The sequence below is a fragment of the Megalobrama amblycephala genome, linkage group LG14 (assembly GCF_018812025.1).
Source record: "Megalobrama amblycephala isolate DHTTF-2021 linkage group LG14, ASM1881202v1, whole genome shotgun sequence".
Lineage (NCBI taxonomy): Eukaryota > Metazoa > Chordata > Actinopteri > Cypriniformes > Xenocyprididae > Megalobrama > Megalobrama amblycephala.
Window position 1 is genome coordinate 25,534,062 of NC_063057.1, and position 53,753 is coordinate 25,587,814.

Here is a 53,753-nt window from a genome sequence, read left to right on the forward strand (position 1 = left end):
TGGCCCATGCCAATAAATGCTCTTTGAATTTAATCCACTCCGAGAGTTGTCATGATTGAACTATATATTTCAGAACAGAAAAAGTGTTATATAAAGTGCAGCAGTGTTTGATTCTGTGAGTGAGCACATTAGTTACTGCAGTTAAAAACCTAAGAGCACCTCTTCATCTAAAAATGTTGTGTTATTGCGCTTCTCTATGCAAGAACGCTGTCCCCTTTATTCCCGCTCAAGCTGCATTAAGCCTTGTATACTGTTAGCATGTGTCTCGACAGTACATAAACAAGCCACAATGAAGCAAACTTTGTTATATTACAATACTATCATAGTTTATGCAAACAGCTTTGTTGTAAATAAAAAAGCCTGACAATGTCACTGTTAAATACTTGTAAGTATTGTGATTTATATTTTACTTTTGCTATCTCTCTTTCTCTCTCCCTCTGTCATGTTCCAGACAGTTCAGTTCGATTTTAATCATGTGTCCCTTAAAAAAAGAAAAGCACTGGCACACTACTATCAATATGTCACCTGCTCAACCTGATGGGATAACACTAGATTTGTGTTATGGGTCAGTGAAGGACGCCTATAAATCACTTCCATTACCTCCATTGGCCTCGGCTGATCATAACTGTGTGTTTTTATAGCCAACATATAAGACTGTATTAAGTAGAGAAAAAAATACAAACAAAAGATGTAAAGGTTTGGACTGAAAACGCGGTGATCTGTTTACAAGAGTGTCATGAATGCACGGACTGGAATATGTTTAAAGAAAGCTGCAGTGAAGATCTGGATGAACTTACTGATGTGAACTTACTGTTTTTATGTTTCTTTCTGCAGAGGCATGATAAAATCTGATAAGAGGGTCACAATGTACCCAAATAACGAACCACGGGTGACCAAATATGTTAAATTCAGAATAGAACATAAGAGATTTTTGTTTAAACAGAGTGAATTTAATGCTTTGCATAAACATAAACTGTGTTGTGTGTAAGAGAAAATAAAAAGTTGTCTTAAGGCACAAGTATAGGCCTAACTTCATTTTCCACATCCCGCTCCATCTCATGCACAGTTCAGCACGCGAACCTTTCAAAGTGACTGCAGAAAGAGTTTGTGTGCACTATCTAGTGGACAGCTATTTTTCAAGGACCCATCGCTCACACATATATGATTCGACTAACAGTCGAATATAGGAAATCTGATTCAAATCTGATTCGACTATGTAAATCCGTAGTCGGGGACACCCCTAGTTTTAGTGTTTGGTGTTGTTCTATGGTATTGTTTATGCTAATATGTATGGGAAATAGCCTGAACTTGTTCACTGAAAACTAATTTACCTACAGGTATAAAATAAAGGAACCAAAACCTGAATGACAACTGTGTGATCTGACACTTCTAAAACATGCATTTGGAAGTAAACAATCCTCAATAAATGAGGAAAGGCCAGGATTTTAAAAACTTCTGAAAGTTGAGTATTAAAATAAATAATAAAAAATAATTAAAATGAATAATTTGCATTTTGGCCACATTACAGTTCCACATTCTACTGCTTTTCCAGAAATGTTTGTGTAGAGTCAGTAGCTCCAAACCTCCAAACTTTGTGTGGCCTTCAGATTAGCTCAAGAACAGCGTAGAGAGCTTCATGGAATGGGTTTCCATGGCCGAGCAGCTGCATCCAAGCCTTACATCACCAAGTGCAATGCAAAGCGTCAGAATCAGTGGTGTAAAGCACTGGACTCTAGAGCAGTGGAGACGTGTTCTCTGGAGTGATGAATCACTCTTCTCTGTCAGCCAATCCGATGGACGAGTCTGGGTTTGGCGGTTGCCAGGAGAACGGTACTTACCTGACTGCATTGTGCCAAGTGTAAAGTTTGGTGGAGGGGGATTATGGTGTGGGGTTGTTTTTCAGGGGTTGGGCTTGACCCCTTAGTTCCAGTGAAAGGAACTCTTAATGCTTCAGCATACCAAGACATCTTGGACAATTTCATATCCCACCCTTGTGGGAATTTATTTCTCTATTTTAGGAGCAAAGCCTAAGTAATCAAGATCACCAGGGCATGGGTCTATCAGATGTCATCCTAAAAAAGGGCAAAAAAATCCCTGGGCAGTTTCTTGAGGACATCCCCAGCTCCATCATCTATGGTACCATCACATGCTGTGGAGGCTGAACTGAACAGCTACTCGGTGTCTCCCACCATAGACAGTGAGGTGGACCCTCTCACTTGGTGGCAACTCCATCAGGTCAACTTCCCACACCTGAGTAAACTAGCCAGGAAGTATCTCTGTATACCTGCAACAAGTTCACCTTCAGAGACTTTTTAGCACATCAAGAAATGTTGGCATGCCAGCGCACATGTTTAAAACCTACCAAAGTCAATATGCTAGTTTTCCTGGCAAAAAAAAAACCTGGAATAAATTTGCTTTCAGCAGTTAAGCACATACTGCATTACATTGCGCTAAAATATAGGTTTACATGTTATTACTTACAGTCCCCCTGTAGTCTATTATTTTATCCCTTAAAACTCATCTTTGATCACCAAAATGACATATTTAAAAAAAAATTAAAGTAAAAAAAATTCTTCATGCCTTAAAATAATGTTAACTAACTCTAACATGTAACTCTAAAACCTTGCCTCATTTAATATACAGGGATCAACGAATATGCAAATTAGCCCCGCCCCCACCTGTTCACGGCAGCTTGGAGAGTCTATAGTGTTGCTATAGTGACTTGTGGATATTTAAGAAAAAAGCTTGCTTCGCTTCATATATTCAGTTTAACAGCTTAACACATCCTTGAATGAGCGCGGATTTCCAGCGTATTTACTTGAACTCATCAGGTAGGCTAATATCTATGGTTTGATCCATTCCAGAGGCGGCTAAAATCATAATTTATAATGGACTGAATAAAGTTCTCTCAGAACTTGACGTGCGACTTCACACTGACTGACATATGCACACGAATCACAGTCACAAGCACACGTTCAGAGCAATATTGTTTTAGCTATGTTTTATAGTATTAAAGTATTTCAAAGGACAAAAACATGAACTTTATTGGCTTTACTTCAAGTCAGCTGTCACTTTACTTTGGCATGAGCTCCTATGCACTCGCACACTTGGCACAGCCCTTGCAACGGTTCAGTTAATATGAATTAATATGATTAGCCTTTTGCTTGACTACGTTATCAAACAGTTAATAATGTGTTGCTGATGTTAGCTGCCTTCTAACAATCAGTATCCTCAGAACGTCAGCAGAGAAAGGCTTATAGTTCATCATAACATCGTAATAGACTCGCTATATTGATAAATCTACACAATTGTTTCAAATCAACAGAAAACATACCGGGATAACCTGAGACTTTTCTGCTTCAGAGCGGTCATAGTTAATGATATGCTAAAGCCTGCCGTCACGTTGTTGTGATTGGTTATAAGGTAGTTTGTGACGTCACAAACACCACCAATTTCAAACTGCAGGTTTTTGGTTTACTGCAGTTTCAAACATAAAATACAGTTTTAAATAAAAAAAAAAATTTATTTAAAAAAGAAAAAAGAAACAGGCAAGGGAATATTTTGTTTAAAAGATGCTCTTGTTTCAAGATGCTCTTGATGATTGCATGTTACATGTGAATAAAAAAGTAATGTTTTTGAAAGTCTAAATATTTGCACCTTGACATTTTTTTTATTTTTTTGCCTGAATTAGATTTAATTAGATCGGAAGAATTTCTATTACATGTTTATTTTAGTATGATCATTACATATATAAAAAAAATTTGTAATCACTAATAAAAACAGCATTTATCTAGGGCAGTGGTTCCCAAACTTTTTAGCTTGGAGTACCCCCTGAAGGGATTACCATCCTTCCACGTACCCCCTCTCTTCCACTTAGACTGCAGTCACACCTTTACCATTAAGTGACAATATTTGCCCCCTAAATTGATTTTCCAGGGCATTTTTTTTTACCTTTCTGAATAACTTTATAAAATAAATACTGTTTTAAATAAAAAAAATGTTCAATAGAGAAATATGCAATGATGGTAAAACTAAGTAAAACTTTTAAATATTAAACTAAAACCGCCAGTAGGTGGCAGCAAGTCTTATGAGTGAGTCATCGAGTCATTCATTCAGTAATGAAGCAAGTGGCTGAGAATGAATCATTGAATCATTGACTCTTACGATTCGTTCAAAGCCGCAGAATTGTTCGCGAAACACAGACGTGTGTTGTAGTTCTGCTGTGGTTTTCGTTAGAACTATTATTTCATTGCAAAATAGTGCAAATACTGACAGTACTGTGTTTAAAATGTATGTTTTGTTTTTTGACCTGTTGTATAATAATGTCACGTTTGCAGTCATGTGGATATTTGGGAACAATCGCATTCTTGCTCGTTATCATCATTAAATACAAGAACTCACACAAGGTATGTTTTTGTATCGGAGAAAGTTTGAGTCTTAAATCGAAATTAATCCATTATCTGTGTCTATTTGTTCTTCATGCGAGTAAGTGCTGAATCCCTACTGTTACAAAGGTGCATTGTCGAGAACGGCAGTAATTTAGCGCGATTTAAATCAGCAGACTGCACGCAATCTATCATATGCGTACTGCTTGTGTGGATACAGTCATTTTTGACTGCAAATGATGAGGTAATTTGATTAAATGTGCTGGATTTACATTTTGGCAGTTAGAAATGCATGCTCGATTTTAATATTATTTTAAGGTAGAATTAAATGAACTACACAGCATTTTGTTCGCGTACCCCCTTTTGTTACCTCACGTACCCCAGTTTGGGAACCACTGATCTAGGGAAATGATCTATCGCAAGAAACACTGTAATCACAATACTCAACAACAACATTGCATATTTTCCCAGTGTCATGCAGCCTTATTTGTAATGTATATTTTATTCATAAAGTGCAGTTATTTTACATTTGATTAACAGTTTCTGTACCTGAATACCTGAAAATCTTAAAACATTGTTTATTTCAATCGCATCTTTGTTCAGTTGTATTTATTTCAGTGATTGCTAATTTTTTAATTGTTCTTTTTAAATTATTAGGTGTTTACTTGTCTTTAATAATGGTTGAAATGTATATTAGTCAGGCTAGTATATTTTGCTATGGTGTTTTTATAGGCTGTTGTTTTTGTTCATAATATTCAGCTACAAGTAAATGTTTTGCAATAAGACTTGGGTATCATTCAAATTTATTCCCCAACCCCATGTAGGAGAGCTGTAAATTAAGAGTAAATGACCACAGCTGCCAGTATTTCCTGGTATTTTACAGCATAATCTTTTACAGTGTAGCCTAAACAAAACAATTATTTAGCGAAATATTAAACCCAAACCTGCTGTAAAATCCAGCATAGACCAGCATGAGTTCCCAGGCTTGGCCCAGGCTAGTTTATGCTGGCTGCAGCTGGTCCACTTGGAACAGGCATTCATTGCAATCACTTATTAATTCAACAGTATCTAACAAATTATATTTATATATTTATATTAAAAACATTGTGCCTGTTGTGATAGAATTTAATTAACTAACATTTTTTTTTTTTTTTTTTTTGAGGAATAATTTATATGCTTTTGAAACCTAAGTGTCCTCAAACTTTGGGCCAAAGTCAATGTGTGTCTGAATCATATTTGAATGTAAGAAAAGAGGAAATGAAACTTGGGGACAGCTGGACATCTAAATATAATAGCCCCATGATATTGAGTAACTAAGGAACTAATAAACACGTGATTTGGGCAGACCTTGCTTTACCTAGTAACAGAAGGGTTTGACATATGAAGAACCAATCATGTTGTAGGATGTTTTGCCATGCTCCTGTCCTATCTAAGCTGTTGCTGGTGGGATTCTCTGTGATTGATACGAGGTCCTCCGGCTGTGATTAAAGCTTATTCTGAGGCAATGACTGGAGTCTGTTTGGGTATTGCTGCGCAGCGCACTAGACACTAGAGAATCTGACTTCCACACTCAAGTGATAGTGTTCAGTGGAGCACTAAAGAGCTTATTGAGGTACACTTAGTCCAGTGTAGCGATTTGTACAGTTATTAATCAATTTATGGGTGGAATATGAATATAATAATTCATAAAGCTTTATGAATAATTATTATGCACATACCGACCCAAGGGGGAATTAACCATATATGGTGAATTAATTACAACGAATTATAATCAATTACCTATATGATTAGTTCTGGTTTAATAATTATTTAGAGAAACTGTTCGTTTGTCCAGCAAACTATAAGCTCCTCATAGAATATTATCAAAGGAAGGTTTTTCTCTGGCCTCCTATTCTAGCATCCAAACGTAAAGCAAGGATATAGGATCGAAACGTTAAAGTGACCTGGTTTTTGTTGAAATGAGCAAAAAGAACAATCGAGCATGAATAATGTGTTTCATATTTGCAAACTACGACTACAGAGGTTATACGGCTATACATTAAGATATACACATATATACAAGAGTGAAAGTAGGAAAGGAAAGAGAGAAGGCAAGTAGCAAAACCTAACAGTCCTTGAAACCCAGCACAGAAATCAGTTTCATTATCTAAGATTCAGAAACGGTACTTGCGTCAGTTTGCTTGCTGGGTTTCAGTTCAGTGCTGCTGCAGTTCATTGGCTTCTTCCGTTTCCGCGGGAGGGTTTGAACTGAGGCCGTGAAAGCAGGGACGTGCACAGGAATTTTGAGGGGCAGTTGCTCTGACAATCAAATGTAATTTGTATTTAAATACATTTAAGATGAGTATTTTTGTATTTTCAAAATACTCAAAATACTTTGAGACAGTCATCCTCTTTATCAGGGTGTTGTTTTCATGCATCAACTAGTTGTGTTTGAAGCATTATGCTGCGTTCACACCAAACGCGAATAGAGCGTAAAATTCGCGTCTACCGCGTCTAGTTTGCCGCTTGAACATTTTGAATGCATTCGCGCGTCTAGAGCGAAATAGACGCGCGTAAAAAACAAGCGTTTGAAGCGAAATTGACGCGCGTCCGAGGCGAAATCCGCTTCTTGTGGGAGGGGCAAGTACGGTGGCCCAGTAGTGCACAGCACAACGAAATTAAAAAAGCAAACATAAGTTCACAACACAACGAAATCAAGCCACAACACAACGGAAACAAGCCACAACACAACGAAATCAAGCCACAACACAACGGAAACAAGCCACAACACAACGGAATAACCACAACAAAACGAAATCACCACAACACAACGGAATCAAGTCGCAACACAACGGAAATGCTCCGACCACTAGGGGGCAGTGTCGGCACTGAAAAGCCGATCTCCCCAGGACACGAAGAGATTCTCTCTATATGTAAGTAATGTGAGCATAATATGTGTAATAATTTTTAAATGAACAAAATATGTTTTATTAAATGTTTGGATATCCTAATTATCTTAATGTATCGATTCATAAAACGAGCAAAAAATAAATTACTTTCGATTTGGACAACTTAGATCTGCTTTTGTTTCATTATTGCCTGATAGTCAGCTAAAATGTTTAATTTCAACCGTTGTCTTTATAGGCTGGCATGTTTTGTCCATTTTGTGGAAATGATCTGGGGATTATTATAGCCTTTTGTGGCTCGTGTGGTTCTAATGTCCAGTTTTTGGCTGAAGTTCAAAGTGGTAAGTGGGCCTATGTATGAATTCAGCTTGATCATATGATCGGATGTAATTTATACACACATTTTGAACACTGGGCTCAAATGCACAAATAATCATGAAAATATTAGAACATTTAGAACCTAAAGTCTAGTGTGTATCTAAAACATAAGTTACTGTTATTGTAGCATACTTTTTATTAACTGAATTCTTTGAGGCAGGTGGTTCTACCAGTTAAAATTGTAACTCAATAATACCCTTTCTATTATGTATTGAAAGCTTGAGTGTGTCCAATAACCAATTACATTATGTATGTACATTATGTAAAAAACATTACATATTAATGCTATGTTTTCTTGATGGTTAGAGTCATCAGTCCATGTTTCTGAGGATGATCTTCTTCTAAAGTACTTCAGAGATGGACACAGTTACAGTGTCATTGTGGATTTCTTGGCATCGAAGCACAACATTAAAATGAGCCTTCGTACCCTGAAAAAAAAAAATTGAACAGACTGTCTTTGTACAAACGAAAAAACTACTCGCCTTTGGACAATGTCCGGACAGCTATCATTGCAGAGTTGAATGGTTCTGGACAGCATTATGGTTACCGCACAATGTGCCAGACCCTACGCCAAAAACACAATCTTACGGTGAGAAGGCAAGATGTAATGCTTATGATGGCAGACCTTGACCCATTAGGTATTGAACAACGCTCAAGAAGAAGATTTGTGAGAAGGGTCTACCATTCTTTGGGGCCAAATCATGTTTGGCACATTGATGGCTATGACAAATTAAAACCATACGGTTTGGCTATAAGTGGCTGCATTGATGGTTACTCACGTAAAGTGATGTGGTTAGTTTGTGGAGCTAGCAATAACAACCCAGATATTATAGCTCATCATTACCTACAGTGTGCTACTGAATTTGGGGTCATACCAAAGCTTCTTCGCACAGACTGTGGAACTGAAAATGGAACTATGGCTGCAATCCAATGTTCTCTGAGATCAGTCCACACAGATGACCTTGCAGGAGCTTCAAGCCATATGTATGGCTCCTCAACCACAAACCAACGAATTGAAAGCTGGTGGTCATACTTCAGAAAACAAAGGTATAGTCTACAGTCATGATGTTTTGGGGTTATATTTAATATTACTTTTCTTGCTGAATTTTACAGTTGGAAATGTTACATTAAAACATGTTCTAATCCCAGATTCAAATTTATGTTTGAGCTGTTTTAATTGAAAGCAACTGGCTCTGAAGTATCTTAAAATATGTCAGTACCATTGTTTTGTCTCTACTTAAATGTCCTAATTAAACTAAGGCCTAATTCTGGCTTAATCTAAACCCTGTCTGTGAAACCAGGCCTGAATGTCTAAAAGGGATGTTAATATTGTTGGATTATTTACACAGGTCTCAGTTCTGGATGGATCTTCTAAATGACCTGAAAGAGAAACAACTCTTTAATGGCAGTCATGAGCATATATGCTTGGTGCGTTTTGTGTTTTTAAGTGTGCTGCAGATTGACCTTGATGAATGCAAAGAAATTTGGAACACTCACACCATTAGGGCAGTTAAACAGTCTCGCTGTCCTTCTGGTAAACCAGATGCAATGTATGCTCTTCCACACAGGTTGGTATATGACTATATTAAATGTTAAACTTACTTGCATTTTACAATGGAATTGTTAAAATGATAGTTGGCACAAAACCTCAAAATCTGCCATCATGTACTCACCCTAATGTTGTTCCAAAGCCATGAGGCTTGCTTTCTTCCATGGAACACAAAATAGAAATAATATACATATTGTTAGTCTCACTCACTATTTACTTTCATTCAATGCTCTTTCGTAAAGTTAAAGTGAAAAGAGATTGGGGCTAACATTCTATTCTACAGAAGAAAGTCATTCAACTTTGGATTGACATGAGGTTTAGTACGGTGTTATTTTGAGCCAAAAATAAAATTCAGAATTTAATACAATTTAACCTTTTATTGCTCTCAATACTGTGCCTTGAATTTTCACACCAAACAATATAATGGTAGACACATTTTCCTCTTTTTCTCAAAGGTTTAATGGGAGAGAATGTGGATTTCGTGTCTCACAGGAAGACTTGGACCACTTTTTCATTGAACCGACTATTAGTACTTGTGGAGATGAACAGCTTCAGGCCAACTTTGAAGAACTACATGCTCAAAGCAATCTGACTGCACCTCACACTTGGGAAACTGGTGTGGAGAACTATATAACTTTAAAGAACATGGCCCGCATTTAAACTCTAGTTAGTTCAGAAACGTTTGTTATTTGGAACAAACTGTTAAAGGGATAGATATCCCTTAACATTTACATTGCTCTGCTCTGCTCAGTGCAATCCAAAACCAGGTGAGTTTTGGATACCAAAGTCCATTGCATTTTTGAACTCTTCATAGTTTTTGGAGATTGGCAATTTGATTGTGTTGGCACAGGTGCTGGCAATGGGAAATTTAGAAGTCCACTCAAAACTCAGTCGGGGCTGGGGCAGAATCGTTGAAGGAGGCAGTGAATCCAGTCCTGTAGCAAACATCAGGATGTCCTGGAGGAAGACTCCAGTTTCTTGTTCTGAAAAAAGAAAAGAAAAGAAAAAATGGAATAATATGAAATATGTAAACAACAACAATAAAAAGTGATGTTCAATCCTTTACCTCCAGTGTCAAGCAGATAGTCTCTCCAGTATCCTAGAATCCTTGTTTCTTCTTGTCGTCTGGTGCTACCATCTTCACTGAGCTGAGCCTTGAAGACAGCCTCCAATGATTCAGGTTTTAGTTTCTCAACACTGTAGCACATGTAGGGTCTGAATACACTTGGATGTTGTTCCAGGGCATGGATGACATCCAAGGTGGAAAGCCCATCAAGATCAGAAAGTAATGACAATTATATGGAACATAATTAAATGCAACAATTAATATGCAAATTAGACATCAACTTACCTTTGTATGGAGTACTGGTTCCTGTACAATATGTACCATTGAATGAAATCCTTCACAATGTTGTCTTTGCCTTCTACACTTCGTGGGTAATCAAAACAGCCAGCAGTCTGCAGCAAGCTGGCATACTTGTCAATGAGCATGTGTAATTCATTCAATGAAGCTGCACTGGATATCTGGTAAATAGGATACATAAAAACATAAAAACAAAAAGGAACAAATTAAATTCTAATAAATTTTTCATAAAGCCAATACAAAAAAGCTTTAAACTTAATCCTTGAACCATAATATATATATAAAAAAAAAAAAAAAACTTAAAATAAGCTTAAATGAAAGTTGAATGCGCCTCAAGTAAAGCTGCCTTCATGGTCTCATCTGTTATATCTTCAACTGTTCCATTAATGTCAGTCCTCCCAGTGAGGTGATCGTACAGCATTTCTGACAGAAAGCGCGGACCTGGACCACCGTGAACTATTGAAACGGCAATCATCCGCCCAGCAAGAAAGTAGTCGTCATCTCTGGCAGCTGTAGTAAATGAAGTTTTTCAGTTAGTAAAAAAGACAATTATGAGCAAGGTAGAGTTAAGTAAATAATTTACCTGCATTGTTAAATGTGAGAAATCTTCTATTGTCTGGACCGTCAAAGATTCTCCGTGCTCTTAAGCAATCCATTAGAAGGGTTAGAAACTCACGTTTGGGACCACCTGTGTCTACTGCATCTTCTACTGTGCCATCATCGTCGGTGAATTTGACGAGCATGTCATGCAGTGGGTCATATGATAGACGTTTAAATCCACGAACTGCTCCGTCCCAAACATCTGCTCTATTTATATTGAATCTGCTGCATGATGTCTTTTTCACCTTAAGTGACAGATCTGACACAATGTCTGCAGCAGATAATACCTCTGTGCTGTAAAACATAAAGAGGTTTATATTGAGTTAAGCAAAATAATAATTATGAAATAAAAAAAAAAACAAAAAAAAACCCGAATAAATTTAGGAACATGATATTAAGAGTAATTAATAAACTAGAACCTTTCCTCTTGAACATATTGTCTGCTCTCATCTGACTCTTCGGAATCGCTCTCAATGACAATTGGTGCGTACAGATGTGTGTAATTGCTGTAAAAAGAAAAAGAGTATCAGGAATTTACATCCATTGACAAACAAAAGTAATTGTTAGGCTGCTTTTAAAACAATTAATTTCTTTTTTTAAAACTCTGAGATAAAACAATAAGCTTACGTGTAGCACTTTTGTGTGTGTTCTTGGACATTTGTTTTTCCTGCTTCCTGGATTTGTTAGAATTGTAAAAAAAAAAAAAAAACACTATAACTGACCTTCAACAAAACACATAAGACAGAGTACATTTTTCATTTGTTCTAACAAAGTAACTGCATGTTATGAACATAAATTATAAACTTACTTTGTCCAAAAAAGGCAGAGAGAGATTAGAAGGTCTGAAAAACAACAACAATAAATTAATTTAAACAACTCTACTCCTCACCCTCAAAGAATGCCCTGTTAACTATGCTAAAATAATACCTGTCTGATGTGCTTCTTGCCTTTGGTGTGCTTGCTTCATCTGGATCATCCCACATCTGCATAAAAAACTCAAGCCACATGTTAAAATGAGTTACAATTAAATGTTATATTTATGTTAGGAGACATGCATTTAATGCACCCACCAAAGTGTCACTCTCATAATGTGGACTGTGTGAGGTAGATTTTACTTGCACTTCACTGTCTTCGCTCGAAGAATCTCCACTACAGTCTTCAAACCAATATGAACATAAGAAATTCACTTTGATATAAACCCATTCATGTAAATAGTATTTTATACATATGTTTTTGTAAGATTTACTTTAAATTAAATATGCTCACCAATGGCTGAAAAATCTTGACCTGTGCAGACGAACAGTGTTATTCTTTGGTAAGCCTTCCCAAGTGCCTCTTTGTACAGCTGTAGTTTGAATGGGGTGTTTGTTCCTGGAATGTTTTTCACCTCTGAACCGTCTGGGTACAGCAAAACATAGGGACCCTCTTCCATGTCCTGATTAAAATCTTTTACTTTCTTTTCAGCAGCTGTTAACAGTTGCTCAGATGACCAATTAGGTTGAACTTCAAGAGGCAGGGTCCTCCCTCTCATAGGCTTTAGAACACCATTATGTCTCCACATAACTCCAACATAAATCTAGACATAAAAAGATTAAATAAAAAATGTCACAAACTGAAAATTAAAATAGGCTTTAACGTGGGGCATGTGGCTATTTAACAAATATTTATTAAAAACTTTATTTTATGAAAATAAAACTGAAAGATTAAATGAATAATAACTAGTTGATACCTAGCAACTGCACTGAATTCCATAGGAAACATATGAAAGGTACTAATGTTGCTAACTGTCCTTTAACTTAAAGTAATTATGAAATGTAACTTAAGTTGAAATAGTCATCCCTATTGTGCGTATGAAGATACCTTCACCGTTTTTTTATCCTTCCTAGATTCCTGACATTTCTTAGTAAAAAAGGTTTTCCTCTCTTTCTCCTTCACAGCCCTGAACTTCATGAAGGAATCCAGTGTATTTCTTTCTGATTTTCCTGCTTTAAACACAGTGACATATAGAAATCTCTCACATTATACTCGTTCACCAAGCAGATATTTTGTTCCAAAACAATATAGCAACAGCCTCGCTATGTACCTGCACTTGTGCTTGGCTCATTTCCATCAGGAACTTTATCTTTTAGAAATTTTATGTTTTTACCACATGCACTGCAAAAAGCAGGACAGCTTTCCAGTGTAGCGCCACAAAATGGACAATACATTGGGATCTGTAAAAAATCACTAACTTCAGGGAAGAACCAGCAACTGCATTCAGACAAGCAATATTCTTCTGAAATAAAATTTAACAACACAAAATTGCAGTGACTTACTACTTGGCATGTAGACAGTACTTATATCATATGGCAATGCACAGGACACATATAGTTGTGTTAAAGTGATTAACAGCGCTAAAATTAAACATACAATTTGATATTTTTTCTACATACTCACAGTCTCTTCGTATCTGCGTAAAAAGCATCCAGACCGATCCAGACCCATAAAAACGCATGCGAGCAATTGTCCGTTTCCGCAAACCAACTGCCCCCTAGTGGTCGGGAGCATTTCCGTTGTGTTGTGGCTTGTTTCCGTTGTGTTGTGGCTCGTTTCCGTTGTGTTGTGGCGATTTCGTTGTGTTGTGGCTTGTTTCCGTTGTGTTGTGGCGATTTCGTTGTGTTGTGACGATTTCGTTGTGTTGTGGCTTAATTTCGTTCTGCTGCACTACTGGGCCACCGTAGGCAAGTGCTAGGCGGTTGTCTGTTTGCAAGATGGCTGATGTTGATCGTGCATTCATCGAGAGAGCTACCGCTTTGTATTTGCTCTGGAGAGCAGAACAGCGGCGTAGAGGTCAGCGTCGCGGGAAGGCTGCGGGTCGATAAACGTGTACGTGACTCAAAAGTGAAATGTGTATTTACAACTTACCAGGTAGCCCAATCTCCTCACCAACACTCTTCCAAGCGAGGTCCTTTTTATTCCTGTCTGAAGTATGAACTTGTGTCATAAATCTCTGGGTGACTGCTCACTGATAATATCAGTCGTTCCTCCATTTTGAATGAGTGACTCCGGGCGGGCCTGCCGCCACAGCAGCAAGCAGGCTCCTGATTGGTTAACGCGGCGCAAATTTACGCCAAAGTTCAAATTTTTCAACTCGGGCGTCAGACGCGAATTCGCGTCAAACGCTAAATGCACAAAAAGCACCATTCGCGCGAAACGCTCAATTCGCGTCATTCGCGCGAATGAGGCGAATTCGCGTCTTCCGCGCCGCGCTAAACGCCTCATTCGCGCCGCGAGACCTCCAGACGCGCGTAAACGCGTCTTTACATTGACTTAACATTGAAATCATTCGCGCCAGACGCTCTATTCGCGTTTGGTGTGAACACAGCATTAACCTTACTGCATGTTAGGGATGGGTGATATCATATGACAATATCGTATATTCGTAGCGATGATATAAATTGTGAATCGATGGAACTTTTTCTAAATCGTTTACATAGATAAGACTTTCCGCTTTCTCTTTAGCCTTGTGCAGTTGAAGCCTTGTTTATACTTTCACAATTCGCATGGCTGTACGCCATGAACCTGCTTACTGCGCGTGCTCCTCAGTAAACCTACGAGGCTTTTATGCTTGACGTGTTCTCTGTTGTATAATTCTGTGAAACGACAGAGGGCGACTCTGAGTAATTGTTCTCCAAACCACCAAAAAGCAGCGATGAGAGGAAGTAGTTTGCCGAATAATTTGTCAAACACCTCTTATACTATGTCAAACACTCGTCTCATGAGAAGTTTGTGAATAAATGGATTTCTTTACATGTAAACTGATTAGGTTGTGGGTCATTTTGACGACACATGTGAAAAAGTTTTTTAGTACACTTCTCAAACCCTAACCAAATAATCAAGTTAAAGGGTCATGAAACCCCAAAACACTTTTTTTGAGATGTAAACAGATATGTATAGGCTGCACATCATTGAAAACACTAAAGGTACTCATTAATGTTATTCATAAGTGAAAAATAGTTATTTTTGCATTTTCCAGAGCGATTTCTGTCTTCCTGTTTGAAAAGCCGAGTCGGAGCAACGTCACAAAATCTGACGTCATCGTGTACTTTCGAACATGCTGACGTAGACTCTCGACATATATATTCATGACATAAAGCTCATTCAGTCCAATCACTGCGCTGTAGTATGCATACGATTATAATTGCGGTATTATGCATGAGGAAGCATCGCTTCTCTCGCCTCGGTCTCTTGTCATTCAGAGACATATCGTTGGTGTTCGTTTCCTCAGTGCTACAACACAATGTGTTTTCCTGCAACGCGACCAGAGCAGAGGTTTGTGTGCATGTGGATTGTTTTGCTGTAATCTACCAGCACAAATGGAAATATGTTCGCGTGAGATCGCATTACAGCGGAGAATTCAAATGTCACAAAAGTGCGGCTCATTCACCTCTGCCTGCTCTAGCTGCGTTCAAACACGCGAGCCGTAGGCTGTTTCCTTCAGCACAGCAGCACATGTTGTTTGTGTTTTTCTCGCGATGCGGTCAGAACTGGAGTTTGAATACGAACACATGAAAAATACGATTGTTTTTACGATATAAAGGCGGAGCACGCATATGATCGGTTTCAGTGCGGAGCTCCGCGATGAGTTTAATAACACTAGCCACGTGGCTCATAGCTCATACAGAATAAAGTATCCGTGTTTAAAGTTTTTATTATACACACATTCTCCTGCACCAAACATTAACCAGCATGGTGTAGTTATGCACACATATTTCATCAAGTCTTCTTCGAATGAATTATATGTGTAAACAGGGACACTGATACAGTGGTGTAGCCTATCTGAACACGACGACACGATTATTCTAAAAGACTGATTTTGAGACTGCAGTGCTCGTAAACGTAATCAAAGTAACCTATTATTAGCCCTATTAAATATTCTTTCACATTTCTCCCTTGGGCTTGGGAGTTTGTTGACATTTTCTCCGTGCTCATATATTAATATTCATTATTCTGTATAATGAGTGTGTTGTATGTCTCTGTTTCATTGGTTGTTCTCTCCCCTCTTCTCCCCCTCTACACTCCCACTTTTTCAGAGCTTTACACGCCCATTTTCACAGACTTTTTGAAACTCAGAGGTGTGAACGACCAGGGTAAAACGGGGGTTTCATGACCAGTAAACTTGAAATTGTGACTTGTGACATTAGAACAAAACATATTAATATGATAACACACTAAATTGAACAATACTGTGTTATATATGTTTTTTAATTCATTAATTATTTTATTTCAATTAACGATTGTATTAAACACGACCATTACTTTATTCATTATTTCTGCTATGCAGGCTCATTTTGTAAATGTAATCATTTTAAATTTTACAAACATGGTGCTTTATGAAAATGTAACTGGACACATTTCCAAATTGTGATTGTGTTTACCCATCTATGCAAATGTTTGTTTATGTAGAAACGAAATAATTAGGTTAATCATTGTCTGTGTTCATCAGTTTAGTGTAGTGATTGTGTGCATTTGTGATGACAATGATGAAAGATACACTACACTTTTAGTTTTATTGTTCACCAAAAAAAAAGTGCCAAATGATTTCTAATTAAAAAAGTTTTTATTTTAGATAAACTTTATATTTTCTAATTATGTATATAGAAACAAATAAACTTTACATTAAATAAATATAAAAGTTACTATACTACTTGCGTAAAAAAAAGCATCAAAAGAGTTTGAAATTCAGTTTTTGCTGTGGTATCAAAACTGATATTGATAATTGTGAAACCATGCCATATATTGTCATATCACCCATCCCTATTCTTTGCTATATAGCAGAAAAGGTTCCCACAGTTTTACAGTTTTTTTAGTAGTGTTCACCATAAGTAATAGACTACATTGTAACCTTGTCAGAAGTAAGTATAAACAGTAAATGGCTGCTATTTTGCACTACATAAGTTTATTTGTAATTACCAGCAAGGAAGCAAGCACTTGAGAAAGAGAGAGAGAGAGAGAATGACAGAGAGAGCAGAAATGAGGTAAGTTTCTAAGTAGTTGCACACATCTAAATGCTTTTTGGCATTCAGAATAGGCCCAGATAGATTTCAGCCTAATAGGGATACCTGCACTGAATCTTCAATTTCACATGTATTTTGTGTATTTTCAAAATACAAAATACTGTATTTGTATTTAAATACATTTTCCCACACAGTATTTTGTATTTGTATTTAAATACATTTTTCCAAACAGTATTTTGTATTTGTATTTTAAATACATTTCCATGTATTTACGCCCATCTCTGCAGATTACCATCTCACAACGTCGTCAGTACGATCTCCTAACGTTATAAGATTACCAAGAACGTTCCAGATACGTACTCTATTCGTAATATATTGGTAATTCCATGACTTACTAGTAACGTAACTACAACGTTGTATGCCCGTAATAATATTACCATCAAATTACCATATCACAACGTCGTCAGTACGTTCTCCTAACGTTACAAGATTACCAAGGACGTTCCAGATACGTACTCTATTCGTAATATATTGGTCATTCCATGACTTACTAGTAACGTAACTACAACGTTGTATGCCCGTAATAATATTACCATCAAATTACCATATCACAACGTCGTCAGTACGTTCTCCTAACGTTACAAGATTACCAAGGACGTTCCAGATACGTACTCTATTCGTAATATATTGGTCATTCCATGACTTACTAGTAACGTAACTACAACGTAGTATGCCCGTAATATTATTACCATCAAATTACCATCTCACAACGTCGTCAGTACGTTCTCCTAACGTTACAAGATTACCAAGGACGTTCCAGATACGTCCTCTATTCGTAATATAATGGTCATTCCATGACTTACTGGCAACGTTACAGCAACGTCATGTGCTCGTAATTTCATTACCATCATTTACACATTCTTTATATGTTATTATTACCAGAATTTGCAATATAAAACGTGTAATTAAATGTCAGACACAAGACTGAAATGTCCCTTAAGAAAAAAAAAAATTTCTTTTCACCAAATCAGAGTATGGATGACTGCTTTTTATATATAGTGACGTGACATACAGCGCGCGCCCACAGTATGTTGATAAGAGTGTAAAGTTAATTTTTCTGAGAGAAGAATTTATTTTTCCGAGGTGACAACGAATAAATGGCTTTTATAAAAATGTATAAAGTTAACTTTGGAAAGACGCAAAACCTTTTTTTATTGTTATGTTTACGTTAGTGCTGGTGGCCGTTAGAGTTGCCATGGCAACCAGGAAAACATTCAAGCTGCTGGAGAGGACAGCGTCGACGTTTCTCCGTGTTTCTCGTCAGTTTTATAGCAATAAAGTTCAACAACTGCGTCAGATTGGTTAAGTAACATTACCCACAGTCTACTTTAAGTACTTTTGTTAATATTTTTACCTCTGTGATTTCCTTGATCGTCTGAAATATATGTTAGCAAAATGTTACGTTAGCATAGCATATGTTTTTAATGATACTGAGAGCAAAACGTCTTGAATGCTTTTATTTTATGTTTCGCTGTAGGCTATATGTTTTTATTTATAGTTTGAGTGTATTTTATTATTTTTATTTGGAGTTTTGTTCATGTTCTGTGTGTTTTTCAAAATAAATTCATTTCGAGTCTGCATTCATCGTTCACAGCTGTTGGAATAGCCTTTACATTAGTTTGGGCAAATGAGGACATAAATTAGGTTAAACTACTGCCCATAGAAAAATAAATAAATATAAGAATTACCAAATGATGACCAACACACAACTATTGATACACAACGTTGCCACGACGTCGCAGTTACTAACTGGCAACGTCACAAAGTTACGTTGTGGTGACGTATAGGCACCTTTCGCTTTTCCGGTTGCCACGACGAAAGTTTGGTCACCAAATTACGTTGCAGTTACGTAACAGTCACGTATTTTGGTTAGCTGGGAACACTCGTTCTCATGGAGGCGCGGTGTGCACGGAGTGGAGGGGCTGTGAGCGCGCGAGTATGTGAGAGAGAGACGCGTGAGTGAGAGACGCAGGGAAATGAAATGCAGCTGAACGTTTGCTCTATGAAAGACATTGACAAAGACGAAAACTAAGGACATTTAATCTATAATTTTATTTTATTTTAGTTAGTTTTGCCAAACACACATTGGTTAGTTATCGTTTTTTTGTAATGCCTCGTTTTTATTTTTATTTCAGTTAACGACGATGTTTTTTCCCACCTAGTTTTCGTTTTTTCGTTCGTTTTCGCTAACGATTATAACCTTACTCACCTTTCCGACAACGTTAAGTCGTCTCACCCGACAACCGCGACAATCTCCTAGTGCCGCTCATGCAGGCTCAGCTCAGGTGCCGGTCGCGTGCAGCGCTGCAGCCACGTAAACAGAGTTTGCCCTTCCCCTACTGACTTTCACCTTCGGACGGGTGCACGAATATGAATGAGGCTTTGCGATTTTTTTTTTTTTTTTTTTTTTTTTTATCTAGGCCTACGTGAAATTCTGCATCCATTGTACCATTTTTTTTTATTTTAATTTTTTTCCATCTCGGAAGGGCAACGTGAGTCGAGAAGGGCATATGGGCAGTTGCCCGGGCAACCTGAGCAACCCCCCTGTGCACGTCCCTGCGTGAAAGTTAGTTTCACCGAAGAGATGGTGGTCCCGAGAGATGAGCACGATGGAAGCGCGTCGCCGTGACGTCCGGGAGAGACGTGCGTGAGTGGGCGATGGATGATTCAGGGCCGTCGGGAGAACACACAGGAGAATCCTGGGGCACGTTCAAGCTCAAACCGGTGCGCAACGTTTTGCTACGTTTTCCGGGTTGAACGACATGTTTCCTGGAAACGGTCTGCAACGGTGTGCAACGGGTTTGAGATACGTTTTCTCTTGTTTGGTGGGTGTGTCAGAAATGTCAGCCCAATCAGTGGCAAGATGTATATAAACCGCGCGGTATTAAAGAGACAGCTCGCACGGGTATTAATGTAACATAAAAATACTATACAATATTTTGCTATTGTATTGTGATGCGACACTTTAATAAACTTATAATCAGAGGAGTATAGTTTGTAAATATTACAATATCATATAGCACAACAGTGATCAATAGCCAATGACATTGGTGCAAAATTGGCGGGCAAGCTCTTTCTTTGTCTTGTCTCCTAGCTGAATTTATGACTATCAGATCGGATTTCGAGATGGAGTACTTTTTTTCACAGTATCATTAAACACATAGGAAAATGCATTTGTCAGCTATGTGACATATCTCAGTGAATGAGACGTGGAGATAGCTTTAAAATGAATCTAAACTCGACATATAAACAAAACATGTAGAAGAAGTTATGGTTTACAGACAAAATTCCATCATTAAACTAACACTAGCACAAATACACTCATTTATACTAAGTCTAAACACTAGGAAGCATACATGCACTTAAAATATGACGGGTACACTTTGGCACAGTCATATTTTAAGAGTAGCTGTATACAATCTCTAAGCATGTTTGTGTGTTTTTGTGTGTGTGTGTGTGTGTGTGTGTGTGTGGGGTGTGTGTGGGGTGTGTGTGTGTGGAATGTGATCTGGCACAGTCTACAGGAGGGGCCCTTTGATGTCCCAAGAGCTGGAGGTGGGCATCTCTGTTTAGTTTCGGCCAAGCCACAAAGTTGTCAAGTGGGCTCGTCTTTTGCAGACCGGTCGGAGCCAAGATGAGATTTTACAACACAGTCCAGCATGCTAAAAGCGTTCTGAGCATTCCAAAGTTTATTGATTATCCTGATACGTGTGCATATGCTACACCAGTCTAAATTCATAGGTGTCTGGGACATCCAGTTTAATTTAAGTCAAGTATGTAGAGGAACATCTACCACACTGTCAAATGAAGGAAGGCTGTTGGATATATTTTCCAAGTCTGACAATAAGGAAGGTAAAACAAATAACATGTTAATTCTTTATCTGAATGAATAAAGCTGTAATTAATGTCATTAAATCATGAGTCGTGAGCTGACCTAGGCTACATGACATATGAAAACCACAAACATGACATTTGTAAATAAATTAATTTTATAAATACAACTTATTAATAAGTAATATAATTTTATGTCAAATAAAACCTCTATAATTAAGACACTCTTCAAAAATATCATTTATTTCTGTAGAGCTGGACATGTTAATAAGGATCAAATGACTGAGTTCAGTTTTGAGAAACCAACCTGGGCAGCGTTTCCCAAAAGCATTGTAAGCTTAAGTTGATCGTAGCTCCATTGAAACCAATGGAGCTACGATCAACTTAGGCTTACGATGCTTTTGGGAAACACTGCCCTGTTTGTTCCTCAGTTTCTTCATGTTTGACTCTGAATGTTTCTTCAATCTTCACGTCTTCACTCTCCTCTTTAATAAACTCCATAATATAATAGTGTGTCACACGGATCTCAGTTGCTTCACCAGGAGTTTCTCTGTGTGTTTGGACACTCTGTCATGATTAAGATGAAAATAATTAACAGAAAGAAAAACACATCCAATCTAAATCTCTGTGTGTGTCTCAATCAGATCTAGTTCAGTAGTTCAGTGCACTGGTGAGAGAGTCAGAGAGAGAGTAATGGACTTAAATGATCTGATTAGACTAACACTAAAAAAAAACATTAAAAATGATTAAAAGAACACAACATATATAGGCTAATGGGTTCATATTTAGACACTTATTGATTTGTAGATTATATTAAATAGATATACTTTCATCAAAATATGTGCAGCTGGTTATTAGTAAATAAAAGTTATCATTACACACGTTTGTCGTTGTCGTTGCATTTACACTGTTTGTCCAGCAGTTGTCATCAATGTTTTAGTGATTCGAGCTCTTGAAAAGTTCTTGAAATTCCTGAAAGTGCTCCGTTTCTCTTATCAGTACTTATCAGTAGCTGGACTCATGTTTATGATACACTGATTAAAAGATATAGGTAACTATAAAATTGACTGAATAGTTTCCAACACTTTAAATGCTTAAAACAAACCTTTCCTCAGCCAAATCACAGCAGATGCAGGAGCGCGGCGCAGCCTTGTGATGTCACATCTCCACTCCAAAATAAAAGTCCCGTTCAAACGCTATAAAATCACAGAAGTGCAAAGAAATTCACATCCAAATAATAGAACATATATCATATTTAAACGCATGTTGGTCAGTGATATGCTATTTAAAAATAATTTCCAAAGAAAGAAAGAGTTTGAACCAAATCTAATATGGGAGATTCTGTTAATTATATCCTCTTATGCTTATCAGTAAAAGTAAAAAAAAATCTCTCTCTCTCTCTCTCTCTCTCTCTATATATATATATATATATATATATATATATATATATATATTTTTTTTTTTTTTTTTACTTATTTTTTAGTATTTATTTTACAGTTTATTATAAATAATATAATATGAATAACTGTGAGTATAAATATAAACAATTTTAGGAAGAATAAAAATAGACACATTAACTGCATTAGTGCAAGATGTGCAAATGTAGGTCAGTGCAAATGTAGCAGACTTAAGCCAGTAAAAGTTGTGTCACTCCCCTGATCTCTAGAGGCGCTGTAGCGACTGACACTAGAGACTGCGGTCTGTAGCCTCCTTGTTAGAGAGCCCGACTCTGGCGGCCCTGGGTTTGAGTGATCGGTTTGAACAGGAGGGGTTACACTGGTGCTGTGACTCGCAGATCTCTGTGTGGTTGCATGAAAGTCTTAATGAAAGCCATAGCTGCTGAACAACAGAAGACAGACGAACCACAGTGAGGGGAAGATGCTAAGTCCCTTCGTATATAAAGTCTTTGGAAGATGTGGGTGTCTCTGTCAGGTATGAATATTTTATAAAAATTCTTTACCATAAATATTGCCTAGAAAAAGTGATTTAGGTGTCCAGAGTTTTTTAGTTTTTTATTTCAAGTTATTGATTTATTTTGGTGTTTCGCTATGCTGATGTTATATTTAGACTAGGTTTTCTTTCTCTAGTATTTTTCTATTTTAGTCAGTTATGCTAACTCATGTTTCACAAGCATGTGGAAACGTAAGGACTGTGAAATAACAGTGTCAGCTATATTGCAGTTGTTGAAGCACTATAGATTAGTGCTTACAATGTTCTTGTTCAGTTATTCATGCCCATGTGGAGGTAGCCTAAATGCTTTTTGTTCTTCAGATGTCACTGAATAACCCTCAATGTAATTGTAAAAATGAAAGATATCCTTATTGATGTGTTATGTCTCTTAAATCTCTAGATTGCTGCTGAGTTTACTAGAAACTGATTCAGACCAAAAATGGATGAAGCAAACGGGCCAGCATCTACTAAAAAAAAAGGGAGTTGCAGAACGAAACATTTATAAACATTGACAAGGTTTTGATTTGTGTTTATGATATGATGCTTGTGAATAATTTCCTCTATAGCATGGTGATTTGCAATTCTGTCTCTTCTTAATTTCTTCTACAGAACAATACCATCTCAACTTGGAGAACTTGCATTCTCAGATCACTATGAAAACCTCATGAAGGAGTATACAGGAAGTGTTCAGGCATTCTTTTGAACGGTTACAATAAATAATACCCCCAATAAACTACACAATACAGCTGTAATCACATACGGACTACATTCACATAATATAGTCAATATGCACATACACACAGTATACTTGACTCTTGTAGTGTAAGAACAAAAACATTAATAATAATATACAGTAGTCTTTTAATGAAGCACTTAAACCTGAGTAGCTAACTCTGTACCTAGTAATCCAGTGTCAGATTTTTCCTGGATAACTCATAGATGTAAAACAAAGGTTAGTTCACCCAAAAATGTCATTAATTACTCACCCTCATGTCGTTTCATACCCATAAGTAAACAATGAGGTTCATTCTCATGTTACGCAGCACGTTTGAGCTTCAGCAGTATCTACATTTTGGGGGGTCAAAGGTCACATCAGTGGTCATGGTTTTTATCTATAACAATTTCTTCCTGAGAAGGCATTACATAAATGCATTACCACTAATCTATGACTGGCTGTTATAAAAACTTTAAAGGCGTCTTACTGCATTTTGCCTTTTGTAGGGCAGAATAGTGGAGGAGAAAACCTGCAGTTTTAAAAATGCTACTGTTATTGTGTCATGAACTGTAGTTTTAAGCATTTTTCAGGCAGGAGTGCAATTGTTTAAAGCTCAAATCTGAAGTTTATTTATAAAGATAGAGCCTATTTGAAAATGTGTTCTGATGTTTTCGGAGATGTGAGATCCAGGCGATCTCCTTTGGTCTCATTGATCTGTAATTTGCTCCTGGGCATATAGTTTTAGCTGAGGGCAAAGTGAAGTTTCACAACTTTATGTATTTATATATATACGATTGTAAGGTGCTGACTTTGTGCATTTGATTGAAAAGTATTATAAAGTCTAAAAAGCTTTTCAAATAGCTTCTATTGTTCATTAAAACTGACATTTAACAAAATGAGACATTAGATAATTTTATTTCATGTTTATGATAGAAACATACATACAGCTAAGATAATCAGAGTATATGCACATAGTGCCTGACCCACATGTTAATATGGTTCATGTGGTTACATGAACTGATTAACTAACAGGCCTTTCACTTTCACTTTCCTGTTCCAGTAAATGGGAGGCTTTTTATGAAAGGGCTTAACAACCAAACAACTATAAGATCCTGGCTCTAATACTGGACTTCCTCCAACAGCACACATATTATATGTCTCCTTTATCTGACACAATATCAGCAGAGGATGATTAATCAACTTAAGCTCATTATTGTGTTTATTTAGTATTCTTGGACTCTCAGATGCAGCTCTATGTAGATGAGCATAAATCTGCAAATTTCACTGGGACATTATACCAGAGACAGGGTGACAACAGATATTTCATGGATGAGAAGACGCTCTGCATGCCATTATTTATCCAGCTAAGGAAAGTAAATTACTAAGCACTTTTAACATTGTTAAACACCCATTGAACAGTTAAAATCATTTCACTTGCAAAGTAAATGAATCAAGGCAGTGCTATCATACTTTGGAAACTTAAAAACCATTTAATTTGCATTATAATGCATCAGCAGATGGTAGTACAATACATATTTAATTAACTTTACTTACCAAGAAGTAAGTGCTATTTCTGTATTCTTACCTAGAAGAGGCTGGACATGGAGAGAGAGCAGTTAAAACCAACTACAAGTGGACAGACCTCAATACCCACCAAATGTGGCTTCACCAGGCAGAAACAGTGTACTTCATTGATTTAATGCGGCAGCACCTGGAGGAAGAGGGTGAACTTCCCAAAAATCGAAATAAACAACAGAATAGAGTAAAAATGTCAAGAGGAAAGAAAAAAATGTTGTGGAAGGACATGGCATCTAACCTGTCCAGTCAATTCAGTGAGACATTTGAGCCAGAAAAAGTACAGAGAAAATGCCTAGACTAGAAGATGGTTACAAAAAGGTGAAAGACAATAATAGCAGCACAGAATGGATGCTCTGTTGTGTGACCAGCAGCCAATTGCCAGTGACAACAGATGAGTAATGACCATCGCCAAATACGATTGCAAAAGCTTTGCACAAATATTGTTACTGAGAAGGACTGGAAGCCAAAGCAGCACTGAAGCTTTAGCATGTTGAACAACAGCATTAAAAGGAACTTAGCTTAGCTTATGAAAACTTTCAGAGATGAAGGAGAGTGAAATCGCCGGTTGTGACGTAAATGTCCATGTTTAATTACAGCGATGCGAGAAGCAATGCTAACTCAGTCATTTCCAATCAGTCGGCTTATGATCGATGCAGCGAATTCACGTGTACGAGAGGTGAAATCCATGCGAGGAACGAATCCCTCTTGCTAAATTCCCGATTGCACAATTCCTAGTGAGATGATGCTTTTTTGCCTGTCGAATTCGCCATTTAATTTGCTCCTGAGAATGCAATAGCTGCTGATAATACTGAGGAGCTTATATATGGATGCTTTGATAGGCCTCGTATTCCTATTGGTAGACGTGAGTCACATGGGAGTCAGCTGATGCGAGCTTGAATGACGTGACCTGCCAGAACCGACGCTAACGCTGTCTATTTTCAGAATAAACGAATGAAATGCAAATAACACTGATATATGAGCGAAAATAGACTGAAAAAACATAAAAGGCACAAAATTTACGGTATAGACTAATTTTCAATTATTGAACATTTCAGCTTAATGGACGTGCTTTTTTCCACGAAAAACAGGGACCCTGTTGCTATTAGTATTGTGTCTATTTTCAGAAAAGAATAATACACAATTTTGAAATGTAAATGACACTAAAATATAAGAGAAAATGGCTGTAAAATTACAAAGGTATATAAAATGTAATTACATTATTGCACATCATCCTTTGAACGCATTAATGAATCAATTGAATAACTTAATTAAAACAATCTTTATAAATGTCAATATCACAAGGCAACTAGACATTACACCAGCTCCAGCTTGGATCCAGCCTGTTATGAAGACTTCGGATAACCCAACACCTTTAAAATAAGGACTCCAGAACATCAAACATTGATGATTTTGCAACATTATCATGTTATCCTGTTGCTTTGCATGCACACTACTTTTGCTTAAATACATACTATAGCTGTATTATCTTACAACTGTTCTTTCTGCTATCATCTCGTAAAAGACTATTGTGATTTTGTAACGTAGAAACATGCATTTTCTGTAAAGCTGCTTTGAAATATGTACAGTTAAAAGTGAATGTGAATTAAATGGTATTGAATTGAAAGAACTGTTGGTTACTGTGCCATTTTGAAGTTATGGACTTAATCTAACACTACGGTTTGAAGATACATTACATTATTAAGCCATTTGGGGTCGTTAAAGTTTCATTGGTGTCTTATGTCCAGTGTGCCCAATTTGAGGCAACTTTGTGCCCAATTGACCATGTGTCACCATGAACATTATGAGCAATTTTACCCACATTTCCAGAGGTAGATGTTTCCAGTTTAACTGCTAAGAACTGTAAAAATCTTTTGGTTTTGCTTTTATTGCAGTTTCTGTCGTTTAATTAACACATTTAATTTATGACTTACATATGCAAATGTAAACGATCATTTCCATCAATTATGTGTTTGAATGTAATTAATGTATTCATGATTGTATTTCCCCCCTTTTTCCTAATTAGGCTGAGCATTCAATCCCAAAATCTGAGTCTGATGAACAGCAATATTGTGTTTGTAAGCGTCTCAATATTTATATGCTCAGTGTGATAGAGTGAAAGTTTGGTTCCACCAGAGGTGCGTTGGATTTCAAGCACTGATTCCACCGTGGCTGTGTCCGGACTGTCCCATAAAGAAAACAAGTAGACCATTACAACTTCATTTTGACAGTTCTGATCAGTCTTTCAACACTGAAGCATTGGAAGAGCAAGAAAAACATGAGAGTGAAAGAGAGGTACAGACTACACAGTGCCCCACTGAAATTCAGATAAAGCTATCAGACGATGAGAGGGGCAAAATAAAACCCACCCAAAGACGAGGCTACAGAATCCTGCAGCATGGCTGGACAGATATACTGTCAGAAAAAATGGTCAGATGATCAACTGTGTTCTGGCTTTCTCAAATAATAAAGTCTTTTAGTCTCAGTCAAGAAAGAGGCTGTGCTCATACTGGAATGGAAAGGCCAGCTGTAAATTTCCAGGATGCACCAAATTTGATTTACACATATTGGAAGAACCTGACAAAAATACAGACTGCGTTTTTAGTTAATGTGGAAGTTTCTGGCCAAAGAGATCATTCAAAAGGCCTTACATTTTGAAGACACACTAGCAGTAGTGAAAAGGAAGTGTTAAAGGGGCTCTATGTAGGAATGACACCCAGTGGTCGAAATAGGTACTGCAGTCCAAATTCAAAATATTGTTTGGCCCGCCCCCTCATTCAAAGACGGAGGAACAATAGGGAGCGCAATTCTCAATGAAAGCTGATGAGTTGATTTATCTGTGTTTTAATATGCTGTCGTTCATAGAGATATTTAGATGGATGCAGAGGCTTTTTAGGTCAAGTAGAATCTGCGATTCTTTGAACCAGTTTGTTTGCTGGTTTCCATGGTTGCAATACGCGTGTTTTCCGCCAACTGGCAACCTGTGATGTCGAAATACTATTGGATAAACTGCAGCACACGGTTTCACAGAGAACAAAACAAAGACAGACATTCCGACACGGAACGCACATTTCAAAGTAGAATATCGTCTAGGTTACTAGTGTAACCCCCGTTCCCAGAAGGAGGGAACGGAGACGTTACGTCGATACTGACGTAATGGGGTCTCGCTAGGGAGCCCAATCACCTCCAAGGATACAAAACAAGCCAATGGGAATTGGCCTGTGAGATTTACATGCCGGGCCCCTCCCCCGGCATCCGGGTATAAATAGGGCCGGCATACTCACCTTCATTCATATTTTTGCTGAGGAGCCGAGACAGGTATCTGGCCGCTCAGCGGTGGCTCAAAGCTATGGCAGGGGAACGTAACGTCTCCGTTCCCTCCTTCTGGGAACGGGGGTTACACTAGTAACCTAGACGTTCCCATTCAGTCAGTCACGTTCGACGTTACGTCGATACTGACGTAATGGGGTCCCGTGGAAAACGCCATAGCAACTAAACCACGTTACGAGTGTTAGGGAGGCAGGTGCTGGCAGGCTGAGGCGTGCCAAATGCAAATGCGGCCCATACTCGCAACCCTCCAGCGCCCAGAGCAAGCCCAGGAATGTCTTCCATACCGGTGGGATGGAGAGGACAGGGCGTTACCGTGGAGAAGTCGAAGCTGCTGTTCCTACCCCACGGGGAAGAGTGCTTCGGAACTCAATCCCTCGTTTTTCAGCAACGACAAAAACGCCAGGAAAGCGTTCCCCGAGGAGGGGAAGGCTACGGAGACCACACCCTGCCCGAAGGGAGGTAACGTGTGGAAGACACATATGGACTGGTCAGAGAACAGTAACGCATATGAAAGATCTCTGATGTAGGTCCTACCTTCCGGGAGGAACGACTAGCAATCAGAGACGGGGCAAAGCGAAGCCGCCCAGGGAAAGACACGGGTTTACCATCAGGGAAACCTTACCGTGGACAAACACATATGGGATTACCCGAGGGGAATCACAGCATATGGGCATCTAGCCCAGTACAAGGGCAGACCAACCGGGCATACACACAAGTACTGGACCTAGCGCCGGACGCCTCCGCCACGTCTGGCCGCCGCAGGATGCAGGAGGAACTCCACAGGGTTCGCCGTTATGGGGAACTGAACTGAGGAGTGGGAAAAGTGCACGCATTCCCTCTCCCGAGGGAAATGGCACAGCAAGCGAACACCCATGGCTATCTACGAGTAGAAAGCACACGGGTGGACACCGGTTCCACTCTGAGGTTATAATACCTCGCGAATGTATTCGGTGTCGCCCAGCCCGCAGCTCTGCAGATGTCTGCAACAGAGGCGCCGTGCGCCAACGCCCAGGAAAAAGCAACACCCCGAGTGGAGTGAGCTCGCAACCCGAGGGGGCACGGCTCGCCTTGGGTCTGATACGCCAAGGCGATGGCGTCCACTATCCAGTGGGCCAACCTCTGTTTGGAGACAGCCTTTCCCTTCTGCTGACCTCCAAAACAGACAAAAAGCTGCTCAGAGCTTCTGAAGCTCTGCGTGCGGTCCACGTAAACGCGCAGGGCACGAACGGGACACAGCAACGCAAGGGCTGGGTCTGCCTCCTCCGGGGGCAGTGCTTGCAGGTTCACCACCTGGTCCCTGAAGGGAGTGGTGGGAACCTTGGGCACATATCCAGGCCGGGGTCTCAAGATCACGTGAGAGTAGGCCGGCCCGAATTCCAGGCACGAATCGCTGACCGAAAATGCTTGCAGGTCCCCAACCCTCTTGAAGGAGGCGAGCGCGGTCAGGAGCACTGTCTTGAGAGACAGATGTTTCAGCTCAGCTGACTCGAGGGGCTCGAAGGGAGCTCTCCGAAGGCCCGAGAGGGCGATGGAGAGATCCCAGGAGGGAATGAGGCGAGGCCTAGGGGGATTTAACCTCCTGGCGCCTCTGAGGAACCTGATGATCAGGTCGTGCTTTCCTAGTGACTTGCCATCAAGCACATCGTGATGCGCTGCGATGGCGGCCACATAGACCTTCAGGGTGGAAGGGGACAGCCTCCGTTCCAAACCCTCTTGAAGGAAGGAAAGCACAACACCGACCGGGCATTTCCGGGGGTCCTCCCGGCGGGAGGAACACCACTCAACGAACAGACTCCACTTCATGGCATAGGCGCGCCTCGTAGAGGGGGCTCTAGCCGAAGTGATAGTGTCGACTACCGCGGGCGGTAGGCCACTTAAGTCTGCCGCGTCCCGTCCAGGAACCACACGTGGAGGTTCCACAGATCGGGCCGTGGGTGCCATATGGTGCCGTGCCCCTGAGAGAGGAGGTCCTTCCTCAGGGGGATGCGCCAGGGATGGGCTGTCGCGAGGAGCATGAGTTCCGGGAACCAGGTCCGGTTGGGCCAGTACGGCGCAACTAGCAAGACCTGCTCCTCGTCCTCCCTGACCTTGCACAGTGTCTGTGCAAGGAGGCTCACTGGGGGAAACGCATATTTGCGTAGGCCCCAGGGCCAGCTGTGTGCCAGTGCATCCGTGCCGAGGGTCCCCTCGGTCAGCGAATAAAACAACTGGCAATGGGCGGATTCCCGAGAAGCGAACAGGTCCACCTGTGCTTCCCCGAACCGGCTCCATATCAGCTGGACCGCCTGGGGGTGGAGTCTCCATTCCCCCGGGAGCGTGAGCTGTCGTGAGAGCGCGTCGGCCGCACGATTGAGCTGGCCCGGGATGTAGGAGGCGCGCAGCGACCTGAGTCGGCGCTGACTCCACAGGAGGAGATGGCGGGCGAGTTGCGACATGCGACGGGAGCGTAGACCACCCTGATGGTTGATGTACGCCACAGTCGATGTGTTGTCCGTCCGGACCAGTACATGCTTGCCCTGCAACAGCGGTCGAAACCGGCGCAGCGCAAGGAGTACTGCCAGCAACTCGAGGCAGTTGATATGCCAATGGCGACGGGGTCCTGTCCAGGAGCCCGACGCCGACTGGCCACTGCATATGGCACCCCAGCCGGTGGTGGAGGCATCTGTTGTGACAACAACATGCCTGGACACTTGTACTAGGGGCACCCCGGCCCGTAGAAAAGCAAGGTCCGACCACGGGCTGAATGTGCGGCGACACTCCGGTGTGATGACCACACGGAGTGAGCCGCGGTGCCATGCCCACCTCGGGACTCGGTCGTGAAGCCAGTGCTGGAGCGGTCTCATATGGAGCAATCCGAGCGGCGTGACCGCGGCTGCGGATGCCATATGCCCCAGGAGCCTCTGAAATTGTTTCAGTGGGACCGCTGTTTTCCGCGAGAACGAGTTCAGGCAGTTCAGCACCGACTGTGCACGCTCGTTGGTGAGACGCGCTGTCATGTTGACCGAGTCCAGCTCCACACCGAGAAAAGAGATGCTCTGCACGGGGCAGAGCTTGCTCTTTTCCCAGTTGACCCGAAGCCCCAACTGGCTGAGGTGACTGAGCACCAGGTCCCTGTGTTCGCACAACTGCTCTCGGGACTGGGCCAGAATGAGCCAGTCGTCGAGGTAGTTGAGAACGCGAACGCCCACTTCCCTGAGCGGGGCAAGGGCCCCCTCTACGACTTTGGTAAAGACGCGAGGAGACAGGGACAGCCCGAAGGGTAGGACCTTGTACTGATATGCCCGCCCCTCGAACGCAAACCGTAGGAACGGTCTGTGTCGAGGGAGGATCGAGACATGAAAGTACGCGTCCTTCAGGTCTATAGCTGCAAACCAATCCCGGGCGTGAACGCACGTGAGAATGCGTTCCACGGTGAGCATCTTGAACGGGAGCTTGTGAAGGGCCCGGTTCAAGACACGCAGATCCAGGATCGGCCGTAACCCCCCGCCTTTCTTGGGTACTATGAAGTAAGGGCTGTAAAACCCAGACTTCATCTCGGCTTGAGGGACAGGCTCTATTGCGTCCTTCGCCAAAAGAACCGCAATCTCCGCCCGCAGGACAGAGGCGTTGGGCCCTGTCACCGAGGTGAACAGAACGCCGCTGAACCTGGGGGGACGCCTGGCGAACTGAATCGCGTAGCCGAGTCTGATTGTCCGGAGGAGCCAACGGGACGGGTTGGGAAGGCGTAGCCACGCCCCCAAGCTCCGTACGAGTGGAACCATCCGGACAACAGAAGTACCCACGGGGGGGCAGCACGGAGCACTGTGGCCCAACTCGGGAGGCAGTGCGTCCCGAAGTCGGGGCTGTGAGTGGGGTCCACTCACGTGGCTCATGGTGGGCAGGGTGGCGTGGGAAGGCAGTGCGTTCCCGGGGCGCCAAGACCCTGCCCGTGGCGAAGGAAGGAGCGGCTGAGAGAGAGGGAGCGGAAGCTCGCTCACCCCCAGCGCGGACCTTCTTATGTGACCCAGAGGTTTCAGAAATTGCTCTTTTATTGAAAGGGTGGGTACCGCCTTGCGGCCAGCGGCGGAACAGAAAAAAACAACACAGGATTTTCCCCCGGGCCCTGTCCCGGGGGAGGAGCGGTGCGGTCACCGTCTCCCGAGCAGCATCCAAAACCTCCGGGTCTCCCGTCTCAGGGCCGCTTCCTCGCCTTCTTCTTCTTTTTAGAAGGCGGTTTGGCGGTCTGGGCGGGGGGCGTAGCCTTCCTGCGGGTGGCTCGAGGAGGATGGGAGGGTTCCGACCTCACAGGAGCCTGAGCCGCAGGGGGACGCCCTCGGCGAGGAGCAGACGGAGGCACAGCCCGAGGCGGATTGGTGGCATCATCACGCCTGGGCAGGATGTGCTTGATGGCCTCCGTCTGCTTCTGCACCGCCGAGAACTGCTGGGCAAAGTCCTCGACGGTGTCGCCGAAGAGGCCGGCCTGGGAGATGGGGGCGTCAAGAAAGCGAGCTTTGTCGACTTCCCTCATCTCAGCCAGGTCCAACCAAAGATGCCGTTCCTGGACCACCAGGGTGGACATCGTTTGACCCAGGGCGCGTGCCGTGACCTTCGTCGCCCGGAGGGCGAGGTCGGTCGCGGCGCGCAGCTCTTGAAGCAACCCTGGTTCAGCACTACCCTCGTGCAGGTCCTTCAGGGCTTTAGCCTGATGGACCTGCAGAATAGCCATGGCGTGCAGGGCAGAAGCCGCCTGTCCAGCAGCGGAGTAAGCCTTGGCAGCGAGAGCGGCCGTGGTCTTACCCGCCTTGGACGGGAGCCGCGGACGATTCCGCCAGGTGGCCGCGGACTGCGGGCACAAGTGCACCGCAATCGCACGTTCCACCTGCGGGATGTCCACGTATCCCTTGGCGGCTCCTCCATCGAGGGTAGTGAGAGTGGAGGAGGCAGAAGACCGCAGTCTGGCAGTGTGAGGTGCCAACCAGGTCTTCTGGAGCTCCTCATGCACCTCCGGGAAGAACGGCACTGGGGCGGGACGCGGCTGAGCGCTACGGCCCGACCCCAGAAACCAGTCATCCAGCCGCGAGCGCTCGGGACACGGTGGAGGGTTCCACTCGAGCCCGATGCCCGCGGCGGCCCGGGCAAGCATGGCTGTTAACTCAGAGTCCGCCTCCGACTGAGCAACCGCCCCTGAGGGCGGAAGCTCGGAGTCATCATCGGACTCTGAGCCGTTCAACCCACTCCCCGATGCAGCGATCGACATCCGATCCTCTTCCGGAGCGCCGAAAGTGACGTGGGGCACCCCCGAAGAGGGCCCCGCGACAGCAGGCGGCATCTCAACGGCACATGGTGTTGTTGAGGAGTGGGAGGTTCGTGGGGACGGACCCGACGAAGTGGCTCCCACCGTGATCCTCAGATCTCCCAGAGCACTAGCCTGGCCAGCGGCCGCTACAGCCGCTGGTGTTGGGGTAGTGACAGAGGGGCCTCTCACCTCCGTGTTAAAGAAGGAGAGGCGCGATCTCAACACCAACATGGACATGCCCTCGCAGTGAGGGCATGTACCATCCACGAGCGCCGACTCAGCGTGCGGTCTACCCAGACACGTGAGGCAGTGATCGTGGCCGTCAGAAGAGGTCAGGAAACGACCGCATCCAGAAACACACGGACGAAAAGCCATCTTGAAAAAGACGCTGATCGCCCGTGCTTGCTCTTTCAGTATACCTCACCAGCCGAAGCACCCAGGGATGGGCGTAGCACCGTCCTGTGGGCAGCGCGTCGTCACCCCCACCGCTGAATGTGCCTTCCCACCAGCTGGAGAGACTCGAGCAGGCCACCGGAACAAAAACAGGCAGTAGCAATTAAAATTGCTGTTTGCAGGACCGTGTCCCTATAGCAATTAGAATTGCTGTTTTTGCTCTTTTGAAATTTCACTCTTTTAAAGGAGGTGAAAGATGATCAGCCGATCGGCTCCGAAGCAAAAGTATGAATGAAGGTGAGTATGCCGGCCCTATTTATACCCGGATGCCGGGGGAGGGGCCCGGCATGTAAATCTCACAGGCCAATTCCCATTGGCTTGTTTTGTATCCTTGGAGGTGATTGGGCTCCCTAGCGAGACCCCATTACGTCAGTATCGACGTAACGTCGAACGTGACTGACTGAATGGGAACAGGCTGTAGCATTGATTTTCTGAGAAACAAGTAGGTGAACTTAGCATATTTCCTAAATATCTGCAAACATGTCGGGGTATTTTTATGCTTTATTAAAGTAAAAATCTTACATAGAGCCCCTTCAAAGGTGAAGCTGAGAGAATTCACATTAAAAAAAACTTGCTGCTGCAGATGAACAGAAATTAGTGAGAGCAATCTTGAGAACAGAATGGACACAAAACCATTTCTGGATTGTCAAAATTCAGAAAGAACAAGACTTGAACCAACATTTCAGTCCTCATTTTGGTACTTTTTTTTAGAAAAGGTTCTATCTACAAAGTCGCATTCTAACTTGGTTCTTTAAGGTTCTATCTGCGTGAGCCAATCAGCACACACGAGGACCAATCAGGATCAGCGTTCTTTGTCATGTTGCCGATAGCAGAAGAGAGCCCAGAAAAAACGCTAAATCGGTGAAGAAAAGACTAAATAATTTCACACGACGCAATGATTATTAGAAACCTAATGATCGACTCATTTATTTATGATCTTGTCCCGAATTCCAGGGAATTACAGTCTTTTTGTGTGTTTTGCTGTATGTTCCTGAGGAGTTATTTTCAGTTAGACACCACGCTAACGTTAGCCAGGTTAGTCCAGGTTTTGTAGTCTATTTGCTTATTTCCAGTCACGTCATTATCATACGAGGGAAAGTTATGTGTATATTAGGTTATGTTTTAACCTTGATCCATTCTGTGTACTTGAATTGACCTGTATAGCTATAAAGCTCTATGCTATGGCATACTGGGTTAAAGTGTATACTAGATTAAGTGAGAAATGGTACATTTGACATTGTTGGTAAAAACTGAGCTGTTGCATAGTTGAAGTAATTTAAATATTTTAAATGTGAAATATTTATATGAGACATTTTTCAATGTTTATTAAACTTTGTTAAATACCTTTGCTGAAGCATTGTCTGTTTTCTTGCAGTTTTTTAGTCTCAAAATGTCTTAAATTTCACAATGTTAAGCCTTAAAGGTCAAATGGTCAACAATTTCATTGATGGGGTCTTAATTACAACAATAAACGTTAGAATGTTATTTCAGCCATACTGATGTCTGGGGAGAAAGCCATTTTAAATGAGCAGGAATAAAGTCCTGCTCAGATGTATTACAGCTGCTTTCTGTCTCAACAAAAGGAGACTCAAATTTGAGAGGATTTTGATATTGTACAATTAGAAAACATTTAGGGTCCCTGTCATTGTCATGTTTGAAAGAAACTTGTTCCCCATATCATGAATCGTGAGAAATTTTCCGGTTCCGGTTCCGATTCCGGTTCTGCCTAACGATTCCGGTTCCGGTTCCATTAAAATAATTAAACAACTATTAAAAAATAGTAGTAAGGGAAAAATGCACAATACTTGACTCAAACAGTCCTTTTTGTGTAAAATTAATTTAACATACTGTTTTAAGTATTGTATTTAACATACACTTTACAATAAGGTTCATTAGTTAATATTAGTTAACTACATTAACATGAACTAATAATGAACTGCATTTCTACAGCATTTCTAATCTTTGTTAATGTTAATTTCAACATTTACATTATTAAAATCAAGAGTTGTATTTGTTTACATTAGTAAACATTACATTGCACTGTGAAGTAACATCTGAACGGCTGTATTTTTATTAACGTTAACAAAGATTAAAAAATACAGTAACAAAGGTATTACTGATGGTTAGTTCATAAATGAACCTTATAAAGTGTTACCACAAATTAGATAAGATGCTTGAACAAATTTGTAAGATTCAGACAGGTGAAACAGAATATTTTTGTAAGTTGGATTCATAAAGACTTGTTTCTGACAGAATGATTTTGATAGACACATTTTTAACAGTAAATTTGTTGCCACCTAGTGGCGTAACAATGCAATCGATACAGTCGTCACTTTCAGAACAGAAGGTAATTTATTACACATAAACATCAGCGTTTCTATCTGAATAATAAACTTTTGTATACTTCTGTTATAATTGGAATAGGCCTATTTGTCACGCAGAAATAATGATACTGTGCTTTTGAAAAGATTGTTTGTGAAGCTGTTTATATACACATTACAACTCTCTTCAGATCAATGGCAGCGCGAACGCAGGTTTGAATGTTGCGATTTTACTTTTGTCAAAGGTTTAATACAGAGGCAATCATGTGGGTGATGAAATCGAGATATTTTAAAGATTAATCGTGCAGGTTTGGGCACGTCTCTTTCTCTCTCTCTATTGAAATCTCGCATATATGAGTAGCGCCGCGCGAGGGCTTTTCAGTGCATTCATTGCTATAATATTCATGATGTGAGACGTCTGTATGAAAGGATACGCTTCCCGCACTTCGACCACCCATCACACCAGAACCGTTTTCGGAACCGAAACTTAGGCCATGTCCACACTAATACGTTTTCGTTTGAAAATGTATATTTTTCTCTCCGTTTTGGCCTTCCGTCCACACTGAGATGGCGTTTTAAGTCAACGAAAACATAGCTTTTGGAAAACGCTCTCCAAAGCGGATACATTTGAAAACGCCGTCTTCGCGTCGTAGTGTGGACTGTGAAAACAGAGGCTTTTGAATACGATGACGCATTTTTAGGCATGTGATGCAGTCATATGACCAATTCAGCCAAGACACATCTCCCAGTCTACATTCTCGCTTGCTTTGGCCACTTTATACTCCTGTGTTACTTGCAGCAACAACTCCACCACACTGTCGGTCCAATTAAAAAAACTCAGTGCCTTTCCTCGACATTGCCTCAAAGTTTCAAAGAGCCGGAAAGTAAATAAACACCAAGCGGGAATGACGCAGGTCAAAGCTTTACTCATGCGCAGTAGGGGGATGTAAGCGTTTTCATACGTTTCAGTGTGGATGAGCAACTTTTGGAAAACGTTTGAAAATGATAGTGTGGACGCGGAGCGTTTTTAGATGAAAACTCAGTTTTCAAATATATCCGGATTATTAGAAATCTTGCACGGTTTTCAAAAAACACTACCGGTTCTGGATGAGAACCGGTTCTCAGTTCCCAACCCTAATTACAGCTGCTTTCTGTCTAAACAAAATGAGACTCAAATTTGCGAGGATTTTGATATTGTATATTTAGAAAACATTTAGGGTCCCTGTCATTGTCATGTTTGAAAGAAACTTGTTACCCATATAGTTTTTGCTTTATGGAATGCAAAACTTTGAAGCTGAATATTCGGGCTGCTTTCATTGACAAGATCATAAATAAAATAGTCGATCATGAGGTTTCTAATAAACATTGCGTTGTGTGAAATATGTTACTGTTACATGTGCACTCTGTTTTGGACTTGTGTTGCACCATTTCCCACCACTAGTTTGTCACTATAGTTACGGATCACCATAATCATCACATCCTGGTTTCAATCACCCACATCGTTTGTCTGTGTATATAAGCCCTGTGTTTTCAGTTCTGTGTTGTCTGGTATTGTTTGTGATATGTGTGGTTGTGCTTCCTGTGAACCTGTTTGTGGATCTCCTTGCCTGTTATTCTTATATCTTCCTCTTCATGCGTTTTGTATACAACCACAAACTGTAACAGAATACCACACCAATACAGTTAAACAGACTGTGGCGTGTTTTTTGTTTTGTGTCAGTGTTTTCACTTTTTTTTTTTTTTCTGTGGTCATATGATGAAGTCAGTATAGTCTGACTGCTCTCTTTATGTGAGCGTGTGTTGTGTGAATGAGCTGGTATCTCTGACTGATCTCACAGGTGTTGGTCGTTTATCGGACACTCATCGTCTCCTGGAGCACAGACTCTTTCCATCGGAAAAGACTGTGGAAGAAAAGGCATTGTTGAGCACCAGTTTCTCCATGCACTGGGATTCTCCCATGAGCACACGAGATATGACAGAGATGATTATGTGACAATCAACTATCAAAACATCACCAAAGGTTGACGCATCATTTTATTATTCATTTATATTGTATTAATCTGCTGTACAATCTGAGTGTCAATGTCACTAAAGAGCGCTTACAGGAAATATGAACAATCACATTAATAACTGCAAGAGTGTTTCTTTTCAGGGTTTGAGGGATATTTCAATAAATCCAGTGAGAACGTGTCCGTCACCCCGTATGATTATTACTCTGTCATGCATTTTGATAAAAACGCCTTCAGCAGCGGTAGTGGATCCACGATCACCACCAAACAATCTGAGTTTCAGGAAGTGATCGGACAACTGATGGAAATGAGTGAATCTAATGTGATTGAGCTCAACAAACTCTATAAGTGCAGTGAGTATTTAGTATTTTGTTCAGACGCTAATTGTTTCTCATGGGGTTATAAGGGATTTTGAGAAGTGTTGAGCTTCACTGTCATTTGCACACATTTCAAAACCTGGCGATAATATGGTTGATGCAATCTTCGTTCTTCTGATTCTGGCTTTTTAGTTGTGCCATTGTAACATGTTTTCGTTCTATGGGTGACCGGGCTCTTTCTTCATTTGCTCCCAAACTCTGGAATGCTCTTCCCAATGAGATCAGACATGCTGACCCTTTCAGTGTTTTTAAATCTTCACTTAAAACTTTTTTTTAGGCTAGCATACAAGTGAATTAATATAATTTTTTTTGTATGCATCTTTCTCTCTTAAATTTGCTCTAATGTATATTTTCTTTTCTTTTTTCTTTTTTTTTTTTGATGTATTTTATCTATATGTTTCTGTGAAGCACTTTGAGCTGCAACTTTTAAAGGTGCTATATAAAATAAAGTTTATTATTATCATTTTAAAGATACATTTATTACTGAAATGTTGGTCAGTATTTCCAGGAACAGTATTTGATCACCACAGCAGGAAGATGTTAAGAAGAAAAAGGAGGAAGAGAAATAAAGTTATTCAGGTGTGCAATATCATTTTAAAATATGTAGCCAAAACAATTACATTAAAATATAAAGCAAGCAGCTTCATGCTCAAATAAGAGGCTGCGTTCACTTATTTCCCCTAAATTCCCCATTTTTTAAAAATTTTCAATGTATGTTTATTTGGTATCTGGTGCATATGATCATCAGCTGCAGTGGCCTTGTCCATGGAGACAAATAACCGTCCAGATCCTCGACCAGAATCCACACATACAGAAGCGCATGTCCTTCGAGCAAAGCATCACCACTGACCCTAATGTGACTTATGCAGGTTAGATCTTTAATGAAATCTGATTATTTTCTGTCATTTCTCATGTGTTTATATGCACATTTTACTTTATAAGAATCAAAGTTATTATCTGGAGCTTTTAAGGTTCTTTTAAAAGCCATGTTTTGTTCTCACAGATTCTCCCAAGTATTTCTGGGACAATCCTCTTTTATCACTGCAGTAATTCTCGACTTTCACAGTCATAACAGTCAGCACGTCAGTACAACATAATCAATGAAGGCATGAGATACATACATTACAAACAAAAACTCAGCAGATGGCAGCAGAACTCTGATTCTGTGACAACACACTTAAAGCATTAAATGAAAGCACCAAATACTAACATTACCCTGACACAAATTATAATAGCCAACATTTTTCAATGTAATGTAATGAACAAAAAGTTGACAATACACAACTAAACAAGACAAACATGAGGGTTTAAATACATGACAGTTACATGAGTTTAGAAGCTTTTGTCAAGAATGATTTATGTTCAAAATCACTCACTCATTCACTAAATGATGTTTTATTAACAAAGCTTGGGAGGAGCACGTTCAAATGATGTAATCAGTATAATTACCCACATAGCAAATGTTTTCTGGCCCAGCTCCGGGCCACACGATCACGTTTCCCTCGGCCCAAGTACTGCAAAGAATGACGGCCCTGAAGTGGGCCAGAACTGGATTAAAGACAGGGGTCACACATGGGCCATAACCGGCCCGAATCTCAGCCAGTTAATCACCCTTAACTGGCCCTGAAGTGGGCCAATACAGGTTTTATTATTGGTACCAAGTCTCAGCCATATGTTAACCATATCACCACCACCCTTTAACCAGAAACCCCAAAAATGAGCCATAACCCAGCCTAATCTTACCCAACCCATGTGAACAAATGAGTCACAAGAAAATTCAATTCTCAAAATTAGTTTATTTAACAATATTGCACAAGCCAATAATAATAATAATAATAATAATAACCACATTCAGAATTGTGTAACTGTGTGAAGGCTATTTTATTTAGTACAATCAAAGCATATCTTATTACCACCTCATGAATATATGAATGAATCTAGCACTGAAATGTAAAGATATTATAATGTAATTTTACTCTCAACAAATATAGAGCAAATAAAAAAAAAATACTTAAAACAAATTTACACAACAGAAATAATAGAAATAACAGAATGTTTGTATGTGTGAGGGAGAACGTGACCCTATTTAGGACTGTCCTCAGGAAGTGAAGTACAGCTCTGCAGCCCCTCATTTCTCCACAAGTGCTCTCTCCTTATTCCAGCAGACTATTAGTCTTGTCCCTGACAGCAACATAGTGTCGGGCCAGATCCGGCCCACATCTGGTCCGCGTGTAAACCACATGTACCAGATGTGGGCCGGATCTGGGCCACACTATGTTGCTGACAATTTTTTCCTCACAGCAGCTAAAAGACAAAATAATAATACAAAATTAATAAATACATATACAAACATTCATCCATCTACTGTAAATAAATGTAGGTAACAAATGAAAAATAAGGTTGCTTTGGTGTTTTTTACAGGAAATGATTGCCAATAATATGGCACTATTGAATGACTAACTGGCTTGTCAGAGTTTGACAACAGTATTATGACAAATAAGACCATTTTAGCAAACAAAAACCTTAAAAATGTTGAGATATGGAAACTGTGGTGTAAACAGAGTAACCAATGCACTGTTTAAGTACTGATAATGTAACGCATTCAAAGCATAACATCTTATTTCCACCTCAAAAAAAGTGCATTTAATTTCAAAATGTACTGGTCTGTCTTAAACAGTTACTTATTGCATAGGTTAATGTAAACTAACAATGATCTCCTACAAATACCAAAACATGTCTTTGTTTATGTGACACAATGATTATTCCAGATTTGATTCTACATGACTGATGCAAAATGCTTACGAAATAACAAATTGCTTTCTTATTGTTTTAAGAATGTCTACTAGCTAAAACAAAAATATCAGACATAGACCTATCCTGATTATCAAAGTCAGAGATAGATTTAGATATAATTAAATCTGATTGTACAACCTTTGAATCACTTTCAGTTAAAAAAGTCAATTACTGTTGCTGATTTTGCTGTGATTTTTTAACAACAGTGGGCTACATTGTTCCGCACACTGGACAGGAAGCACCGCGCCTCGGACATCCCGCAGGCCGGTCTATCTCACCCCGGTCGCGTCAATCCTCATATCTGGGTTCTCAAGTTCAAGGGGCAGTGAATCAGCTACCTTATAGGCAAAATTCACTTCAATAAAGAACAAAGTGGCATCCGAGTTTCATGTATTTCAAAAAGCGCCAAAAATGGGTTGTTATTCTATTTTTAAAGATAGCTGTTACGAGTGATGGAATTCATTAATCATAATAACCAAAATAATCTGCGAGTTTTAACCGCATTTGGCGGCTTTTTTGTAAAAAAAATTAAGTTCAATTCTTTCCAAAAGGCCAAATATTGATTCAAAACATCTAACATAACATAACATCTAATGTTAGGTCGTACACAACATAACTTCACTTACCTAGAACAGTGGTTGTCCGACAGACGTCTTCACCCTTCAGTGGGAGAAATTTCAACCGACGCATCACGTGAACCTCATCCACCAACCAGAAAAGCTGCTGTTACCGTGGAGATCGCGCCAAAATAAACAATAGTTGACCGCCCAGTTGTAACTATAACTTTACATATATTTTTAAATAAACTGTTATGTAGGGGAAATATATATATATGTGTGTGTGTGTGTGTGTGTGTGAGTGTATATATATATATATATATATATATATTATATTATATAATAATTATCTTGTTAGGAAAATAGTACACAGTACACAGAGTATGGCACATAATCGCTACACTGTTCTGGGCCACACACCTCACATCCACAATCGGCCCAAATGTTGTCTGCCGTCATGCATGCAGTGCCATCATTGCCACACATGGCCCACGGTTGGCTGACATGATGCATGCCAGTGCCGGCAACACGCCAGCAGTGCCATTATGAGGCCACATTTGGGCCAAGTCTGTTTGCTATGTGGGTAGAGGCCTATATATAGATAACTAATCACCTCGACAGTCTTTTCTGTATCACTCCACCACCTCGACTCCTCACTCTCGGTTAGTTCCTGTCCCAGCCAGGGATACGGGGACATACTCTGGGTTCAGGCCACATTCTGAGCTCGGAGCCCTCCTCCCGACAGCACGCCAAATACACAGACTCTTTTACTCCATCTAGTTATTTGTAACTCATGAATCTCTCTATATAGGCCCAGTGCATGAGAGTTGAGTGCACTATATCAACAATGAGTGAATGAAGTCAGCAAATTTGGATGCTGACTAATAGCCTATACATTCCCAGGTGAAAAAAAAAAGTACATTTCTATAATATACTTAAAGTGCTCTATTTTCACGCACTAATTTTGTACTTAATGTACTAAAAATTCTTCTTTAGTACTTCTTAAGATCATCTTAAGAACATCTAAGTGTACTCAACTGTGCTATTTTGAGACAGCATGAAATATGAACTAAAATGTGCTTTTAATATACTATCTCTGTATTTAAAAAATATATTTAGACACTACTTATAGTGCATTTGAACCCATAGTGTACTACAAGTGCTAACTAAATACAAAAAAAAAAAAAAATATATATATATATATATATATATATATATATATATATATCTCAAACACAAAATTATACTGAATTACAAAAACAAATTTTACAACAAAAAGATCCTATCCTCACTGTTAAAGATGCCGTGACTGGCAACTGATTCAAATAATAAACAAAAAGAAAAACAACCACAAGGAAAGGCGTTAAACACAAAACCAATTTAGTGCCACACGAACAGTAATTAAAAGGGTATGAACTGCTATGAGCTAACAACAATACCTGAAACCAGCATCAACAAACAGAAAAGGAGAGGATCCGGACGTAACGCATCACAGGCTGCAACTAACTAGCTCTAAAATAGTAAGTACTCGTCGCTGATTGGTGATTATGAGTGTCAATCATCTCCACTTACCTCATTCACACAGTCACATATACATCAGCTCTGGAGAAAACAGTGATGTCATCGTCCAGCTCAGTTCAGTTTGCATACAATGGTGTCAATGCAGGCAGATCAAAAACGTTGTTGAATGTCAAGTGTCCACAACTAAGGTAACAGCGGCACAATGGAGAAAAAAACCTTGGGAGAAACCAGGCTCAGTCGGGGGGCCAGATCTCCTCTAGACAACAGCGAACAGTGCATGATTATGATTCAGGCAGTGTTACAGGTCATAAGTCAGATTGGGATTGCAACAGTCAAAATATTTAATCCACTTCCATCTTTTTGAAGATCGGATTCATCACGCCAGTATGTTGAGGAACTGTGGCACTGGCTGTCGTGTTGATGATGTCTTCATAATGGATGATCTAGTTGACTCGATCTCTGCTGATACTTCAGGGCTGCGTTGTGGTCGTGTCAAGGCGCCGGTCCTCGATCTCACCTGGATACGGCCCGGATCCGGTTGACTACGGTAAACCTCGGGATAAACAGAAAGACTAATATTAGCGTAGATACCATTCTTCTTCTGATGTAACGAGTACATCTGGTGTTATAGGAAGTGTTCCCGGTTCCGGCTGACCTAATTTATGCAGCCTAATAATCCTTTAACGGATTTGAAAATATAAATTGATAATGTGTTATGTGTATGCCAGGTTAAAGAGATGCGTTTTTAGTCTAGATTTAAACTGACAGAGTGTGTCTGCTTCCCGAACAATGCTAGGAAGATTGTTCCAGAGTTTAGGTGCCAAATAGGAGAAGGATCTACCGCATGCAGTTGATTTTGATATTCTAGGTATTATCAGCTGGCCTGAATTCTGAGATCGCAATAAACGTGAAGGATTATTATGATTTAAGAGCTCGCTCAGGTACTGGGGAGCTAAACTATTTAGTGCTTTGTAAGTAATTAGGAAGATTTTAAAATCTATACGATGTTTAACAGGAAGCCAATGCAGTGATGACAGAACTGGGCTAATATGGTCATACTTCCTAGTTCTAGTAAGAACTCTAGCTGCTGCATTTTGTACGAGCTGTAGTTTATTTATCAAGCGGGAGGAACAACCACCCAGTAGAGCGTTACAGTAGTCTAACCTTGAGGTCATGAACGCATGAACTAACTGTTCTGCATTCTTCATTGAGAGCATATGTCGTAGTTTAGATATATTTTTAAGATGGAAGAATACAGTTTTACAGATGCTATAGTAACATGGCCTTCAAATGAAAGATTGGTATCAAAGAGCACACCCAGGTTCCTAGCTGACGACGAAGACTTAACAGAGCAGCAGCAGACTCTGAATGATGGTCAGGGGCTGGTTGCATGACCAGTGTAAAGTGGGGCTGGACAATGCTATCTTCCTCCACGAGGACCCATCTATCCATAGCACAGATTTTATGTATTTCTCCAGCGTCCAGCGTGGCGTCCAGCCCACACCAAAATTCTCCAGCAGGGTAAAGTTGCTACAGGTGCTCCTTCCTTCAATTCTCTGCCATTCAAAGGGGCGACATTAATGGAAGAGATCTCCATGCTTCTCATTCTTGTTGGTCTGGTCTTCTGTCAAAACACAGAAGGAGACAACGGTGTAAGATAGTGATAATTACAGGTAGTATGTAAATTGTGAAGTATACATCAACAAGACCAGACCCTTGTGAGGTGGAAGGTGACTGCATATATAGAGGGTGTGATAACGAGGATGAATTCTGGCAGGTGCGGGTAATGATGGAGTGTGTGCAGATGGTGAGCAGGGAGGATCTTGGTAACTGTATTGCTGAGGGTGACCGTGAACAGCGTTTCTTGGTCATCCAATTCACTAGAAATTCCCAGAAATTTGGACCAAGTACTATGGTCTGCAGACAGACTCTATTCCAATATGAGTTCACTTTTGTGATGAGATTGTGATTTTAGCGTGCATGACCTTTAGTTATTTAATGATGTCTTCTGTTGTACCAGCAGCTGACATTTACTTTGTAATCTATGGAATTACATTTGATCCAAAAATAATGAACGTAACTTTTCCAAAAAAAAAACTAATAAAAATATAAATTGAAACTGAATAAAATGTCTTTGAAACTTAAAAAAATAAATCACAGGCAAAATGTTTGACTTTGTTTTTAATACACTGCATGTTTTGCTAACAGTTTCTTTTCTTTCTTTCACTGATCTTTACTTGCAAAAGCATTTCCAGAGTTTTCATTTATGCTTCTGAAGTTTTCGTTTACGATCCCAGAGTTTTTGTCCGTCTTTCTGGCACAAATATGTGGCGGGGGCGGGGCCAGCAGTGGTGTGTTCTCATTGGCTACTGAGTTTTTGATTGACAGCTTCTACTTGACCTGGAAGTGAAGATTAGTGATGGGAAGTTTGGATCATTTTACCGACTCTGACTTTTGAGTCTCGTTCAACAAAATGAACTAATCTTTTTTTCGAGTCATTTCGTTCATTTCGTTCATTTTAGCAAAATGTAATTAAAATGTTACGTGTTACTTCCCCAACACATTTACGACTTATGTAAACGTTGATCCCACTACAAACAATACAAAACTACTATGCTATAAGATTCAGAAATGATTAATTCATTCATTACCTGGGTCTTCAGTTTATGACAAGCTGATTAAGCTCACCTCACCTCTTGTCTGACAAGTCTTCGGGTTTAAGTCATTCCTTAATCACGTGACAGGCAGTCCCATGCTAAACCAATGCAGTCTGAGCCGGTAAGAGAATTGATTAGTTCATTTCATGAGTCTTTCGGGTTTTTGAGTCGTTCCTTAAACACGTGACAGACCCATACACTAAACCAATGCAGTCTGAGCCGGTAAGAGAATTGATTAGTTCTCTTCATGAGTCTTTCGGGTTTTTGAGTCGTTCCTTAAACACGTGACAGACCCATACGCTAAACCAATGCAGTCTGAGCCGGTAAGAGAATTGATTAGTTCTCTTCATGAGTCTTTCGGGTTTTTGAGTCGTTCCTTAAACACGTGACAGACCCATATGCTAAACCAATGCAGTCTGAGCCGATAAGAGAATTGATTAGTTCATCTCATGAGTCTTTCGGGTTTTTGAGTCGTTCCTTAAACACGAGACAGACCCATACACTAAGCCAATGCATTCTGAGCCAGAAAGAGAATTGATTAGTTCTTTTCATGAGTCTTTCGGGTTTTGAGTCGTTCCTTAATCACGTGACAGACCCATACGCTATTTCTGACATTTCTGTCACTGTTTTTGTTACTGTTTCTTGAGGATCTGTGGTGTGTTATTATAAATAAAGCCCTGTTATAAATAAAATATTGATTAATTTATCTTTTTGACTGTCTATCTGTAAATAAACACTAGGCTATATAATAATATAATAATCCAAGCCTACAATACAAAGTATTTATAGCCTAGTTTGTTCATTTTTACTCCAATTTTGAGTTTAGTGTTATAATAATTGCTTTTCCTAGTCAGACTTGACATATTAGTCTAATATAAGAAGATTGCTCAAAAAGGACATAATGACATAAATTAAAAGCAAATAACATTTTGAATTTGAATTATTAATGTTAGTTTAAAACATCAAGGTTATGATAACTTCAGCTTTAACAGTTGTAACACAAACTCAAACAAAACTGGAGAGTTAACGTTATTTACTAATAAATATAATGTGCTTGGGTCACACAGCATAGTGTATGGGTCTGTCACGTGATTAAGGAACGACTCAAAAACCCGAAAGACTCATAAAAAGAACTAATCAATTGAATCATCAGGTGAACTACTTCTAGCAGTACAGAATATTGCACATGCGCGACTGAACGAATCACCCCCCGAGACGACTCGTTCTTCCCGAGTCACATTAAAGATTCGTTCAAAATGAACGAATCGTTCAAGAACGACACATCACTAGTGAAGATGTCAGTGTTGTGTTTACATGGGTGGAGGTGAGCATCTGTAAGCGGCTTCTTATTTCATTTTAGTGATGTAAAGATAGTGATGATAAGATTTTATTATTTTATCTGTATCTGCTGCTACTATGGTGAGATGATTTCTTAGGCCTAGCACAGACGAATGACATAATCATCATTATCATCAATCATCGTCGTTATCTGGATACTCGCGGTAAGTCAGTATTTTTTACGTTTACAAAATCAATATAAGTAACATTACTTGCTTTTTGCTTTTTCAGATGGAGAGGTATTTTAGAGCTCATTTAGAGCCCACTTTATACATCAGTGTTGTCTTGATTTACCCAATCATTACAGGATCTGGTTATGTACTGTACATACAGCCTTGGATTAGATCATATTTAAAGGGGAAAAGGTAGTCTTTAATAATAATACATATAAAGTACTGTGCAAAAGTCTTAGGACACCATTAGATGTTGTTTTAGCGATGGTATAGTGACCATATAAATTTTTTTCATACTTCTTATTAGAATATGACCAGGAAATACTTAAAATTTGTAAGCATTATTAAAAAACAGAAAAAAAAGTACTTCTACAGGCTAAAGTGGCAAGTATTTAGTGACCTCTCCTTACACTTGAGTAATAGTGAGAACCTGGCTCTCTCAAACCTAAATGGAGTGGAAAATGACTGGAAGGCCAAGAAAACTTTCAAAATCTGATCAGAAGTTTCTCCTTTGAAAAAAACTGGAAGTCTAGGAGGTCACGTTAAATACTGATTTTTGCTTATAGAATCCATTTTGTTCTGATTTTTTTTGTGTGCATATTTCCTGTTTTTTCTGTTTGCATTGTAATAAAGACCAAAAAATAAACATGGGTGGTCATTAAAACACTGCTAAAACAAGAGGTTGTACTTTTTTATTCTTATTAGTCCATAGTGATCTTGGATTAGCATACCAACAACATATGAATGTTAAAGTGATAGTTCACCCCCCAAAAAAATTCTCATATATTTTACTCACCTTCATGCCGTCCAAGATGCATATTACTTTCTTTCTACAGATAAACATGAATTAGGATTTTTAGGAAAATAATACATGTCTTCGAGTCCTAAAGACACAGTAATCCATGCGACCCCAGTGGATGAATCAATGCCTTCTGAAGTGAAACAATAGATGAGAAAAATACTAATAATTTAAACTGTTTTAATTATTAACAATCGTTTCCCACCAACCATCATACGTGTGTGGGTTACAGTCCACTTATGGGCTCACAGAGATGGACTATTTTCTTAAAGATATTTGTGCTTATGTGGAGAATGAAGTCATACAGTCAAACCAAAAATGTATTCAGACAACATGAACATTTCATTCCATTCATTAAGTTTATTCACTATAGTTAAAAAAATGGTAATAAAATGAATTTTATGAATTTTACACATGTATTCTATAATGCATTTTTACAGTAATGTACTGTATATCATGAGAATACTGTGCATTACATGAATACGCAGTTAGTGTTTTGTGGATTCTGGTCGTTCCTTTCACAACATAATTGCATCCAACACTTTCACTTTGATACCTGTGTGTATGCTGTAGTGACAATAAAGAATTTAAATTTATTTGAATTGATTCATATTTTCTTTTACATTTATTCAACATTACATATATATATATATATAACAATCTACAACAGCACAACCTAATCAGACCCAACAATAGAGAAGAATCATCAGAAATAATCAAATATTCTCCGAAAACATTGGACATTATGCAATATCTTCAGTATTATAACCTTTAATGTACAATTAAACTTCAAGACATTAATTTTCTCTCGCGTTTGATCTCTCACGCTCCTAAAAGTTTATGTCGACAAAGTAGAAGCCGCAGGTAAATACAGATAAAATTCAAAAACAAAACGCATATCTTTAAATGAAATAAGAAGCCGCTTACAGACGCTCACCTCCACACATGTAATTGTAAACACAACGCTGACGTCTTCACTTCCAGGTCAAGTAGAAGCTGTCAATCAAAAACTAAGTAGCCAATGAGAACACACCACTGCTGGCCCCGCCCCGCGAGAGATTTGTGCCAGAAAGACGAACGAAAACGTCTCGGTTACGTATGTAACCCTCGTTCCCTGAAGGAGGGAACGGAGACGTACGTCAGTAGTGACCGACGAATTGGGATATCGCTTAGAGAGCCCTATCAGCTTCGTGTGAACTAAAACAAGCCAATGGAATTGGCGTGCGATATTTGCATAATGCGCACCGCCCCCGACAGGTGTATATAAATAGGAAGCGGATGCAATCGCACTCTGTTTTTCGCTGAGGAGACAACTGGTGTCCGCACTACAGCGAGGGTACAGGAACTGTGGCGACGGGACGTACGTCTCCGTTCCCTCCTTCAGGGAACGAGGGTTACATACGTAACCGAGACGTTCCCTTTCAGTCGGTCACGTTCGACGTACGTCAGTAGTGACCGACGAATTGGGATCCCAACTAAAGCGCCACAGTTACGAAACCCCTTCCAGTGCCCAGCGCAAGCTCGGCTACCCATAGCACCAGCTGGAATGGTGAAGGGGCGAGCTTACGCCGAGAGAGTTTACTGCTGTCTTACCGAATACCCACTAAGTAAACTAGACTACACTGGGGAAGCGAACCCGTAAGGGACGCTGCGGAAGCCACTACCTACCCAATGGGGAGGAGTTTACGTGGAGAATACACATATGGACTGGCCCGGGGGGCAGTACACATATGGGGTCCCTGGGATGGCTCCACCTGGGTAGGGGGAGACTCATCTGACAGGTGACAGCAGAGCTGGCTCTGCTAAGGGAAAGACACGGGCTCGCCGTAGGGAGTTTAGACCCGTGGACAATTACACATATGGGACCGCTCACGTAGAGGAGTCACGACATATGGGCCCCAGCCAACAGACAGCGTCAGCGACGGATGTAGGCCTGGCATCAGACACTCCGCAATGTCCGAGCCGAAGGGGGAGGCGGAGGAACTCGACAGGGTTCGCCAAGCGGGGAACACGACTGGAGTAAAAGTATGCACGTATCCGGCCCAGGGGGCGGGAATGGCATTGCAAGCCGACACTTAGAGCGGGTACAACACGTCTACCGACTAGTGGATGCGAGTACACGTGAAGATACCGGCTCTACACGTAGGCTATAAAACCTAGCGAACGTGTTAGGTGTCGCCCAGCCCGCAGCTCTACAGATATCTGTCAGCGAGGCGCCATGAGCCAGCGCCCAGGAAGAGGCCACCCCTCTGGTGGAGTGGGCTCTCAACCCGAGCGGGCAAGGCACGCCCTGGGATTCATACGCCAAGGCGATGGCATCCACTATCCAGTGGGCCATCCTCTGCTTGGAGACAGCCTTTCCCTTCTGCTGGCCTCCGTAACAGACAAAGAGCTGATCTGAGATCCTGAAGCTTCGCGTTCTGTCCACGTACACATGCAGAGCGCGGACGGGACAGAGCAAAGCTAGGGCTGGGTCTGCCTCCTCCGAGGGCAGCGCTTGCAGGTTCACTACCTGATCTCTGAAGGGAGTGGTAGGAACCTTGGGCACGTATCCAGGCCGGGGTCTCAGGATGACGTGAGAATCACCGGGCCCGAATTCTAGGCACGCTTCGTCGACCGAAAACGCATGCAGGTCCCCTACCCTCTTCAGGGAAGCCAATGCGACCAGAAGGACAGTTTTTAGAGACATTACTTTCAGGTCGACTGATCGCAAGGGCTCAAAGGGATGACCCCGGAGAGCTGAGAGAACCAGGGTCAGATCCCAAGAGGGTACGGAGGAAGGGCGAGGAGGATTCAGTCTCCTCGCCCCCCTCAGGAACCTGACGATCAGATCGTGTTTCCCCAGGGACTTACCCTCAACTGCGTGGTGATGTGCAGCGATAGCGGCAACATACACCTTCAGGGTGGAGGGAGACAGCCTTCGCTCCAACCCTTCTTGCAGGAAGGAAAGCACAGATCTGACCGAGCATGATCGGGGGTCCTCTCGGCGAGAGGCGCACCATTCGACGAACAGGTTCCACTTCAGCGCGTAGAGACTCCTAGTGGAAGGAGCTCTAGCGGAAGTGATGGTGTCTACGACCGCTTGCGGGAGATCACTCAGAACCTCCGCATCCCGTCCAGGGACCACACGTGGAGGTTCCACAGATCGGGACGCGGGTGCCACAGGGTGCCCCGTCTCTGAGTCAGGAGGTCCTTCCTCAGAGGAATCGGCCAGGGAGGGGCTGTTGCGAGGAGGATGAGGTCCGAGAACCAGGTCCGAGTGGGCCAGTACGGAGCCACTAACAAGACCTGCTCCCCGTCCTCCCTGACCTTGCACAGGAGTTGTGTGAGAAGGCTCACTGGGGAAACGCATATTTGCGTAGATCCTGGGGCCAGCTGTGTGCCAGGGCATCCGTGCCGAGCGTGCCGCCGGACAGGGAATAGAACCACTGGCAGTGGGCAGTTTCTGGGGAGGCAAACAGGTCTACCTGGGCCTCGCCGAAATGCTGCCAAATCAGCTGAACCGCCTGGGGGTGGAGCCGCCACTCGCCCGCAAGTGGAGGCTGCCGTGACAGCTCGTCGGCCGCACGGTTGAGCACACCTGGGACATGAGTGGCCCGAAGGGACCTCAGATGCTTCTGACTCCACAACAAGAGATGGCGGGCGAGTTGCGACATGCGACGGGAGCGTAGACCACCTTGATGGTTGATGTACGCAACGGCCGCAGTGCTGTCCGAACGGACCAGTACGTGCTTGTCTGACAGCAGCTCCTTGAAGCGGGCCAGAGCAAGACGTACTGCTAGCAACTCGAGGCAATTGATATGCCAATGCAGCTGAGGCCCCGTCCAAAGACCCGACACTGCATGCCCGTTGTACGTGGCCCCCCATCCCGTGGCAGAGGCATCTGTGGAGACCACAGCATGCCTGGACACTTGTTTCAGGGGTACTCCGGCCCGCAGGAACGAAGGGTCCGACCACCGGACAAGGGTGCGACGGCAGCTCGGTGTCACGGGGACACGGAGCGTGCCGCGCTGCCACGCCCATCTCGGGACCAGCCGCGGAGCCAGTGTTGAAGCGGTCTCATATGGAGCAATCCAAGCGGCGTGACCGCGGCTGCAGATGCCATATGCCCCAGGAGCCTCTGAAAATCTTTCAGTGGAGCCGCTGTCCTGCGCTTGAGCGAGCTCAGGCAGTTCAACACCGACTGGACGCGCGCCTCGGTGAGACGCGCAGTCCGTGCGACCGAGTCTAGCTCGAGACCGAGATAAGAGATCCTCTGCCCGGGGGCGAGTTTGCTCTTGTCCCAGTTGACCCGAAGACCCAACCGGCTGAGGTGAGCTAAAACCATGTCCCTGTGTTCGCACAACTGCTCTCGCGAGCTGGCCAGGATCAGCCAGTCGTCGAGATAGTTGAGAATACGAACGCCCTGTTCCTTGAGGGGAACAATGGTCACCTCCGCAACCTTCATAAAGACGCGGGGGACAGGGCCAGCCCGAAGGGTAGGACTTTGTACTGATATGCCCGACCCTCGAACGCAAACCGCAGGAAGGGTCTGTGTCGAGGCAGAATCGAGACATGAAAGTACGCGTCCTTCAGGTCGATTGCTGCAAACCAATCCCGGGGACGGACGCATTCGAAAATGCGCTTCTGCGTGAGCATCTTGAACGGCATCCTGTGAAGATACCGGTTCAGGACGCGCAGATCCAGGATTGGCCGTAGCCCACCGCCCTTTTTCGGTACAATGAAGTAGGGGCTGTAGAACCCCGACTTCATATCGGCTGGAGGGACCGGCTCGATTGCATCCTTCGCCAGGAGGACAGCAATCTCCGCCCGGAGAACAGGTGCACTGTCCAACGACACCTGAGTGAAGTGGACACCCCTGAA

General features: G+C 41.3%; 4 protein-coding genes and 1 long non-coding RNA gene across 5 annotated transcripts; 3 read left to right on the plus strand and 2 right to left on the minus strand.

Moving 5' to 3' along the window:
* The first annotated feature begins 7,403 nt into the window (after positions 1 to 7,403).
* On the plus strand, positions 7,404 to 9,857 carry LOC125246325. The gene is made up of 3 exons (XM_048157286.1): positions 7,404 to 8,695; positions 8,998 to 9,216; positions 9,653 to 9,857. The coding sequence occupies exons 1-3, from the start codon at positions 8,202 to 8,204 to the stop codon at positions 9,855 to 9,857; spliced, it is 918 nt and encodes a 305-aa protein (XP_048013243.1). The 5' UTR covers positions 7,404 to 8,201.
* Positions 9,858 to 9,944: 87 nt separating this feature from the next.
* LOC125246357 (G2/M phase-specific E3 ubiquitin-protein ligase-like) lies at positions 9,945 to 10,469 on the minus strand. The gene is made up of 2 exons (XM_048157330.1): positions 10,264 to 10,469; positions 9,945 to 10,180 (listed from the first exon to the last, which is right to left on the minus strand). The coding sequence occupies exons 1-2, from the start codon at positions 10,403 to 10,405 to the stop codon at positions 9,945 to 9,947; spliced, it is 378 nt and encodes a 125-aa protein (XP_048013287.1). The 5' UTR covers positions 10,406 to 10,469.
* Positions 10,470 to 10,833: 364 nt separating this feature from the next.
* Positions 10,834 to 12,721, minus strand: LOC125244380. The gene is made up of 8 exons (XM_048154471.1): positions 12,427 to 12,721; positions 12,231 to 12,316; positions 12,088 to 12,143; positions 11,969 to 12,002; positions 11,788 to 11,834; positions 11,580 to 11,666; positions 11,144 to 11,454; positions 10,834 to 11,070 (listed from the first exon to the last, which is right to left on the minus strand). The coding sequence occupies exons 1-8, from the start codon at positions 12,719 to 12,721 to the stop codon at positions 10,871 to 10,873; spliced, it is 1,116 nt and encodes a 371-aa protein (XP_048010428.1). The 3' UTR covers positions 10,834 to 10,870.
* A 10,047-nt stretch (positions 12,722 to 22,768) lies between these two features.
* LOC125246395 lies at positions 22,769 to 25,446 on the plus strand. The gene is made up of 3 exons (XR_007179841.1): positions 22,769 to 22,979; positions 23,398 to 25,085; positions 25,302 to 25,446. It is a non-coding gene; the product is annotated as an uncharacterized LOC125246395 (long non-coding RNA).
* Positions 25,447 to 38,496: 13,050 nt separating this feature from the next.
* LOC125244381 (meprin A subunit beta-like) lies at positions 38,497 to 40,102 on the plus strand (the record flags this gene model as incomplete). Its single annotated transcript, XM_048154472.1, has 3 exons — positions 38,497 to 38,686; positions 38,819 to 39,028; positions 40,056 to 40,102. Coding segments are annotated over 3 exons (447 nt in total), but the record flags the coding sequence as incomplete, so codon positions are not given.
* Positions 40,103 to 53,753: the final 13,651 nt, after the last annotated feature.

Coding starts and splice junctions, on each gene's coding strand:
- LOC125246357 (XM_048157330.1), bottom strand. CDS start 10,405: ATGTGCTACAGTGTTGAGAAACTAAAACCTGAATCATTGGAGGCTGTC. Junction 10,181..10,263: donor CTATCTGCTTGACACTGGAG/GTAAAGGATTGA, acceptor TTCTTTTTTCAG/AACAAGAAACTGGAGTCTTC.
- LOC125244380 (XM_048154471.1), bottom strand. CDS start 12,721: ATGTGGAGACATAATGGTGTTCTAAAGCCTATGAGAGGGAGGACCCTG. Junction 12,003..12,087: donor GCAAGAAGCACATCAGACAG/GTATTATTTTAG, acceptor GTTGTTTTTCAG/ACCTTCTAATCTCTCTCTGC. Junction 11,835..11,968: donor CTCTGCCTTTTTTGGACAAA/GTAAGTTTATAA, acceptor TAACAAATCCAG/GAAGCAGGAAAAACAAATGT.
- LOC125246325 (XM_048157286.1), top strand. CDS start 8,202: ATGTGCCAGACCCTACGCCAAAAACACAATCTTACGGTGAGAAGGCAA. Junction 8,696..8,997: donor TCATACTTCAGAAAACAAAG/GTATAGTCTACA, acceptor TTATTTACACAG/GTCTCAGTTCTGGATGGATC. Junction 9,217..9,652: donor ATGTATGCTCTTCCACACAG/GTTGGTATATGA, acceptor TTTTTCTCAAAG/GTTTAATGGGAGAGAATGTG.